Source organism: Notechis scutatus, chromosome 9 (assembly GCF_049901735.1).
Source record: "Notechis scutatus isolate UNSWTSFEM ecotype Mainland chromosome 9, rNotScu1.2, whole genome shotgun sequence".
Classification (NCBI taxonomy): Eukaryota; Metazoa; Chordata; class Lepidosauria; order Squamata; family Elapidae; genus Notechis; species Notechis scutatus.
The window spans coordinates 2,958,557-3,029,936 of record NC_142017.1 but is presented as its reverse complement, the minus strand read 5'-3'; the positions used below and the strand labels follow the sequence as shown (position 1 = coordinate 3,029,936).

The 71,380-nt window shown below is 42.2% G+C and overlaps 3 protein-coding genes across 4 annotated transcripts in view; all 3 read right to left on the bottom strand.

Moving 5' to 3' along the window:
- The window catches only part of MLYCD (malonyl-CoA decarboxylase), a 14,273-nt gene extending 8,036 nt beyond the window's left edge, over positions 1-6,237 (bottom strand). The window contains exon 1 of the mRNA XM_026684025.2: positions 5,529-6,237. Within this exon, the coding sequence (XP_026539810.1) occupies positions 5,529-6,077 (549 nt within the window). The 5' untranslated portion in view covers positions 6,078-6,237. The remainder of the gene's footprint in view (positions 1-5,528) is intronic.
- Positions 6,238-37,904: 31,667 nt separating this feature from the next.
- Positions 37,905-43,704, bottom strand: HSBP1 (heat shock factor binding protein 1). Of its 2 annotated transcripts, XR_015750608.1 has the most exons (5): positions 43,563-43,704; positions 42,948-43,014; positions 41,614-41,733; positions 38,846-40,297; positions 37,905-38,693 (listed from the first exon to the last, which is right to left on the bottom strand). XR_015750608.1 is itself a non-coding variant. In XM_026684024.2 (4 exons), the coding sequence occupies exons 1-4, from the start codon at positions 43,605-43,607 to the stop codon at positions 40,287-40,289; spliced, it is 243 nt and encodes an 80-aa protein (XP_026539809.1). In that variant the 5' UTR covers positions 43,608-43,704; the 3' UTR covers positions 37,905-40,286. The 2 variants fall into 2 exon arrangements, 1 of the variants encoding a protein (XP_026539809.1); XM_026684024.2 differs by having other exon boundaries at positions 37,905-40,297.
- Positions 43,705-56,108: 12,404 nt separating this feature from the next.
- Positions 56,109-68,531, bottom strand: KCNG4 (potassium voltage-gated channel modifier subfamily G member 4). The gene is made up of 3 exons (XM_087971430.1): positions 67,320-68,531; positions 64,903-65,691; positions 56,109-57,682 (listed from the first exon to the last, which is right to left on the bottom strand). The coding sequence occupies exons 2-3, from the start codon at positions 65,644-65,646 to the stop codon at positions 56,900-56,902; spliced, it is 1,527 nt and encodes a 508-aa protein (XP_087827556.1). The 5' UTR covers positions 65,647-65,691; positions 67,320-68,531; the 3' UTR covers positions 56,109-56,899.
- Positions 68,532-71,380: the final 2,849 nt, after the last annotated feature.

Genomic DNA, 71,380 nt, shown 5'->3' with positions numbered 1-71,380 from the left:
AGATGTTCATTCTTCTCCCTACTATACTACCTTCATTCAGAAAAAGGCAGGAACATAAGCAATTATATGTTTACTTTGGCAGCCATGGAATACAGTATAATACATAGGTTTTTAAGGTATATATTCCTCAATAATTCTTCAGAGGAATTATTGAGTCTGTCATCTGCACCTCTATAACTGTCTGGTTCGGTTCTGCAACCTAACAAGACAGACACAGACTCCAGAGAGGAATTAGGACTGCAGAAAAAACAATGGCTACTAACCTGTCTTCCATGGAGGACCTGTATCCTTCCACAGCCCCATGTAAGAGGGCTGTGAAAATATTTACAGACCCTTCAAATCCCGGACATAAATTGTTTCATTCCTATCTTCAAAACAATGCTATAGAGCACTACACATCAGAACAACAAAAATGCCATCACTCTGCTAAACAAATAATTCCCTCAACACTGTCCAACTATTTACTAAGTCTGCACTACTATTACTATAATCTTCTCATCACCCATCCCCTCCCACTTGTGACTGTATGTCTGTAACTTGCTTGTATCCTAACGATTTTTATTGACTGTTTCCTAGTATTTGATTGCTTATTGTACCCTATGTCTATCATTAAGTGTTGTGCCTGATGATTCTTGACTCTTGACGAATGTATCTTTTCTCTTATGGACACTGAGAGCATTTGCACCAAGACAAATTCCTTGTATGTCCAATCACACTTGGCCAATAAAGAATTGAGTTCTATTCTATTCTATTCTACTCTACTCTACTCTACTCTACTCTACTCTACTCTATTCATAAAGATAAAGCTTTCCCTGTTGTGTCTGACTCTAGAGCAGGGGTGTCAAACGGACCGGATGTGTTCCGTGCAGGCCACGGCCACCCCAGCTCCGCAAAGGGAAAAAAAAACATAACGAAACATCACATGACGGCAATGTGATAACGTGAGTTTGACACCCATGCTCGAGAGTGTGGTGCTCATCTCAAGTTTCTTAGCTGATGGAGCCAGGGTTGTCTGAAGACATTTTCTGTGGCTAGCATGGCTATATGGCAAAGACACATAGACCCTGTTACCTTCCCGCCAAAGTGGTACCTATTAATCTACTCGCATTTGCATGCTTTTGAGCTGCTAGATGGGCAGGAGCTGACGCAGGTAACGGGAGCTCACCCCGTTGTGCAGCTCAGGTCTCAAACTGCACCTTTCCACCTGACAAGCTCAGGGTTTTTTTGACCCCCTGAGCCCATCTCTCCCCATTCCTATTCCTCAACAAGGAGTTCACAAACGTAGCATTTCTGAATCTTAACTTGAAAGCACTATTTTCAAAGATTTTATTGTGCCTCACAGAACTATGCTAGTGATAAAAAAAGTTCTCTTGGTGAATTCTATCTCATTGAAGTGTCCCCTAGAATTTCCAAAATCTTGCCTGACTCACAAAGCCCTACTCGGTTCATCTGGGGGGAGGGGGAGACGGAGACCAGCGTATTCTTGTGCCGTCCACATTTACGACTGCTTTACCCACACAGACACTTAAGAGCTTTATAGGCCATGAGCTTTAAAAAAGGGCTTAAGGGGACATCGTGCCTAGGAAGAAAAGTAAGGTCTCCTTGACACATAAAAATAGATTTGTCCTCCCTGCTGCCCAGATGCACTTTCTGTCCTCTTTTAAAAAATGTTTTTTTTTTTTTAGTAGATGTTCCATCGCTGAACTCTACCTAAGCAGAAGCACCTGCACCTGGGTCACGGGTATCTATCATCCACCACAAATTCGGCAAGGAAAGACTATTTACTGTTTCTTAGCAACTAGTCGCCAAGGAGCGAAGTCATTTTCCTGCACCGCTGCTCCTGATCCCACTGGCTATTTAACCTTAAAATGCTAACCTTCCTTGCTGACACCTGAGTATCGGAGGGATGTGCTTGCTAAACACAAACTAACTTAAGCTTCGATGGCCTTAACCTCTTCCTCTTGCAAGGAGCTGAGCTGCAAATCATGTACGGTTGGGGTCGTTTCTCAACAGTTCGAATTCCCAATCTTGTTTATGACTGCGACATACGAATGCAGGTAAAGTCCTCGAATTACGACCATAATCGAGCTCCAAATGTATGTTCGAAGCATTCGTTAAGGGAGGTTTCCACCCATTTTACGAGTTAACCTTGTCACAGTCACTAAGGGAATCTTTGCACTTGTTAAAATTAGTCCCGCGGTTGTTAAGTGAACCTGGCTTTGCCCGTTGATTTTGCTTGTCCGAAGGTCGCAAAAGGGACTCACGACTTGACCCCGTCATGAATATGAACCAGCTGCCAAGGGTCTAAATTTCAAACCCGTAACCATGGGGATGCTGCAAAAGTGTGAAAAATGGTCCTAAAGCCTCTTTTTTCGGGGCCGTTGTAACTTTGAATGGTCACTAAATGAACTGTTGTTAATTAAAGGACTACCTGGAGTCCTTAACTTACAACCCTGCGTTTGGCAGCTGCTTGAACGGCCCTGGAAAAAGTGACTTGCGCATGGCCTTTGTGCTCACGACCACCGCAGCATTCCCGCGGTCAGACGATCAAAATTTGGACACGTGGCAAGAGGCAGGGATGTGCAACAGCTGCGAGGTCCGAGGGACACAGGATCGCCATTTGGAACTTTTCAAGTCAGCTTCCGACAAGCGAAGTCAACAGAGGAAGCCCAGGCTCCGTTCTGACCCAGGCTTCGTTCAAATTAAGAAAAGACAAACTGTGTGTAAAAGCAAAACCTTTTTTAATACGACATTGGGAATTCTCTGCATTCCCAGCCAAAATGCATTAAACACAATTGTCTGAGATAAGAGGGGTGTGTGTGAACCTGCTTAGCTCCTGGGCTCATCCTACATCAAGGCATTGCCAAAACAGCTGTCAGGTTCACTCAAGAACCTGGAATGGGGAGCAAAGGTTACAATTCTGCAGTGATCCTGTGTGGTGACCTGCCAACAGTGCACTCATACCCTACTACATTGGTAACTTGAGATGGGGCTCAGTAAAGGCACCTCAAAACAATTTCAGCAAATAATAATTAATTGCTCTTTTTCTGGAATATCCTGTAACTTGCCTTATCTCGAGGCAAACTGCACGATCTTATTTAGATTACACCAAATGAAAAAAAAAATTAGATGGAGGTTTGAGAGATAGAGGAAGCTGCCTTCGCTGATAACACGGTGCTAAGGAGCTTATACAAAATTTGCCTTTTGAAAAAAGATGCCACGGGATTATGCAAGAGACAGAAAAGCATGCTTAATGCAGTCTGCTTCTGGGACCATCATTGGGTTGCTACAAAGTGCTGGGAAAAGGCAGTTTTTAAAAGAAAAAAAGAAAAAAGCTGAATTAAAGTTAAAAAACTACTGAAAAGTTGGTAGATGTCAATGAAACACAAATACTCAACTAAACTGAAATATTATACTATCAGGTTCTTGCAAGAAATTTCTCTAACCATAAAAATAAACCAGAGTTCACCTCTAGAACACAGTCACAAAGGATAACACAAGAAACAAACCACAAACCACAAAATAAAAAATAGAGATCTGATCATCTTCTGAGTTAGATTAAAACTACTACTGTCAAATAATAAGTGCCAACTAATCTACATACTATACAGAACAAAAATAATTTTGTTCAACTAAATGCCAAGTGCATATCTTCTGGATGTGCATGATCTATTCTTGCATTATTAGAATTTTTCTCCTGTTAACCTTGTAAGCCACCCAGAGTCTTATGGAGTCACCCAGCCTCTCAATTGCATAACTGAATAACTTTGACCACAAACCCTATTGAAGAAAAAAAAAAAAACAAAGCACTTGTTAAGGACACAGCTTGCATATTTTTCCAGATTAGGCACCTTTCCTGGCTGAAGCACAACGTTTCTTGCCAAGGCCAAATGTTATTCTTAGCACTGCAATGCCTTGTCTCCCACATCAACAACATGTGCTGTTCTGCCACATAGAAATTTGGCATGAATGGATAAACTTTGCTCTAGTTCTGCCTGACTTTTTCAAGGGTATCAAACACTGCACACTGCCACACATATTTTTTCTCCAGTTACAAGCTGAACTGTCTGTTCTGTTCCCCAATGAACTTTATTCCAAAACAAACCAGGAATAAATAGAAAATATTTACAGTTCTGAAACATTTGCCCGCTGGGAAAAAGAAATCTTTAGAAAATGCCATCCCTCCCATTACCAAATACCACAAGAGTTTTATGTCAATATATCTATATCTATCTATCTATAAGATAGATAGATCTATATATACAGTATATATATAGATAGAGAGAGAGAATGATACACATATACACACATATATATTATATGCATATATTTCATTATTTTGACCAAATCTGTGCCTCCCCCCCCACTGCACATCTGCGCAGCCTCATTACAAGATCAGTTCCTTCCTGTTGAACCTGTACCTGCCAGAACAATGTCTTCTGTGGAACATCCGCCTAGCTTCTACCTGGCACCAATTACCAGAACAGATGTTGCACATCTGCCTGGCATAATTCCTAGAGCAGCACCTTTCTGTTGAACCTCTACCTGGCCCTACTGTCGGAACAATCCCGCCTGTTGAACGCACGCCTGGCACCATCGCTTAGCACAGCCCCCGTGGAACCTCTGTCTGGCACCCTTACTACCGCAGCTCCTTCCCAATTGAACTTCGGCCTAGCGTCATTAGAATCCAAGGGACCTGGGTGAATCCAAGGGACCAGAAGGGACCTGGGAGGTCTTCTAGTCCAACCACTTGCTCAAGGCGGGTGATTTCATACTCCTGCCACAACAGCCCCACCTGTAGAGGTCCTACCTGACACCATTGCCAGGGCAACCTTCCCTCCTTCCCAAACATCTGTATGGAATCATTACCATCACAGCAGAACCTCTGCCTGACTGAACAGTCCCTCCTGTTAAACGTCAACCATGCACCGATGATCAGAAGCCCTCCAGTTGAACCTCTGCCTGGCCCCAAGGCCAGCACAGTCCCACCTGTTGAATGTCAACCTGGCACTGAAGACCAGGACCCCTCCTGCCGAACCTTTGCTTGACCCTCCCAATTGCCACTCTCAGCCCCTGTTGAATATAAACCTAACATTGATGACCAGAAGCTCCCCTGTTGAACATCTGCCTAACCCCATTTCCAGTCTCAGCCCTTCCTGTTGAACCTTAGCCTGGGACCAATGACCAAAAAACACCTGTTGAATCTTTGCCTCCCCCCTCCCCCATTGCCACTCCCAGCCCTTCCTGTTGAATGGCACCAATGACCAGAAGCTCCCCTGTTGAACATCTGCCCAGCACCAAAGACCCTGAATTGGGCTTGACCCCCAATTGCCACTCTCAGCCCCTCCTGTTGGACATCAACCTAACACCGATGGCCAGAAGCTCCCCTGTTGAACCTCTGCCTGACCCCCCCAATTGCCACTCCCGGCTCCTCCTGTTGGACATCAACCTGGCACCGAGGGCCGGAGCCCCTCCTGCTGAAGCCCTGCCAGCCCAACCCGCCCCGCGCAATCCCCGCCTGCTCTCACCCGGACGTGCGGGCCCGGGGCGTCCCTGGCGGCCAGCGCCTCCAGCAGGTCCCGGCGCAGCTCCACCAGGAAGCGCAGGCCGCCCTCCTGCCGCGCCAGGTGCTGGAAGAGGCCCCGGTAGCGCGGGGTCAGCGCGTGGCGGAGCCGGTCCTCGGCCTGCAGCAGCGCGCCGGGCTCGCCCTCCTGCAACCGCAGCACCCGAGCGCTGCCCTCCGCCACCCGCCCGTGGTCCACGCCGAAGTCGCCCGCCAGGCGCCTCAGCAGCTCGGCCCGCCGCGACCCGCCGTCGCCGTCCAGAGCCCGGTAGAAGCGCATGAACTCGGCGCTCCGCTGCTCCAGCGCCGCCCCGGCCGGCGCCGCCGCCTTCTCGCGAGTCTCGTAAGGAGGCAGCGGCGGGACGGCCTGGCGGAGCGCTTCGTCTAGGCCCGGGGAGGCCTCGGTTGCCATGGCGACGGCGCTAGGCCGCGGCCGGCCGGAAGGAGGGGAGCCGCGCGCGAGGAGGCGGAAGAGCTGCCGCGGGGTCGCCCGGCAACGGCTCCAGGGGCGCATGCTACACACACACACCCCCGCCTCTTGCCCGGCCGTGCCTCGCGATGCCCTCCGAGTCCGCTCCTCGGGCGAGGCGGGAGGGAGAAATACTGGAAGGATTAGCGGGGAGGGGGGGGCGAATAGGGGTGGGAAGAGCCTCCCGCCTCCCTCCTTGAAAGGTCGGGCAAAGACGATTGGCCGCCTCCGGAAGGCCTGTTTCTTGGCGGCCAATGAAAAGTGAAAAAGAAAGGGGCTGGAGCCGTCAAATGATGACGTCACCGACGGGGCAACGCTGGGCGTGGCCTCGTCGGGGCCTCCGCCTTGCTGGGAGTGGCGGAAGAGTTGAGCTAGGCTCCGCCCACCCATGCCCAGATTTAAAGGGGCCATGCCAGGAATATAGGTACCATAGTCGTGGCTGAGGATGATGGGAGTTGCCATTCTAACGCCTGGAGGGGGCTAAAGCTGTGGAAGGGGATGGACTGGAAACTTAGTCTAATAAAGCTTGCTTCCCTGCAGATTGTGTCCTGCATATTCATTGATATTTCTTATTTCTTAACCTGTCCCCGGGAATGTTGGAATAAATCTGGTGCTGTGATCCAAGCCAAACATCATCTCAGGAAAAAGAAAAAGGGGGAAAAAAGGTATTGAAATCCTGCAATTTCATGACCCACTTGTTTGATCTGATACAAAAAAAAAAAAATCAGGGTTGCCTATTTTCCCGTGTGGGCAACCCAAAATTGCTTCACTTAAATTCAATGCAACACAAATCCATTAACGTATGCAAGCAATTGCAACGGTGCTTTTCAAATTTGTCCACTTTGAGATGTGTGGATTTCAATCCCCAGAATTTCCTAGCTGGTAAAGATTGACTTTTAACTCCCAGAATTCCGGGAGTTGAAGTCCACCTATCTTAAAATTGAAAAGCACTGAACCTACAGTAAATCGCTGGGCTCGCATCAAAGCATATTTGCTGAACAGCCCTCAGCAAACCCAGAACCACATCTATATACCTTTGGTCCACTACACTGCAAAAACACCAGAAAGAAAAAGGCAGACACAGTGGAAATTCTAGCATGACATTGGAATGCCTTTGGTTATTCTTATTCAATATTTCCTAGGGAGTAGATCAGCATGGCTGACTATGCTATCCTTGAGATATGGTAAGTAAATATAAACTGTGTGGTTTTCTTGATTCCTGTCCCGTTCCTCCCCCCGTCACTATTCAGGGTCAACTCAATTTGTGAATGTTTTATTACAAGGTGAACTTGATAGCTTAGGTCGGGAGAGTTGGTTGTGAATGCAGCTCCTGTGTTATGGAGAGTAACTTAAACTTACATATCCACTAAATATCAAAGGTGCTTTTTCAAGAGGCAACTGGACTTTCCTTGTTTTTCTTTGAAGACGTTTCGCTTTTCATCCAAGAAGCTTCTTCAGCTCTGACTGGATGGTGGAAGGTACAGGCAGTTCTCAAGTTACGACCATAATTGAACCTAGAATTATGGTTGTAAGTCATGCTGGCTGTTAACATGAAGTCCTTCTGATTTTATTACCTTTTTTGCAGCAATCATTAAGTGAACCCATCATCTGCAATGAGCAACGGGTTTTTTCCCCCCAGAAACTATGATTTTCTTGCAAAAAATACGTGTTAAATGGTGGTCATGTGGCTACAGGAGGCTGTGAACTGAAGGCTGGTTGTCGAGTGTCGAAAATTCAATCACATGACCAGGTGGGGCATTCCTCAGACCTTCAAATCCAGGTCATAAGTAACCCTAGGGAAGGCTGTATAGCTTCACACAGTCATTAAGGGACTAGTAAGTCAAGGACCACCTCTATGCAAGCAACAGAGCCAAGGTCCTTTAAGATGCAAGAGGCACAGAACATGATATTCTTATCCCGTGGCTCAGATGCGTGACATGTGAACTCAGTCCCCGTAGCTCAAGCATGCCTGTTCCTCATCTTTCACCCTGGCTTAAAACCAAACAGGTCTATTTTTGAAGCATTTGAATATTAGCCACAAATTCAGCCCAGGTGGACGCCCTCTCCTCGTGGACCAAACCTTTGCTGAATGTTGCATCCCCTGCAGAAACACCCTGTCAGAGGTGGTCTTCAGCAGGTTCTGACCAGTTCTGGAGAACCGGTAGTGGAAATTTTGAGTAGAGGCGAGAAACCAGATAGAAATACAATTCTCTTACAGATGAATTCCTAACAAATGATTTCCATCCTTAGCAAAATAGTACAAGCAACTTCTTTAACAGAAGCAAAGAGCAAAGGTTAGATTGATTCATGTCAATATGTCCTTTCAGAGGGAATGCAGATTTTACAGTATCCTTCCCCTGGAGTAGTGTGGGAATGGAGATTTAGCAGTATTCGCACACTTTTCTGCTGGCGGAGGAGCTAAATTAACAGCTGGGTTCAAGACGGACAAAGTCCTGTCGGAATATTAGCCTTCCAGGAGAATGGATGACCCGAAGCCCCTGGAAATCAACCCTCTTTTATTACAAGAGGCCTGACATGAAGTAATCAGTTTTGGATGGGGGCTCTTACATGGTCCAGCCCTGACCTTAATATCGACCTTTCTGGCCCAATCTCTCGGTCCTCTGAAATTGCACTTCCATCATGAAATTAGGCGGCATGGAAAACTACTCGCAAGCTGTCTACAAAGTCAATTCAACAAGAAAAGGAGGAAGAGGAGGAGAGGGAGAGGGAGAAGGAGAAGGAGAGGAGGGGCAGAAGGAGGAGGAAAAAGGAGGAGGAGGAGGAGGAGGAGGAGGAGGAGGAGGAGGAGGAGGAGGAGGAGGAGGAGGGGAGGAGGAGGAGGAGGAGGAGGAGGAGGAAGAAGAAGAAGAAGAAGAAGAAGAAGAAGAAGAAGAAGAAGAAGAAGAAGAAGAAGAAGAAGAAGAAGAAGAAGAAGAAGAAGAAGAAGAAGAAGAAGAAGAAGAAGAAGAAGAAGAAGAAGAAGAAGAAGAAGAAGATCCAGTTGCCGTTTGAAAAAGCTCCTTTGGAACAAACCTGGTGTATCTTCCCAAGTGGCAGAGATCACCAAATGTACTAAGTCCAAACTAAACCCAGTGCTTACAGCTCACCCTCATAATCAAATAAGTTATTAAAGTCATCTAGACTTCATATGACTTCTACCCTGTCCTATATGGGTTCCTCAGCCATCTACCAAGCCAAAAGAACTTCCAACGAAAGGGTGCTAGATGCATCTGAAGAAGACCTATATCTGTGCAGGAGGGACCAGTTACGTCCATTTAGCAATGGGACACATGCGGACACACAAGAGAAGACCTGTTTGCTTACGAGGTATCTGGATTCAGAAGCTAGAAAGTCTTTAAGACATGTGGACTTCAATTCCCAGAATTCCCCAGCCAGCCATGTTGGCTGGGGAATTCTGTGAATTGAAGTCCCCATGTAATTATATTGGAACCCCTGTCTTGCTCCATTAATGGGAGACCTCCAGAGAATTCGAGGGGTCTAAATTATTGGATTTAGCGCCACCACTTTTTATCTCTACACTGCGAAGTCAATGCTACAGAAGTTTTGGGGTATTTTGCTTGGCTTTGGAGTGTGTGAGCGTGTTGCAGCGTTAAAAATAATAAAATAAAAAGGCATCCTTATTGCAAAGAGAGAAAAACAGCAACTACATTAGAGGCTGAAGCTGTTAACGCCTTTTTATGACATGCAATTTCTTTTCTGCTTCATACTCAAAATCAAAGGCTTTTATTCTCTTTGACATTGTTTCTTCATTGTGTGTGTCAGCCGGTGCGTGTGTGCATCTGTGTGTATATTAATAAAGGTCCCCCGTCCCCCCCCCCCCACTTACACTGAGGCAGACAAATGGCTTTGTCAGGGAGACACCGGATTTTGTGTTCCTCTCTTTTCATCCCAGCTGGCAAAGCGTTTTATAAAGATGATTTAATACTCTACAAATCTAAGGTAACTGCCATGCTTCATCCTTATATGTCTGCTTGAAATGTTTTCGGAGGCCATTTTTATAGGTTTATATCAAAGGAACTGGCGCCTGGATCATCTTGCCTACACCCATTTCTGAATTCCAAGCTGGATTAAAGAACTAGAAAGACATGACCCCTTCAGGATTAATCCTGCTAATTCCCCAATCAGGCTCAGCCGAGGTTTGTTTGAACAAGCCTTGATCATGATCTAGTTCATACATTGAGTTCTCCCTGATGAGGGGGGGTCATCAAAAGATGAGCTCAGGGACAGTCTTAGCTGTATAAACAGACCCATTGAATCAAGATCACGTGAAGTACTAGTACCACTTTATAAAGCCCTAGTAAGACCACACCTGGAATACTGCAACCAATTTTGGTCACCACACTACAAAAAAGTTGTTGAGACTTTGGGAAAAAAGGTTCAAGAGAAGAGCAACTAAGATGATCAAAGGCCTGGAGACTAAAACATATGAAGAACGGCTGCAGGATTTGGGTTTGGCTAGTCTAAGGAAAATAAGAATTAGGGGTGACCTGATAACAGTATTCCAGTGTTTGAGGGGCTGCCACAAAGAAGAGTTGGGGTCAAATTATTCTTCAAAGCACCTGAGGGCAGGAGAAGAAACAATAGTTGGAAAGTAATCAAAGAGAGAAGCAACCTGGAATTAAGGAGAAACTTCCTAACGTTGAGGACAATTAACCAGTGGAACAGAAGTTGCCTCCAGAAATCGTGGGTGCTCCAACACTGGAGGATTTTAAGAAGAGACTGGACAGTCACTTGTGTGAGTTGGTATGGGTTCTCCTACTTGAGCAGGGGCTGGACTAGAAGACCTCCATCCAGCTTATTCTAGTCTAGTCTAGTCTAGTCTATTTTATTCTATTCTCATGGTTCTCTTCTCTTCAAATCCACTCTACTCTACTCTATTCTACTCTACTCTATTCGATTCCTTATTGTATTCTGTTCTACTCTACTCTACTCTATTCTTGATTCTATTCTATTCTTGATTCTACTCTACTCTACTCTACTCTACTCTACTCTACTCTACTCTACTCTATTCTATTCCTTATTGTATTCTATTCTACTCTACTCTACTCTACTCTACTCTATTCTTGATTCTATTCTATTCTTGATTCTATTCTACTCTACTCTACTCTACTCTACTCTATTCCTTATTCTATTCTGTTCTGCTCTACTCTACTCTACTCTATTCTATTCTGTTCCTTATTCTATTATGTTCTATTCTATTCTACTCTATTCTACTCTACTCTACTCTATTCTATTCTATTCCATTCTATTCTATTCCTTATTCTATTCTGTTCTATTCTACTCTATTCTACTCTATTCTATTCTCTTCCTTATTCTATTCTATTCTTTTTTATTTCTCCAAGTCTTCCATGGAATGTCTCCCCAAAATGCATGCACCCCTAATATTTTCCATAGTTCGTAAGCAAACCATGGCTGAATTCCTGGAAAAAGCTTCAGCTGTTCACAGTTTTAAGAGAGAGAGACAGAAACATGGCAGAAGCAATCTGATTCTAGAGTCGATGAACCAAAGAAACCTGGTTTGACTCATATAAACCAAGATTGAAATAAATCATTTGCAGAATGATTCCCCCCCCAGCCATGCGTGACATTTACTTTGGAGGGAAATTGTCCTGCCCAGCCCTAAATAAAAATCATCTACCTGTTCTCCATGTCTCTTTCAGGATCAGTCTGTTGTTGACCTCCCTGTGGCTCAGCGTTTTCCTCCAGACACCTATTCTTTCAGTCTTCAGTTTGCCTTGTAATTATTCCACAAATTAAGATGTTTGAAATGAGCTCATCTCCCTGGCTTAAATTAAGCTGGTTTTGTTTTTCCGCTTTTCTTTCAATTATTTCCGTAATTAAAGCTTCTTGGAAACGAAGTGAGATGCACCAGCATGGAAAAAAAAACAACCAGACACAGTGATTTCTTTACCCATATCCTTTTGTTATTCTTGTTTTATCAGTTCGATCCTGAGATCCATTTTGGTATTAAAAGGTACAGTGTGGATAGGAACGTCTGTGTGATTTTGAAAAGAAGAAAATGTTTTGTTTTGTTTTTTAAAAAAAACATTTTTCCCTGGCATGTGTGTCTGTGTGTAAAAACACTGCAAAGATTGTCTGGAGAATACCTAATTATGCAAATCTGGTCTTAGCCGAAACTTCTAAAAATGCAAAATCTCCATTTTCCCATTTGAAGCAAAATGTTTTAATCAAGTCAACTTGTTTTTATGGTTCCCTCTTGCCAGCAAACATCAGGTTAAGTTGTTTAATATTTCATTAGGATTGAGATGTTCATCTGAGCTATATCGGGGGAACCAAAACGGGGAAAAGTAGGTCTTTTTTTCTGGAGGCTTCAAGAAACTTCAATGCTGACATTATCCAGAATTTGAATTTGGAAAGATAGGAAACTGGGGGTTGGGGTGGGCGGTTAATAGTAAAGGATTTATAGGGCCGCTAATAGTAAAGGATTTATAGTCTTTTTTTTCTAACAGAAGATAAAGGAAAACCTTCAGAGAAGGTGTTTGCTCTGATATATACCGGGTTCTAGGCCATGATAGAACATGAGCTTTTGAATTTCTCTGGAGATTCTCAATCATCCAGATTACCATTATCCCAAAGGTGCATTTTGCAAAATGCAACTAGATTTTGTTGTTGTTGTTATTTCTTTGAAAACATTTCGCTTCCCATCTGAGAAACTTCTTCATTTCTAACTGAAGTAGACTTTATCTGCTACAACTGAGGAAGCTTCTGGGGTGAGAAGCAAAACATTTTCAAAGGGGAAAAAAATCAAGAAAGCCCAGTTGCCTTTGTGGGAAAAAAAGGACCTTTGGGATGAGTTTTTGAAGCATGCAAATATAATACAATATATAATGGGTTAGATTGAGTCAAATGCTAACAAAACAACCCCTCTAATGTCATAGTGGGATAGATGAACCCAGATGTTACTATTTATTTAGCATATGGCATATCATACATGGACTAGCAATATAAATCTAAATATATAAATATAAACCCAGATGTTATATTATCAATGAAGCTTCAAACCATAGGAATGTAACCATCAATATATAGGTCTCCCCAAGTTATCACAGCCGTGATACCCAAACTCTATAACCCTCTTTCAGAAAACAGATTATTTTAACTTTTCCTTATTTTAAACAGTTTCACGTTGCTCTTCAGGGAATCTAAGGTTCCAGGATACGGCAGGATTTGAAACAAAACACTAACCGAATTCTAGAAAGGATAATAAGCATGTTTTGCAAATGCCACGCAAGCTAATTTAATTTTCCTAGCCAATTAGCCAGGTGGGGGGAATGAGGTATTTGCTCCAGTTGGGGGCTTCATTCATTACCCCAGCAAATGAATTCTTGTAGGGCTTATATGTTGCTTTCCTGCAAGTCCCTTCAGATGTCTGTCAAGCCGGATGAAAATAAATGATGGTGTTAAATTCCTATCCAGTTAAACAAATCTTCAAAACGGAGCCTCCCTTCAGAACTGAATAAGCCTGAACAAATTTATTTTACTTTGGAGTAGACCTCTGCACACCTGTTGACCGAGCATAATCTGTTGAATAGAATTATCCTCTTTAAGCAGGAACACCTGAAAAATTATTCTCTTCAACAGCGAGAGGCCCCCGATCCTAGCAAACCCACACACAGCTTTTAATGCTGCTGAAACTTTTTGACAACTTGATGTTGGCGCTTGTCACCAGCAAGAGTGGTTGGCTGTTCCTTAGAAAAGTCTCTCCGTTTTGCCCTTCTCGGGGTGTGATGGATCAGAGAGCAAAGTCAACAGCGGGAGCGAGCTAAATGAAAATAGAACCCAAATTTAATGAAGAGTTGGACAAATAACGCTTAGCAGGGTCTTCAGAGGAAGTGACAGCTCAATTATAAAGTCTTCGCTGAGAATATAGTATGACGTGCGTTCACTTCGAGATGGGAAGGAATCTGTGAATACCAAAAGGGGCCAGATCTGTTTCAGAAGTGCCAAAGAGTTGATGTCAACCTAACAAGCAGAAGGCTTAGCATTCCCTAGTTCAGACCTCTGTCTTCAGGAGGCAGTGAAATGTTCAAGTGAGTGATGAGGTTACCTAGTTTTGTAATAATGAAACGTCTGCAAGAAAACAACCAAGTTCAGAGGCACCAAGGACCTCCTCTTCCTCCTCCTCCTCCTTCTCCTCCTCTTCCTCCTCCTCCTCCTCCTCCTTCTCCTCCTCCTCCTCCTTCTCCTCCTTGTTTTAGTACTGATGATGTTACCCAGTTGGGTTATGAAACGTCTGCAAGAAAACAATCAAGCTCAGAGAGCACCAAGAGTCTATATTGCAATATGGAAATATTACTATCCACCCTGAGGGAAACAAGATGCCCAAACTTTAATGGCCCAGCCTTTTTAATGAGCTCTTACTTTGCAGACAATAGCATGAATTGACTCTCTAGAGATACAGATAGTCCTTGACTTATGACCACAGTTCAGCCCAAGATTTCTGTTGCTCAATGAGGCAGCTGTTAAGTGAGCTGTGCCCCATTTTACAACCTTTCTTGCCATGTTATTAAGTGAATCACTGCAACTGTTAAGTTAGCTACAGAAATGGACAAATTAAACTTGGCACTAAAAAATAAAGACACTTCAATATACTACAACAGCTGGAACTGCTGGTACAAATGGATAGACCAAAGATAGATTTCACACTAAAAGGCAAAAGAGGATAGGATAGAACCATAGTAGTGATATACAGATATATGTAAGGATTAAGTGTGTATATGGCATAAAATAAGGATAAAAAGGAGGTCTCACAAACTGTTGAAGATGAAAATGTTTTTAATTGTTTTCTATCTTTTTCTTTCTATTTTCTTCTTCTTTCTTCTTTTCTTTTTCTCTCTTACATTTATGTATGTATTGTTGGTCTGTTTTAATTGTAAAATCAATAAAATTTATTTTTTTAAAAAAAAAAAGTTAGCTACAGTGGTTGTATGTGTGAAAAATGGTCATAAGTCACTTTTTCAGCGCTGTTGTAACTTTGAAAGGCAGTAAATGAATGGTTCAGAGGTGACATTCAGCAGGTTCTGATCAATTCTGGAGAACCAGTAATGGAAATTTTGAGTAGTTCCGCGAACCAGCAAACACCACCTCTGACTGGAGATTTTACAGTATCCTTTCCCTGCCATGCCCACCAAGCCATGCCCACAGAACTGGTAGTAAAAAAAAATTGAATCCCACCATTGGAACGGTTGTAAGTCAGCAGTTGTATATGGACATGGAAGAATGACTTCAACAGCGATGTATCTCACGAAAGGGGACAGGGTGCCAGTCTCCATTCTAACCATAAAACTCAAATACCATACGGGGTAATAATTTTGCCATGGCTGGCAGAGGTGTTGATTGCCAGGCTAAATTCAACAACCTTGGCTTAAAATTTCAAGAGAACTTCTCTCCTGCTGAAAAAGATCCAATTTGTTCAGCTCTGGGCCATTTGTCTTCTCCTAGAAATGTTCCTAGAAATGTTCCTAGATGCTCACCAAGTTCCTTTTGGCAATTAGCTGAACTAATGATGGGGATACTCTCACCGATCTGTAGCGTGAACCCTGGGAGAAATTTGTAGTTTCCTTCACCAGCTGTTTGGGCTATAATCAGCCAGGTACTGAAGAAAAAGGAAGACTTTCTTGGTTTGCAAGTAAAATTGGATCAGTGAAGCATGTTAGTGCCAACAGCTTCCTAGGGAATCTACTACAACTATCTAATTAATGGGGAGGAGATCTTAAGATCTGGCAAGAGTTTCCTGCAGAGGGAGGAAAGCAATTTTTTTCAACAATGTATACAGTCTTGGAAATGGATGGATGGATTTCTATAATAAATGTGTCTCTCATTTTTCCCGGGCGAGAAAATGTCCATGTGTTGGAGATATGGAATTAGGCCAGAAGGTAAGAGACATGTCAAGGGACTTTGGTAGTATTGACTTTCAATGGCAGGATAGGTCACAGATGAGGAGGTAATTAGGAAAATATTAGAATGTGCAGAAATGAATAGATTAACATTAGCAATTAAGGAGAAAGAGCAAACTGGGTAGTATAGGATATGGAAAAGATTTTATCAAAGGCGAGAGAATAAAAAAGGAAGTTGGAAATGAGGAAGAATAAAAGAGAATAGAAAATAAGGTAAGATAGAAATATATATAAGATGATAATTGTTAATATATCTATGCTAAGAATATTGAGATGTAATGTTAATAAGGAATTGTCACCAGAAAAGTTGTAAATGTTTAGCTGTTTGATGTATTTTAATCTTAAATCTATCTTAAATCTTAAATCTATCTTCTCTTTCTCTCACTCCTTTCTTTTTGTTGACATACATCTACCTTCCTTAGTACATCCACCTTTTCCTTAACCTGCTTGAGGATGGACTATATGTCACTTGCAGTTAGGAACCATACCAGAAGTTACTACCAACTACTATTAGGAAAAGCAACTTTCAGATTTGAAAAATGGATGTCAGCCTTACCAGGTAGACCAGACAGGAAAAATGACCAAATAAGCAAATTCTATTTCATGATAAACCTACATGGCATAACTGAAAATCAATTCTCCCGCCATTACAGTGGAGAAACTAGATTCTCTTCTGAATCTCTTGCTCTGCCTGTTATATAGCTGTGGGCTAGGCCATCTCTTATCTGACCATTCCCTATGCAGCATCTCTTTGCCCCTTCTCCCAAGGCCTTTCCCATATAACCAGTACAATTTTACTCAGATTAACAGAGTTGGAAGGGACCTTGTAGGTCTAGTCCAACCTGCTGCCCAAGCAGGAGATCCTACACCATCTCTTATTGAAAGTCTCAAGTGATGAAGCTCCCACAACTTCTGAAGGCAACTTCTGTTCCATGGGTTGATTGTTCTCCCTGTCAGAAATTTTTTCCTTATTTCCAGGTTGAATCTGACCTTATTTCCAGGTCAGTTTCCATCCATCATTCCTTGTCTGGCCTTCAGGTGCTTTAGAAAATAGCTTGACCCCTTCCTCCTCTCTGGGGCAGCCCCTCAAATATTGGAATATCTTCTGTCTCCCCTGGTCCTTCTCTTTCCTAGACTAGCCAGGCCCAGTTCCTGCAACCGTCCATCATATCTTTGAGCCTCCAGTCCCCTTATCATCCTGGTTGCTCTTCTCTGCACTCTTTCTAGAGTCTCAACATCTTTTTTATACTGGGGTGACCAAAACTGGATACAGTACTCTAGGTGTGGCCTTACTAAGGCTTTCTAGAGGGGTATTAGTACCTCACTTGATCTTGACTGCATCCCTCTGTTAATGCAATTTAGGATTGCATTGGCTTTTTGTGGCTGCCAATGCACACTGCTGGCTCCTATTTACTGGTTGTCCACTAAGACTGCAAGATCCCTCTCACAACTAAAACACACACAAACCCACAGCACTCAAAGTTAATTTTCCACCCTTCTATTTGTCTTTGTCAGTGAAGCTTAACTCAATTGTACAGTATCCTCATTTGTACAGAGTTCCTTCTGTTCCTGACAGCATTGACTGCGGTGACTTGTCAAAGAACATATAATTCCCCAGCAGATTCCAAGGCTACACCTGGATGTAATTGAGATACATGACCAAGATGAAGCAACAATTCTTCATTAGCTCTTTGCTTATCAGTGCCTCAAACAGAAAAGTGGTTTAATAGAACAAGCCATTTGGGGGAATAGAATGGAAAATGGTACAAACCATCTGTTGAGTCTAAAACCTCAGGGCTGCTATCTGAAGGTTTTGTTGTTTTTTTTCTTTTGGCATTCCCAGATCTCAAAATCTCTTAGGAAATTAATCTCTTATTCAATTTTCCTAACAATTTCCCTTTTCATATCATGCTTCTGGAACAATGCCAGAAGTCCAAACAATTTTTGAAAGGCGCTCTGGAGTCTCTCAGGAATCAAGATTAGATTAGAGAAAGGGGCATCCCTGGAGCTTTTTAAAAGTTTCTTACTTTGGCTGCTTCCACTTCCATTCTTTGGTGTGTGTTTTTTTAATGCCTTTGAAAGACTCCCAAAGTTGCAAAGTCTGCTGAAAAGCAGAATTAAAGTTCTCCGTGACCTTGTTCACTTTCCTGCCAGACTTCTAATGAAGAGCCTGGTCTGCTTTTCATTATAAAATGATGCCATTAAAAAAAACCATCAGGATGGGGCCCTCCGCAGCATTGAGACTGTTTATAATAACTGTGTTTTTAAAATATCAGTATTTTGCAGCTAGTCCTCAATGTAGGACCACGATTGGGTCATGCTAAGCAAGGCAGTTGTTCCTTTTCTATTTGGAAACCACTTCTGAAGTTTGTGCTTGAGGTGGGGGGAAAAAATGAAACTTTGATTTTGCGGTTTTACTGATTAGATAGATTTGTTGTTATAGAAACGGCTAATTTATACTATTATGGAAAAGTAAAAAGTTTGGTGTGGTAGCCTAATGGTGGCGCTCTTGCCTCACAATCAGGAGGCTGTGAGTTCAATCCAGATATTTCTCTCTCTGGGCACAATGAGAATATATCTACTTGAGGAAAAAACCTCCGCATTGGTGACAGGAAGGGCATCCAGCCCACAAACTCCCAGCCCAGACTCCACCCCGCGAGGGATTATGGAGCGATTAAAAGAGGATGATGATGGGAAAAGTAAAAAAGAGTTGACGTTTGATGTTACTGTCTTATTCTATGCCTTTGTTTCTTTTTTCCCTTCTTTTCTACACTTCTCTCTTCCCCTTCCTCTCCCTTTAGTTCCCTATTTGCTTTTCTATTTTCCTATTTTCTATTCTAAGTTAATAAAACTGTTAAAAGAGCTAAAAGAAAAAGAAAAAGAGGGAATCGAGTTCGATTTTATGACTTTTTTTTGGGGGGGGGGGCAGATCCTGGAGGGGAGCAATTCCAGCATCAAGGCCAAGAAAGAAGGAAAATGGCAAAAAGTTTGGATCAGCCCAAAATGACAGGTATAAGGAGAGATAAGGGAAGAACATATCTCTCTGTAAGAATTGCAGTCAGTGAAGACTGGCCTCGCGAGCCCTTAAGTCAATATAACACAAGCCTTTTCAAAATCCATAAAAAGGAACCATCAAATATCCATTACCTGGGAAGATGAGAAGAAACAGCCTTGAATTTAAACCCTGGAAAATGGAATCAGCTCCCCAGCTTCCACTGTGGTGCACCCTAGCAGGCAAATCTTTCTCAGGTGTCTAGCTTCATTCCGGTCTGCAATAAAGCAACTCATCCCTAGATGCCCTGGGAGCTTTCTGGATAAAGAAAGGAGGAATTTGAGGGCTGAGATTTATAGCCGTGCTGGGTAGGGTTCCTGACAGACCTCCCTTTGCCTGGCCTTGCTTAATCTAAACCTTCAAAGGATTCTCACCCTCTTCTAATGAGATAATTAGCTGTTTGATATCCAATAATGCAGATAACAGGTTGTTTCCAGGTGAAAGGGGAAGGCTTTTCTAGCTATTGACAAAGAGTTGATGAAATACCGCAGCAATAATAATGATAATTAGCTCAGTGACCTTCTGAGATGGAGATTTGAAAAGGCCTTTTTTTAAAAAAAAAAAATTAAAAATAAAAATCACTATCTTTTTTTTTAAATAGCAGCCTTCATTATTTTTTTTCTTCCCCCTCCCTGCTTTCCAGTGACATAGCTGGAGAACATCATGTTTCCAATTAATTGCCATAGTTACTACATGAGAATGAATAGCCTTGTTGCGGGGGGCAGGCCATCCATCAAAGCTGGCTTTGCTTGCACAAATCAATTGCTCGTGGACAAATATCGCCGGCTGGTCTGCTGGACTAGCGGTTCTTGTAACTTGCGCAGCGAATTTACTGATCTCCCCTGTAAATGCTGCTGATGTGAATTAATTACAGTCGGTCAACTGCAGAAGGACCAAAAGCAACCCTGGTCACCTGCCTTGGAAGGATGTCAGCATCTTAGCCAGAGACGGTTGTAAGCTGCTTTCTAATCTGTGTGGTTCGGGGAAACTCCTGAACAACAACAAAAACCTACTTAGTTCATTGTGTGTTTTAGATCTTTAAAAAGCTATACAGCTAGGCCTCGACTTGTGCTCATGTCAGCATCCCAGCAAACCTCCATTCCAATCAATCATTCTCCAAGACAGACATATCTCAAAGATACTTTTATTTGGAGAGAAACTGGCACATCTGTGGAATCCCAAATCTGAAAGTTTGGGGGCTTCTTTGCAATATTCAAAACTACAAATCCATCCCCCCCCTTGGCTGTCATCACATCACATGGCCCAATGTTGTGGTTCAGCAGCAGCAGGTGCGGATGGCTGAGGTCCCGGAGAGTGAGGACTCAGGTGAGGGGCCTGCGTGTGATGCAGGGATGGGGCCAGGACCATCAGGGAGTGTGGAAGGCTACCTTCGGAGATTGTGGAGGCTGGCAGCAGCGATGAAGAGGTCCCTGAGGAGCCTGTGCCCGGTGCATGTGCACGCAGGGCTGCTCAAAGAAAAAAGCAGCTGCAGCAGCACGGGCGACACGGGAGTAAGGCTGCAAGGTAATGGCTCCTCCCTGAGGAGATAAAAGCCAGCTGAGAAACCGGAGTTCTTTGCAGGAAGCAAATAAGTTTTTGCACTCAAGCTCGGTGGATGTTAGGAATATCTGAGTTGATGTTTGGAGACTCTTTGGGTTTGAATTATTGCTTAGTAACTTTATCTCATGTTCTTGGCAGCCTTGCCAAGGTTTTGCAAGCCTCTTTCTTATCAGAGCTAATTGGTTTGAAGCAGCCTTTTACCTGTGAAAGAACAGGATTCGTAAAGAAACATTAAAAGGTTGTGCTGTTACCTTTGTCTCGTGTTTGCTTCTTTGGAACCAGGTTTGGGTCAGAATACCCAATAACGATCCATCCTATAGTAAGATTCTTATTTCATTCTGTGCCACACTCCATGATCCTGAACTAACAAAATAATTTTATTTTGTCTACTTAGAGATACTCAATTGAATCTCCCCCCCTCCCACTTTCTCAGGCTTGTGGCAGCGTGGGAGCACTGAATCTCAATATGACTTCCAAAGCTGACAGGTCATTCCTTTATTAACCATTCAAAATGAAGACCCTGTGAGGAAAAGTGACCTCACCCCAATGATTGTCACAGCTTCCTCACACTTGCATCATAAAAAAATGGGCATTTGGGAACTGGAATGTATTTACAAGGGTTGCAGCGTTCTAGAGTTGTGTGACTGCCATTTATGATTCTCCCAGTCAGTTTCTGACAAGCAAAATCACGAGGAAACCTGGATTTGTGTGATTGGCTTAAGTTATCACTTAAGGACCACCACGGTAAAAAAAAAAAAAAGTCATAAAATTGGGTATGCTTCTTAGCAACGGGAGTTCCAGTTCTTATTGTGGTTGCAAGCCAAGGATTAGCAGTAGGTGTCTCTAAGGTGCTTTTTTTTAAAAGAGGCAATGGGACTTTCTGGTTTTTCTTTGAAGATGTTTCACTTCTCATCCAAGAAGCTTCTTCAGCTCTGGCTGAAAGGTCTTCAAAGAAAAAACAGAAAGTCCAGTTGCCTCTTGAAAAATCACCTTTGGGGCAACCATGGCCTGGAGGACTGAGAATTTCCATAGACATTTAGCAGTAGGTGTGTGTACACTTATGATTGCCCAATGTTTACGCGGTTTTATGAAAAACACAAAGGTCAGTTGTCTTCGGGGAGATAAGCAGCCATTCTTTGAAGTCTTCTAAACCCCAGATTTTACAAAAGCCAACTCCCTAAGAATATTAAAGGCATCGCAAAAGCCTATTTCTTCCTGGACATCAAAGTCTCTCATTTTTACAAGTTAGAGTTAACATTCATTTGCTTGCAAATGGACAAATTGTTTTTTCCAAGGGAGTGTTGGAGGCAAGTTGTATATTAACATTCTTTTCCTTTATTTACATCTGTTCTGCACGTGATTTTCCCTCCCACCAAAGCTAGCAAAAACCAGACTAAGGTTTTCCAGCTATCTGGATAGCCTGCCCTTTAGATATTGATTTTACTCCTCCATCTCCCATAGCTCCATTAAATGAATAAATTAAAGGGGACCAAGAGGAATAACCTATCGTCCTTCCAGATGTCCAGCGAAGCTTTGATGTATCCTGCATCAAACTGTCATTGACCTAAGAAAGATGCATGTGCACATTCTTCTCTAATGGAAAAACTTAATGTTGGCTAATCACCATTCAATCAGCATCAGCCAAAAGTATTTGCTCCTTCACCCCAGCAGACCACAGAACCAGGATGTTCATGTTCCTCCTGGGTAGGACTGGCTCCTAGGGAATGCCCCATTCCCCATCTTTTTTTTTTAAACCATCTTTTCCTCCCTGGTTGCTAAGCGATAATAAATCCTCGAGGTTAGGAAGAATGCAGTATAATGATCAGGGTTCTGATCCAGTCAAACCCCACATCTTTTTGCACATAAATCTTTCTGGGTGGGGAAAAATGCAGGGCAAAAACCCAGAAATTGCTGGGGAACATTTGATAAGGTAGATCTTCCCACACACTTGGCGTGTGTGTGTGTGTGTGTGTGTGTGTGTGTGTAGGAAAATAGATTATTTTTTTAAAGCAGTCTACTTGGCTTTCTAGATCAGGGGTCTCCAACCTTGGCAACTTTAAGCCTGGAGGACTTGAGTGGAAGTTGTCCAGGTTTAAAGTGGCCAAGGTTGGAGACGCCTGATCTAGATGATTTCAGGGACACCTCCATGGATAGTCCAGCAAGAGAGTTGAAATGTGCCTACACACTTGCGTTACCCCACGAAGAGTCTTCCTTGTGGACTTTGGAACATCTCAGACATTGAAATTTGGGTTTTTGAAGCCAGGCCCAACCTACAGAAAAGGCAGTTGAGGGCAGTTAAGGGATGTCTTCCCTATAACTCCAGAGGAAAAGATGATAACGAATGGGTAACATCTACCAGTGGAAGAAGTTCAAGATAGACATCAGGAGGAACTTCCTGACCTTATGAGCTGTCGGTCAATGGAACAGGTTGGAAGTTGATGTGGTGAATTCTCCTTCTTTGGGTTTCTTTAAATAAGGGCTGTTGAAGATGCATTTGTGAATCCTACATGGAGCAGGGAATTCGACTACATGACTTAAAGTCCTGTCCAAATTTAGGATTCCATCATGGTCTAAAATTAAAACGATACCCTGTCTTTGGGATCCGTAGCTTATCATTATGAGATATATATATATATCCTAAGTTTTTGTGGGTACTTACATGTATGGTATTCAGCTTTGTTCGGGTATTTTCTCACGTCATTATAGTTGTGCTTTTAAAGTTGTAGCAACGTTTCGGCAGAATCTCATCTGCCATCATCAGGCTTCTGTATTGTGTTCATCTGTGTGTGTGTGTGTGTGTGTGTGTGTGTGTGTGTGTGTTGCATTTTCCTTTGCTTGGCTTTGCATGGAAACTCTCTCCAAACAGGTTAACAATTTTAAAAATTACATTATTGACTCCAATAGATGTTCTTTTAGAGACAAGAAGGATTGTGACTAAACGCCTCACCCACTTTCTTCACTAATGTAATAATTACGCTAATGTGGAATCACAGTGATTAATTACTGTGTATCATAAACATTGGTCCCAAACTGACTTGACAATGAATGTTCAAACGTCCGTGGAAATCATAAAGAGCTTGGTAGAATGGGCTCACAATGAAAGGTGTTAATGAGTTTATACAGGGAAAGGTGTTAAAGGGCCTTTTTGTTTTTGATAAGGTACAGAGGATAAAATAGCATATTTTTTATCTATCTATCCATCTTTCCATCCATCCTTCCTTCCATCCATCCATCCACGAATACAGTCAAATTTTTTGGACAGGATAACTACGTTATTTCCCTTTTTAAAAAATTTGTTTGCTCCCTTGTGATGTTTGCTGTGCTGTTTTACAAGAAAGTTGATACAATGCTTTGAAAGCTATTTAAATCCAACTGCTCCATCGCTTGATGAGAGACCATTGTCTAATATTTAAAATATGCCCATCGTCTGCTAGAGGGTGTCCTTAAGAAGGTGAAGAGGAGCTGGTTCACTCAACCTCAGAAAGCAGAGGTGGTCTTCAGCAGGTTCTGACCAGTTCTGGAGAACCGGTAGCGGAAATTTTGAGTGGTTTGTAGAACCGGCCAATCTCACCTCTGACTGGCCCCTCCAACCCCATCTCTTCTCTGCCTCCCATTGAGTCCCAGCTGATCATTGGCTGGGTCTTCTTTGGTTGCCCTGCACAGGAGAACGGAGCTGGAAAGCAGGTTAGTGGGTTGGGGAGGGAAGGGGGATTTTGCAGTATCCTTTCCCTGCCACACCCACCAAGACACACCCACAGAACCTGTAGTAAAAAAATTTGAATCCCACCACTGTCAGAATGGTATTTGTCTTGCAAGTGACACCCACTGGAGGTGTGTGAAAAGTTCACAACTCCCATGACGATTTGCTAGGCCGAGAGGGGAGCAAATTCGAAAAGGATACCCAGCCCGTTTGGAGGTTTTTCAGGTATGCTCTTGGATCGCTAGGTAATCTTCGACATATGACCATAACTGAGCCCAACATTTTGGTGGCTAAGCGAGACCGTTGTTCAGCGAGTTTTTTCCCCATTGTATGACCTTGCTTGCCACTGTTGTTAAGTGAATCACTGCAAGCTAGCAGCATGGTTGCAAAATGAATCCGGTGTTGCTTGCCAGAAGGTTGCAAAAGGTCGCATTGTGTGACCCTGGGACACTGCAACAGTCATAAGTACATGCCAGTTGCCAAGCAGTTGAATTTTGCAACGGTCGTAAGTGTGAGAAATGGGCATGTCACTTTTTTTCAGTGCCGTTGTAACAGAATGGTCACTAAATGGACTGTTGTAAGTCAAGGACTAGTTGTATCAAGATGTTCCCCTAATTTGCCCTGCACACAGTTCTCATTCACACAGAAAGAGGACTACATAAGAACAAAAGCCGGCATACTTCACCCTTTTGAATTTCATGAAAATTCTCTTTCCTGCAGGTAGTCCTTGACTTACAACAGTAAATGTTGGTCTCAACTGTGGTCATAAGTCAAGGACTACCTGAACTGAAAAATATTCAAATCCAGAGCCAATTCATCAAGTTGAATGAGAACTGATGGGGAGAAAATGCAGAAATGTTTCTCCGCGTGGCATTAAAATGTACAATTATTTTTGGCACTTTCAAGTTCCACTGATTCAAATGGAAAAATCATTTATGGCAACCTTGAAAATATGTGTGTGTGTGTACACATACATACACACACACACGCAGAAGTGAGTGTCACTAATTTTAAAGGAAGACTTTAATATGTTTTAAATCAAGCCATATCCCTGGTTGATGGAATATATGTCTGTGTGTATGTGCAAATTCCCTATCTCCACACAAGTTCTTTATTGCCTCCTTAATTCTCTACAACGTGATCTGCAAAGCCTTCTCATTTTTCTTAAATAAAATAAAATCATGTACTCTGAAATCAGATTGATTGTATCTCACCCTGCCAAGCCTAATATTTTTCTCTTTTCCTTCTTCTCATAGCAAACTACAATATAAATGGACTTTTTTTTTAATATAAAAAGCACACGCTTTTATATCTTCATAGACTCCCTTAAATGTCCAATTCACATGAAAAATATCCCCAGAAACTAGTGATTCGGATAACTTAACAGGAGAGTGGGGGATAAAAATTCAGGCTGAACTGTAGATGTCACTAGCTAAATTGCAGCACAGGAACGGTTTTGGATGCAACCCCCTGTAATTTATATAAATCACTGCTTTGTGAAATGTAATGAAGTTAATATCTTAAAAGTGGCAGAGAAAAATGCCCGTGCTTTGGGCAAGAAAGTTTGGGCAAGAAAAGCAGCAAAATAGTGATTTGAGAAAGAAGAGCGGGAAAATACTTTAGACTAATAAACTATGAACCATGCACTCTGTTTTGTAAAGACTTTGTTAAACTGGAGAGAAAGAAGAGCGGGAAAATACTTTAGACTAATAAACTATGAACCATGCACTCTGTTTTGTAAAGACTTTGTTAAACTGGAGAAAAATTAACCTCAATCTAGGACAAAAAGTAGTTTACATCTAAGTCCTAATTAAATCAAAGTTACAATGAAATATCCGCTGCTAATATGCATCCTATTAATTTCAGCGCAGAGATTTTGAGGAGGGTTGTTGGGGGCAATTGGTTCTCAATCCAGAAGAACTCTGGGATCTATTTTCACAGCTAAATCAGGAAGTTTCTTTTATTTCATTGGACAAAGAGCCATACCTGTCTATTTCTGAAAATCAGACCTTCTGTGGAAAGGACTAAAGAATGAACATTTGGGTGTTCCCACGTTGGCTTCAAGCTTTCCCAGGAACGATTCCTATATTCTAACCTCAGCCAAAAAAATTTAGCATTATAAGACAAGATCAACTTGTAATTATTGGTTTAGAGGAGGGGTGTGTCCAACCTTGGCAACTTTAAGACCTGGGGACTTCAACTCCCAGAATTCCCCAGCCAGGCTGGATGGGGAATTCTGAGAGTTGAAATGGGCAATTCTTATAGTTGCCAAGGTTGAACACCCCTGCTTTAGAGCAAATCTTAGATGAATCATTGTTATAAGATGATACCAGCATTCATAACTTGGTTTCATGGTTTTTATGTCTACCAAAGCAAGAGCAGAACCAGCATAACACTCTGGACTAAAACATGTTTAGCAAGCGTGCATTTCAGTGCAAACTCAGGCCGTTGAGTTTAATTTTGCAACCATGGTCAGTTACAGCAAGTGCAAACACATCCAACATTTAGCAATGCAACAACAGAGGAATGACGCAGCCGTAGCAACAGATCGATTTCAGCTTAAGGGAAGGAGAGAAAGAAAGAGATATCAAGAGAAAAAAGAAAAGAAATTAGATTCCTTCCAGGCTGTTTGCGAGCCAGATCCACTCCTTTTAGCCCTGCTTTTCCCATTGGCTACAAGTTCTGAAACATCTTCAAGGGATGGCCCTCAGGCATTCCTTGCAGCAGTCCAGTCTTGAGCATGAAATATGAAAAAAAAAAGGTTCAAGGTGAATTGTTAAAATTAGCTGCACCCTGGGGGTGGAGGGAGGAACCTTTCCCCAAACAATTTTGTGGCAATATTGTCTCTCATTAGCAGTCTATTCATTATTAATCCTGTAGTGCTGAAAATAACTTAATTGATTTCACATGTCTTGGGGAAACCGAAGAAGCTGAATGCACAATTCTCCTCAGTGATTTAGCTTGCTAATTGTTGCTGAGATAATCCGAGCATGTTTTAAAGAAAACCCGCGCGAGTGGCAGCACGTGTGAAGTCCTCTTGCACTTCTAGATAGAATTGAGTATCCATTTCCTCGGGGATAATTTGTTATTTCGTTTTTTAGAAAAATCAAATCACAGGGAGATGATATCTCTTGATGGCACTTGCATTTAACTGCTGAGAAGTTCCGTACTTTTTACGTTCCATCTTACATTTACCTTTTTTTTCTTTTCCTCCGAAGGAGCATCTGAAATCTGTTTCCTTAGGACAAATGGTGCGTGAAACTACTTTCTGGGAAAGTCGTTCCGAATTTGAATGGCCTTCGAAAGTGGTTCTGTAATTTAAATACAGAAATGTTCACAATGGAGGAATAACAGAATAACAGAGTTGGAAGGGACCTTGGAGGTCTTCTAGTCCAGCCCCTTGCTCAAGAAGGAGACCCTATACCATTCCAGACAAAGAGCTGTCCAATCTCTTCATACAAACCTCCAGTGCTGGAGCACCATCAACTTCTGGAGGCAAGTTGTTCCACTGGTTAATTGTTCTCACTGTCAGGAAATGTCTCCTTAGTTCTTCTCTCCTTGATTAGTTTCCATTCATTGGTTCTTGTCCTGCCTTCAGTGCTTTGTGTAGGTTACTGCTAAATATTGTTACAATTATTCCTACATTCAATTTAAGACACATATTCACACAATTATTTACATAATTATTTGCATGGTTATGGACAGTATTTTCTCATCTTGACATAACTCCTACTTATCTTTCATCCATCTACTTTGCATCTACCTTCCAACCAGTTATACTATAAATTCCAAATCTCATAGTACTCTGTTTTTTCTCTATCTTTCAATTCCTATCCATCTCTGCACATTCTAAAACCTTTTTGATTATCATGGTGTAGGAAGGAATATCGTCACATTTCCAGTTACTATGTGAAGTATGATGTATTGAAATTTTTTTTTGCAGATTTTATATCTTAATATACCCAATAAAAATATCTCTGGTTTCAATTCAGTTTTTTGTTTTGCAATTTCTTCTAGCCAATTCTTAATTTTGTGCCATTGTAACTTTAAACTGTCATTAAACGAACTGTTGTAAGTCAAAGACTATCTGTATAATCCTGGACATTGACAAAAAAACAAGTTTTTCTCGGCTATCCTTAGTTATGCTACTGAATGTATCTACATTTAACAGCAGGATCAAGATACAAAGTGCTTAGAAAATGGAAGATTTAATCTATTACTCTGCATTATGCTTTATCTGTCAGAGTATGAATGCATCTAACTATCTGTTTAATGAATACATTCGGAAAGCATTCAGATCCCACCGAAGTGCCTATTTTTTATGAACCCATCTGACAATGATAAATTGAAATGATACAGCTTATTATCAATTAAAATCAAAAGATCTGCAAAGCTAGGAGTTGGCATGCTTTCAGCACGCTATTCATGCCTCCAAGTTATTTTTTCTGTCTTGGGAGTGAATGGCTGGGATTTCTGTAGATCGGTTTTATTGTTGTTATTCATTGATACATTTGAATTGATCCATTTTAAATATGCATGCAGGAAAGTGTTTTATTATTAAGGTACTGGGAGGAGGAGGAGAGGTCAAGCAATTAATCTGAAATATACCCTAATGGAAGCCACTTGTTCATTGGGCTCTGGAAACAGCCAAAATGAAATTATTTTCCTTTACTTAGGTGAGGAAAATTAACACACTGCTGAAAGATAATCAATTAGGCAAACATAAGCTTCACTTATATGCAGATTTGCAACATTTAAATGTGAAGCAGGGGACTCTAGTACCCCTTTCCAGTCAATATTATCACAATGTCTTCTAACCATCTCAGTCTAGATTGGTGTTTTTTAACTAACAACTTTTAAGGTGTCTAGACATCAATTCCCAGAATTCTACTGGCTGGAGAATTCTGGGAGTTGAAGTCCATACCTCTTAAATTTGCCAAGGTTGAAAAACTCTGGTCTAGATAACTCTGGTCTCCACCTCCCATTGAGTCCCAGCTGGTCAGCTGGGTCTTCTTTGGTTGCCCTGCACAGGAGAACAGAACTGGAAAGCAGGCTAGTGGAGTGGGGAGGGAAGGGGGATTTTGCATTATCCTTCCCCTGCCACACCCATCAAGCCACACCCACAGAACCAGTAGTAAAAAAAATTTGAATCCCACCACTGGATCAAATTCATCTCATCTTTAAGCATTTGGTGAGATACATGGAATTGGAGAACTGGGGATTGATCCAAGGTCATCCAGACAGATCTGTAAAATGCAGCGACAGTTTGAACACTGGTTCATTGGCTTTTGATCTGACTTGTGAACATGCCTAAACCTGGAACTAAATTTAGAAAGTGCATGTAATATCTTAACCACAATAAGAATAACAGAGTTGGAAGGGACCTTGGAGGTCTACTAGTCCAACCCACTGCTCAGACAGGAAACCCTAGACCATTTCAGACAAATTATTATCCAATCTCTTCTTTAAAACTTCCAATGTTCGAGCAGTTACAGCTCCTGGAGACAAGTTGTTCCACTAATGAATTGTTCTCACTGTCAGGAAATGTCTCCTTAGTTCTAGGTTGCTTCTCTCCTTGATTAGTTTCCATCCGTTGCTTCTTGTCCCGCCTTCAGGTGCTTCAAAGAATAGGTTGACCCCCCTCTTCTTTGGGGCAGCATCAGAACACTGCTATCATGTCACCCCTAATCCTTCTTTTCGCTAGACTAGACACTCCCAATTCCTGCAACCTTTCCTCATATGTTTTAGCCTCCAGTCCCCTAATCACCTTGGTTGCTTTTGTCTGCACTCTTTCTAGAGTCTTTCTGGAATATAAGCTAGAGAAAGTATTTAGGAATTGCATTCAGTTAGATAGGTAAAATATAATATGGTTCTTTCTGAAATCTGGGCACGAGAGTTGACAGATCAGATGCAAATCTCTTGGGGCAGCTGCTCTGATCTGCACAATTATAGAGTTTCCTTATTTTTTAATAATTTTACTTTCCTCCTGTAATGACTTCCTTTCTCCCCTCCTTCTTTCCTGTCGGCCCAAATTTAATTTTATCCAGGAGCAAAAAAAAAAAAAAAATGTTTCTCGTTTTCCTTTCCCACTCAAAGGACTTCCTTTGATTTTTTTTAAGTGAAGATGACTAATTGGGGTGCACTTGAGGCCAAAGGGTTGCTGGAATTTGCTGCAATTTTTTTTTCATTTCTGCAAATTAAAACTTCTTTCTGTCTTGTCTGTCTGTCTCTCTCTCTCTCTCTCTCAAATTCTCATGTTTATCTGTTTGTTACTTCATGTTTATTCCTGAATATCTCCTCTCGGATCAGCTATTTTAACCCTTGGAAGGATGCAGCCTGACTCACTCCCAATCTAGAATCCAATCTCCCCTCTTCAGAAGCTGTGGATTTGTATGTGTTGTGAATTACAATATTCAGAACACTGGCTTAAGGCAATACAATGACTTTACTACAGGCGCCAAATGGCAATAGTGCCACCTAGCGGCCAGTCTGTGGTGCTGGTTTTGCGTTGCTGAATTATTGCAATTTCTCACAAATAACGCAGCGCCTTGTTCTGAAAAGTGCCTTGTCAACAGCCACACTTACTCAAGGCGTACCTCAAAACGTACTTTTCGGCTGTTTGCTTTTAGAAGCAGAAGTGAAATCATCAAGATATCATATCAGCAACTCCAAAATGTTGTCATTAACTACTATCAGGAATTCATTTAGTCTATTACTGTACAACGCTTCTGGTTATCAGCAGCTTACAAGATGTGAGGACTTCAACTCCCAGAATTCCCCCAGCCAGCTGTAGTGGGATTCAAATAATTGAACAACCGGTTCTCTACCCTAATCATTCCTTCCAACAACCAGTTCACCAAACTTCTCAGAAAGTTAACAACCGGTACTCCCAAACTGGTGCGAACTGGCTGAATCCCAACACTGCTTATACATTGTTGTGGTCAAGAAAGACTGGCCTATTAAAACAAAACAAAACAAAATTAAGTATCTCAATAGGGTTGTGGACATCCTTGATATGTGAAAAAAAATATTGTTTCTCTAGATTTTAAATCATAACAGTGCAAAGGTATAGGAATAGAAAATGGCTGACTGGGGTATTCTGGGAATTAAAGTCCACATATCTTAAAATGGTACGATTGGGAAACACTTGTATACAGGAGCCCCTTGCCAGTTGTTTGTGAAACTTATTTCAGCTGGTTATTGCTCAGTTTGGATGGCAGAGATTTCCCTTTTGAAATGTATTACAAAGGAAGAAGCGTTTGAAACAACGTGGCTTGGCAAATAGATTCAAAATAAACTCTCTTCATCTTCATCTTTACATAAAGATTTCATGGAGGATTCAAACCAATGCTTGGCAGACACTCAACCATTCCCTGAATCATTTTTGATGCCTCTTTGCACCAGCAAAATTGGTAAAGATTTTTAAAGACAAATCAGCTAAATGCTGGAAGTACCACCAGACACCTGGATCGTTTTACCATATATGGTGGACATGGGTAGAGGCAAAAAAGATATTGGACAAAAGTACACACTTGGTTGGAAAAAATGTTAATGCAACATATAGATTTCAAACCTGAAATATTCCTATTAGGGATGGTGCGTGAATGTTATAGCAAAGAAAAAGCATATTTAATTATTTATGCATTAACTGCAGCTAGAATTGTATTCGCCCAGAACTGGAAAAGCGATAAAATTCCGATAGAGGGAAAGGTGATTGAGAAAATATTAGAATGTGCAGAGATGAATAGATTAACACTGGGAATCAAAGAAAAAGAAGAAACTGAATATTACATGGTGTGGGATTTCTTTTATCAATGGATGGAAAGTAAAACAAGTTAAAACTGAGTAGATGAATATATAGAGCAATAAGTTAAGATTAAAAATAAGAGATAATGTCTTATCAAGAAAATGTGATTATTGATGTATTGGCAAGAAAAGTATTAATCATAATTGTTAGCACAATTATGATTAATTGTATGATTTCATTCAAACGCTGTTTGAATGAGAGATGGTTTATTGTAAATATAAACATAAAACATGATTTTAAAAAAATCGTTTTTGATGTGTGAGAGGACATCACCTCTTCACCTATTCTTGCATTCAAGAATTGACTGTAGGGACTCTCTTTGGATCCTAGACATTAATAGATGAGTCAAGATGGCATTTGAAAGCATTGCAATTTGTTAAATGGGGACTTTTTTGGTTGCTTAGAGAAAGTTAGATTAAAGCTAACAGGAAGAAAATCTCTTAAAGTTCGGAATCAAACAGGAAAGTCAGAAATCCTCTTGTTGGGAAGATTGAGTGAACCTTTAATCCTCTCGTTCTGCAGGATCCATCAACAGAACAGAATCCCTGGATGAAACTTAAGCCGATTCGATGGCATTGAAGTCCACATCCAAAGGCTTGGGCCAGTTTTGAGTTCTTCCAAAATTCTTCAACAAATGAGAAGTCACACACACACACCCACCGCCCTCAAAAAGGAAAATAAAGAAACTGGAGAAGAATCAACCATTTATATCAACCAGGCACAGTTATATCAACCATGACATGCCCAGCTTCAAGTCAAATGTGTGATGGTAATTATGAACTGACAAGTGTTTGTATCAAATTATTTCAATGTTTAGGACAGAAGAAGTTAAAAGGAAAGCACACTTTGTTATCCATTATTGTGAAATCTACACCGGTTACTCCTGGTCAACCAGATAAAAAGAAGGGTCAATATTTAAATCTGATTAAGAATCTTGGACAATTTAAAGTCTGCATATCGCTTTGTATCGTTGGCTTTAATAGAGGTTATGGATGGTTAAAAACAAGCCATCTTTTGATTGACTTCCTGTTCTGGGCTTGGACAATATAGAAAACTCCTATGATTTAGGTAAACTGATCTAAAATAGGAAAATGGTGGTTAAAGTTAACCAGCATCTCAACTATTGTATGGTCTAAACATGTTAAAATAAACTAATGACATGGCTTAGCATGGCATATGAGAACGTCTGGAGAATGTGCAGTAAAGGCAGCTTTAAGCAGGAAAATATGGCCTTCATCCAACCCCAGACAAACTTCCTTTGTTCTTTCAATTAATTTAGCTTCTACTTAGCATGTGGCAAATCTACAATTAGCTCTGAAATGAGACCCAAAAAAAAGTTCTTCTCAAATAAACGAAGGGAAGATCCCAAAGAGACCATCCAGCTGCCTTTGCCAATGTGCTTTCCGTTATAACGGTTTCCATTTAATTACTCCAGAGCTAACTTGTTTAAAGCAATTCCGTGGGTCTGGCATTCCCCGCCAGGGTAGGGAAGCATTGGGGCAGAAAAAGTTGCCAAAGAGGTATTTTTTGCAGAGGGAAGGGATGCAAAACTGCCATAAAGCTTGACATTTGAGCCCTATCTCGTGGGTTTTTAACATTTGGAGGAAATGGGAGTTATAAATCAACTAGAAACGCTTTTTTAGAAGAGCGTAATTAAAATGCACCAGGACACATTTTCCTTTTGGAGGAGAAAGGCTTCCTAACTTCTCCTTTAAAAAAAAGAAGTAAGGAATTGATTAAACCAAGTGGAAAAAGACAACCTATAGGAGAGATTCTTCAGATACTGAAGGGTTCCAAAACTCAGTGCTGTTGTAACTTCAGTCACTAAATGAATGACTGTAAGTGCAAAACTACCTTTACAGGAAACAGAAATTTGCTTTCCTATGTCATAGGGTTAACATCAGCAAAGTTTTGTTCTTCTTTTTCTAGTTCTCTTCAAACTGCAAAAGAATGGTTCATAAGCCAACTGTGGAAGACTTTATTGGGCATTAAAGAAGCCTCAGGGAACATAATGGATAAGATTCCTTCATAAAGCTTCGTATCCCAAGAGGTTCTATTAAATACTTCCTCGCTCTTTCCACTTCCTTAAAATGCAACCACCCCTGAGGTTTAAGCCTCGTTGTTCAAATTCCCAAATCATTTACAAGTCAATGTGTCTTTAGCCTGCTCTTGGGAACGTAGGCATCCAAGCTAAGAGCTAAGTTGCAGGATGAGCTGATAATTAATCCCTGGTAACTTTTTTTGTTTTTGTTTTACGGCAGGCTGCACATGATGGATGAGGGGCTGGTAATAAAAGCTCAAGGACGGCATGTTGACCAGTAGCAAACTGTCCATTGCTGGAAAGCAGGATGGTGGCCTGTAGCATTGATACCGCAAAGCAGAGGGCAGCCAAACGGCTAGGAGTTTCCATTGTGGCACACAGCACATTTATAGACCCATTGTGAGTCAGTGACCTGATAGGCTCTCCTGCTTGAACAGGGGGCTGGACTAGAAGACCTCCAAAGTCTCTTCCAGCTCTATTCTGATTCTCTGATTTTTCAAGGTGTATTTCAGCACCATGGATAGCACCCTGGTTAGGAGAAGCGCTGCTCCATTGGGTCATAAGTGAATCTTTCGCCCAATCAGCCACCTTTTTCAATTGGATTTGGCATATTTATCCACCTCTCAGAGTCCTTCTCCAGGACCTGGCAAAGACAGACTTTGTCATTGGAGGGGGTTAAAGGTCACAGATGGTTAAGCTGTTCTAAGGAAAGCTGCCTTATTGCTATTATAGTGTGACACAGATTCCCGGTTTGACACTCCAGCCATCTCAGGCAGCCAACGTGAAGCCAAGTTGCTTCCAGGAAAGTAATGGCACCTAAATCTTAGTAAAAACAAGGTATAAAAACAAGATAAAACTCAGGGCCTGCGTTCTGTAATTGTAGACAACTGTGCACTAGAGGGCAGTATCTGATCTACGAGTGGATTTAGATTTAAATTTCCAAAAGTTGAGAAGCATCAAGCAGGTCAGTCAAGGAGAAAGCAGCAGTTGATTCTTTCTGCCAAATAAGTAAGCACCTTAGTTACTAAGTAATGGAGAGAGAGAGACAGAGACAGAGAGTCAGAGAAAAAGAGAGACAGAGACAGAGAATAACAGAGAGACAGACAGAAAGACAAAGAGAGAGAGAGAGACAGAGTCAGAGAGAGACGGAGAGAGAGAGACAGAGAGGGGAGTCAGAAAAAGAAACAGAGAGGAGAGAGACAGAGAGACAAAGAGAGAGACAGAGGAGAGAGAGAGACAGACACAGAGACAGAATAGGCCTGATAGAACCTCCAAACCCAAAGTGCTTGTGATAGTATCCATAAAGGGAAAAAACCCTACAGCCTACAGAACATGACCTCTGCTTTCTCTCTCAAGAGAGAGGAAGAAAAGAAAAATAACTTGTCCAGCTAGGAGTCAGCATGAAGGAAAGGTTAAACTCTTCTCCGAATGCTGAAGACCGGATGCAAATCAGGGGATTTCTACAGATGGATGCATTTGTAATGGCCTTTTGGAAGTGGCGACACGATGGGGATTTTATTGGATGAGTAAATCCATCTTCCTCTTTGGCTCTACTGATCTCCATGAGATGCCTCCCCAAGCTGAATGCTAACGAAGCCATTAGCTTGCTGACATTTAAAAATGAAATTAGAAAGGATAAATCTCCCAAGTATCTTTTGACAGGGAACACGGCACTTTCTCTGCCGCGGAGGCAAAGGAACACAATCTAAGAGTTGCGTTAATACCTAGGCCTGATATCCACTTTGATACAAAGGCTGTGTGTTTCCTAGGAGGAGGGGGCTCTGGGAATTGGAGAAGGGGAACAAATCAATGGGAATATTTCAGAAAGGAAGAGCAGGCTTCCTTCCCGGAATCCTCTAACATCGATCGATCACAACAGGTTTGTAAAAAAATGCAAAACTGCACCCATGTTCCTAGGGCACCAATGTCAGCCCGTTGCTACTGCACACAACCAGTTTTTGCTGAAAATTGTAAAAAACTATGCCTTGTGGCCTCCCATGGTTTTTAAGCAGAAAACCTATATCCTTAAGATCGAACCATATTGGGGGGGTTTTAACCCTTGGGGAGAAAAGATTTCTCTTCAACATCATCTTTCCTTTGGAAAAAGAGCTTTCTGTTCAGAGATTAAATCTTTTTTTTCTTTTTAGCAGAACACTTGCAATAAATTGCTTGGGATATGCAAAATATCCATTAATTGGGCAGCCTTTGAATGCAAATTCCTCTCTCTCCAGCACTTAATCTTTATACAGTTTTCTGAAGTCCCCAAAATATACCGCAATATTTCATCCTGTCATAATATCACCCGGGGAAGGTCTTTCCGGGGTTTAAGAAGTATTCTTTAAATCCTTTGTGTGTGGATATAAAACAGCTACAAGTGCAACTGTGGCTTTTGCACTTTGAGTCTTTATTAATAACACTTTCTGCAAATCATCTGTTTAGCTTAAAGGCTCAAGATTCTGCTGATGAAAAAGTATATTGGGGTTATTTTTTCCCTTTGTTGGTGAAAATTTTGGATAACTTTATCGATACTGTCTGTTGAAACCAATTACAGGTAGTCCTTGACTTATAAATGGTCACTTAGCAAGCATTAAAAGTTACGTTAAAAGGAGACTTACAACCAACATTCAAAGTTTGATGGTCATCCACCCAGTCATATCACCATACTTTGGGTGCTTGGTAACGTGGCCACCTTTATGGATGATAGTGGTGTCCTGTAGTCACATGACAGCATTTTATGGCAGTTTTGCCCCAAACTGTCACTTGTTTCTGGTTTTTGACAAAACTGCTCCCCTAATCAACCATGGGTTTGATTAAAAGCTCCAGGCTCCATTACAGTCGTAACTCGAGGATTTCCTGTAATTTATTTTGAGTGATTCAGTATTTTATACTTCCAGCTTTCCAAGAAAAGAACAAAATTGTTTATCAAATGATGATTTGGAATACCAATATTCTGTTTCTGAAAATATTCTTAGGGAGGAATATTTTTACTGCTCCTTAAATCTAGTTTACTGCCACTTTTTAAAGGTGGGTGTCCTTCTTTGAGAACTTCTGCTCTGGACTCATCTCCTGGAAAATGTTCACGAAGTTCTCCAATTTCTCAGCAAAACCTTTAGCCACATTTTCCCAAAGGAGCTTTTCCAAAAGGCAACAGGCCTTTCTTGATATATTTTTTTCCTTGAAAACTTTTCGCTTCTCATTCAAGGAGCTTCTTCAGTTCTGCAGAATGAACGGAATTCTGTAAAATGAACTGCAGAACTAAAGAAGCTTCTCAGATGAGAAGCGAAACATTTTCAAGGGGACAGAAACCAAATTGCAACAGGATAAGCAAGAGACTGCCATAAGTTTCATTGTCACACATGGACATATAGGAATGCTTTTCAACACACACACACACACACACACAAACACAAACTCTCCAAATATCAAAGCTAGAAAAATAACTTGCCGGAAACTCTACTTTGCAAGTCAGCATTTAACTATCCAGATGCTTCAGGGAAGCTCAGAAGCAGATGGAAAAACAAAATCCTCCTGTCATTTATCCAGAGCCGGTAACATTAAGTGCCTCTAAAGTTTTGATAGATCCTAAAGGTGCCAATTCCCCTTTTGCAGCCATTAAAGCCTGCAACGATTGGTCCAGAGGGAAATATAACTTAATTGCACAGTAAATAAAGTGCTTTTACTTTCTCAGCCGAAAACCTGCCTCCGAACCACCACTGTGCATCAAGCAAACTGGAAAAGAGACTCCAATTACATCATCTACAGTATAGAGAAATATTTAGTGCCATTTTAGCATTTTATTTAGACATGTTTTAACAGCAGGATCTAAGAAAGATCTAAGGCCTGGTTATACAGGGTATTATTTCAAACCGTCTGTCTCTGCTTTTTCTTATAACACAATTAGGATGACTTCAATGACAGGTCGAAAAACAATTATTCCGATGTCGCCAACCATCACAAGTGTCTTGATTTTGTTTTGTTTTTCAAAAAATAACAATAAATGGATCTGATGGTTAAAGTGCTGCTCTTCAGCTGTGACGGAATGTGAACATTTCCACTAACTCTTAAGAATACCGGAGATCTCTCTTTCTCTTTCTACTCTGCTCCACTTAGAAAAATTCAGCAGAAATTTTAAAGTGAGAGAGAGAGAGAACAAGATTGTTTTCCAAACAGCTTGCTTCTGTCCCTATTGGCAAAATGCCTTCTTAAAAGCCTAAAATTGGCACATGGGGTGGTGGGCCAATTCTCCCTGCAACTCAGGGAATTTGCTGTTCGCATTTCTCTTAGAAGAGATCCATAAATACCTATTAAAGGAACAGGAATCAAGGAACCTACAAGCAGCCTAGAACTAAGGAGAAATTTCTTGACAGTTAGAACAATTAATCAGTGGAACAACTTGCCTCCTGAAATTGTGGGTGCTCCAACACTGGAAGTTTTTAAGAAGAGATGGGATAACCATTTGTCTGAAGTGGTGTAGGGTTTCCTGCTTAAGCAGGGGGTTGGACTAGAAGACCTCCAAGGTCCCTTCCAACTCTGTTATTCCATTCTATTTTATTCTATCCTATCCTATTCTGTTCTGTTGTTCTGTTCTGTTCCGTTCCATTCCATATTCTATTCCATATTCTATTCTATTCTATTTCGTTCCATTCTATTCCATTCCCTATCCAATCCTATTTTATTCTCTTGGGATACAGTTTCCTTTCCTTATTTTTGTGGACTTAAACACAAGATACGGCAAACTCTCTTGTTCAGCTGCTGCCAGCGTACTAGGGAACAAACACACACACCAGTGGGCATAAAAGAGCTGAAGACCCAAATTTGGAAGGAGGAAACAGAGTTCCCAATCAAGGAAAATATCTACTACCACCCCAGTGAGATCTACACAATGGAGCAAAGGACCCACCGTTCGTTTTTTTAAATGCTCCTAACCTATTTTTGAAATGAACACACACCCAGGCGAGGATCCTTCTGAGCTGTGGCAAGTTTACTCCGCAGCTTTAGGCGCTAGGCAATAATGCTCTAATCCGCTCATGTCCTCAACAGTTTAGCACTCCAAGCACGGACTTTTCTGCAAGAAGGCCGCACGGAGTAACTTGAGAGAGAACTTTAGCAGGGTTACAACCATTGTCCATGTTTGAGCTGAAGCTATACATCTTCCTGAGGTTAAGAGTTGCAACCCCAGCGGATCGACCTCGATTGCTGCGCACTTATCACAATTCCATCAAACTCCGGATTAAAACACTAGACTTCTTCGGCAGCGATTTCTAAATCCATCAGAGGGAGATTTTGTTTGGACACTTGCAGAACCAAAAGTGCATTTTCAGCCGTGATTTTATAAAGTCGCATTTCGGGCATTGAAACAGCTTCAATATTAGATGGACCTAAGCAGCCATTTTGCAACTACCAAGATGTAAAGGGCAACTGGCACTCCAAGGAGAGTTCTATTGGTCATCCTTGAAAATAAATGTGCATTTTATTATAAATCCAAGGAACTGGTCTCCATACTTAGAACTATAAGGTGTACCCACCCAATAACAAAATCCTGTTACCAGGCCAATATTATTGACAGTTTATTTTAAAATGATTAACTGTTAAATTTTTCAATCATCAACTTCCTCAAATCAATAACTGAAAACGAAGAAGTTACAGCTCAAGGGATCCAAAATGGATTGTTTCCTACTTTAAACTTATTACTAATAAGAGTAAAAGATCTGTAGGTGACTCACAACACATTTTCATCCTTGTGCACAAAATCGGCTGACAGAAAGCACAACACTTTCAACCCATTAAGTAAAGGGAATTACAAAAAAGGAACCAGGAAAAGGAAGCATTTTTTTACATCCAAATTCACAAAAGTCCACTTGTATAGCGTTAACACTGTAGCTGACCCAACAAGCTATCAAATTGTTTTAATAATTGAAATTAGTATAGAATGCGTCAATTCCAAAAAGTATGTGAAACTCACAATGCACAAGAAGTCAGAATAGAAATGGTTCCAAATCTAGTTATACAAGGTACATCAAGAACACAAGTTCTACAGCAGTAGAAAATTGCTTTTACACACTAGTCGTTGGAAAAATAAAATAAAACCCCCCAAAAATGGTGTCTGGAAACCAGTGTAGGCTTGTAAAAATGTCCCTTTCCTGTAGCCATCATAAATTATTGGCAGGCTGTTGAGAGAAAGGTAGAACAATTAGTAAAGATTGTCAGAAGAAAAACCAGTCACATTCCTAAGTGAAATTTTAAAAGGTTGCATTCTGTACAGTCCTAAAAAGATATACTTACCTCATTCAGGCATTTTAAAAACCCAGGCAGTACTTGACATTACTAGACCAATTTACGTTCACTTTTAAGTGTGTACAACTCTATTCCCCCCCACCCCTCTTATAAGCAAATAAAACAAATAAGAAATCCCTTGATTTACGAGTGTAATTGAGGCTGGCTTGGAAACTTATGTCCTGACCGGATGTGTCATTACAATCTTTTCTGCAATGGTTGCTAAGCGAACGCCACCGTCCTTAAATGAACCCATTGCAAGGTGATGCAAACGGCCATAAATGAGGGTCAATTGTTGAGTACCCAAAATGTAGTCAGTCATATGGCCACAGGGGAGGAGAGGGCAACTCCGTAACTTTGAAACCAGGTTGCAAGTAGCTTTGGGGGAGGGAGTTATGTCTGTCATAACCAGAGGTCTCCAAACTTGGCAACTTTAAGACTTGTGGACTTCAACTTCTAGAATTCTCCAGCCAGCAGAGCGGTTGGCTGAGGATAGATGGCCAAAGAATTCTCTAGCATAGCTGGCTGGAGAATTCTGGGAGTTGAAGTCCACAAGTCTTAAAGTTGCCAAGTTTGGGGACCCCTGGTCATAACTTACCAGTTAAGTTGAGGACTATTTCTTCTATCACATGCAGGCTGAGAGCCTATTTATTTATTAAATTTCTGTGCTGCCCATCTCCCCTACAAAGGGGAGTCCAGGCAGCTTATTATAAATTATAAAAGTAGGTGAAAAGTAATTTCAAAGATTGGTAATCCCAATCCAGCATCCGAGAGCCATCTCAGTCATCTCACCCCTATTTAATCTGCAGGAACACCGAGTCATTTGTGAGTCATCAAAGGTTGACTCGTCCTTCCGTCCTTCCAAGGTCGGTAAAATGAGGACCCAGATTGTTGGGGGCAACATTGCTGACTCTATAAACTGCTTAGAGAGGGCTGTAAAACACTGAGAAGTGGTATATAAGTCTAAGTGCTTTTACTAATAAAGAGCCGTGGTGGTGCAGTAGAATGCAGTATTGCAGACTAACTCTGCCCACTGCCAGCAGTTCGATCCTCACCAGCTCAGTTTACTCAGCCTTCCATCCTTCCGAGGTGGGTAAAATGAGGACCCAGACTGTTGGGGGCAACATTGCTGACTCTGTAAAAACTGCTTAGAGAGGGCTGTAAAACACTGAGAAGCGCCATATAAGTGCTATTTCAGAATCAAGCTCACTTGAAGTCTTGGTGGTGGCCGCTTTGTTTTCTCCTCCTTCCAGTTCCTCCACTCCGGCCTGGGTCATGAGATCTGCAATGTTCTTCTCCAGGTCGTCAATGCGGCAGCTCATGTCATCAAGTGAACCCGAGTTAAGTAAAAATCCCACCTAGACCGGGGGTCTTCAAACTTCACAGCTTTGAGACTTGTGGACTTCAACTCCCAGAATTCCTCCTCCAGTCATGTTAGCTGAGGAATTTTGGGAGTTGAAGTCCACAAGTCTCAAAGCTGTGAAGTTTGAAGACCCTTGGACTAGAGAAATGCAACCCCCTTTCAACTCTAGATCACGGCATCCCCCTTCCCAAACACGCGATTGCCATTTTAGAGAGCCAACGGGGAACCCGGAACGAAGTCACAAGCCACACGGCATTGTGCTTAATGACACTCAGTGATCTGCTTAACAACCACAAGCAGAAGTGACACTGAAAGTCAGTGTGGTCATGACCTTACACTTTTAATGACCACCCTGCTTAATGACAGATTTGCAATTGTTAAGCAAGGAGCACCTCTACATACATAACAAGGTTCTTTGATATATGTGCATTATTTAAAGGGAGAAAGTGTCCAACATTTGTCCCAAAGATGCTTTTTTTCCCCCCAAGAGGCAACTGGACTTTCTGGTTTTGCTTTGAAGACATTTCATTTCGCTTCTCATCCAAGAAGTTTTCTCAGCTCCGACTGGATGGTGTGGAACAGAAGGATTTATACTTCCATTACATCACTCTGGTGACCCCGAGGACACAGATAAACTTCCAGGTGGCCTCAACGACCCTCTAAAAGGATGTAAATGACCAGCTGTCTGCAAGGAGCATCAATCTTTCCATTCCACACTATCCTAGTCAGAGCTGAAGAAGCTTCTTGGATGAGAAGCGAAACAACTTCAAAGAAAAATCAGAAAGTCCAGTTGTCTCTTGAAAAAAAAAAAAAAGACCTTTGGAACAACCGTGACCTGGAGGACTGAGAATCTCCACGTCCAACATTTGCATACTGACTGCTAAAGTTGTACAAACTTTGAGCAGCACCTTTGGAAAGTGCAATCGGGGACCCTGGCTTTACATCCTCTCCTGACACTGGAGAGGACGTTTTTTAAAAGAGAGGCAGAATGAAACAGGGGCACAAGCATCATATTATTCCCATACGATTGCCACAGGGCGATGCGGCTTTTCTTCAGAGGGGTCTCCCCCCCCCCCACACACACACATGCGGCAGGTGGGGTGTCTGGCCCAAGGAAACCACGTGGCGAAAATCTTCCCGGTCTTGGGGTCTTCCTCTGATTTCCACGCTCAAAAGGATATTCCTGCCAATGATTTGGTCCGACATAATCTGGAACTTGTCCTGCATTTGCTGCAGGAGGGTCTGCACCTGATGGGAGTAGGGAAAATAATAATAATTTGGTTTTTAAGCAAGGTACCTTCTTCACTCTCTCTCACACACACACACACACACACACACAGAGAGAGAGAGAGAGAGAGAGAGAGATTACAAAATGCAAGTGGCTCTAAGTGTTCCCAATGGCTTCCCCTTGCAAGCGGCAGGAGGCCTGGCCCAAACTCTGGGGCAAAAAAAATAAAAAAATAAAGGCCACCTCGACGCCCCCTCCCAGGCTTAGGACAACCTTGGAGGAAGGCAAGGGCCGCATTCTCCCAACCCGGGAATGCTCTTAACCCGAGTTGGTCGTATGAAGGCTAAATGGAAACGCTCTTTTCAGCATCCCCCCCTCCGTTTCCACGGCAACCGAGCCCGCAGCGCGTCGCCTCCCGCCGTATCCAGGGCGACCCCAACGGCCGCGCCCAGTTCCCTAGCAACGCCGCCACCGCCCTCTCCCGTCTCCATGGCAACTCCTCCCTCACCCCCCCGCCCATCAGGCTCCCCGGCGACCCGCTTCTCCGCCCCCAGCCGAGGCCGCTCACCACGGCGGTGAGGTCCTGCACGGTCTTGGGATCCGTCTCCGCCATGTCGATCCGCTGCGGCTGCGTCCGGCTCCCGGTCACCCGTCCAGGCCCGACTCCCAGGCGCTTCTGGCTTCCTCCACGAGAACACCGGCCCAACCGCGGGGCTCTCGCCCGAGTCTCGCGAGACCGAGGCGCGAGAGTTGCATTGTGGGGAATGAAGTGCTTTCCTCGGTCGGGGGACACTCGCGGGCCTTTTAAGCTTTCTTCACTGACCGGTGGGTCGGGAAAACATAAGGACCTGAACCCTGTACCGCTGTATCTCTGGGGATGATGTGAATTGTAGTCCCAGCGAGGGGTTCCTCCTCGAACCAAGCGAAGGAGGCGCTCTAGCCCTTTGCCGTCTCTATTGCACTGGTCCAGAGACCGGAAGTGTTCTTTCAGTAGTTCGACTGGGAGTTCTTTGGCCAGTCAGCAGTGGTGTCACGTGGCTAGACAGTTGCAGGAGCATTCTGGGAAATGCAGTTTCCGTTTGGGCACAGTGCATGAAGAGGGCTTTTCCCTCCCTCCACTTGCAAAGGAAGGGATGTTGGACTACAATGACCATGATGCTCTGCCAAGAGGATTGGGGGCGGGGAGGGGGCTGTTGTCCCAGAGTTCCAAGCAGAACACTTGTTTTGGACTACTACAGTTCCCATCAATCTCAGTCCACATGGAAAGAGGATGGGATCATGGGTATTGTAGTCCACAGCCTTTTTATTTCCAGGCTGTAACCCCACCTTGAGCAATTTTATATATGAAAAAGATTTCCTGGTTGAACTAGTTTGGCAATAAATTTAAATATAAAAAGGCATTCGACTCTGGTTATCTGTGTATGTATATTAGATTTTTATATACGTACAAATGTATGTGTATATAAATATAAAATGCAGAATAAATATTAAGCAATATAGTTCTAACTGCATGAAAATCAGGAGGATTAATATGTTTGTGTGGAGCCAATAATGTAGTTAGTTAGTTCCAAACTAAGGGACACATTCAAGCTCAACTAATAAACTTTCAAACTTTGATGTTTGAAAGCAGTCCATGTTTATTAGACTAGACCACACAAAGTTTAAACACATCATTCTGTTGTATATTTTGAGGACAAACATGGGCGCAAAAATAAACAATTGCAATGGAAGAATTTGGGGGAAAGATTATGCAGGGACTGGCATAAAACTACTCTGAATACATGCTCTGTTTCTTAAACTTTTTTCTCTCTGCAACCCTTCCCACTTTTAAGAATTATAAAGGACCCTAAAAGAACTGTTTTTACATGGATTGTATGTATCAATATTTACTGTGCTAAAAAAGAAAACTCTTAAAATGTGGTAACTTTTTGTTTCCTTTTTGTAAAATGTGGTTACTTCCATTTCCTTTGGCTGATGTTTTGCCCAAAGAAAACATTCCTTGTTTTAAGACTTTATTGTACACATTGTTTCTCCGTGATACCATCTTGGAAATAATAAACCGGAGAAATAAATGATCAAACATTGCATCCTGTTCAAATTTGGGGAATGGTCCAAACTCACATAAAAAAAACCTCACTGGAATAATAGTCCATTCAGACTGAGACAGTGACAAATCTCGTATGTTTTCCATTGTAGTGCCAAATGCACCCTAGCTTGTCCCAATGTTTTAATTTAATTCTATTTTATGTTGTTGTTGTTTTATGTTGCTCTGTTGTTAGATTTATATGCCACCCGCCTCACCCTGCAAAGCTACAGGGGACTCTTTCAATCTGGCTTGGGGTTTACGATGCTGAACGCCTTGAATTTTGGACAAGCATAGGTGAACCAAGCCAAACATGATTTATTCACTAAACCCTGGTCACGAAAAACATGGCTTTGAGAAAGCGTGAAGCCAGTCCTTTTCTAACTTTCTTAAGTTTAGCATGCTCTTGGAATGGTTTCATTTACTTTGTGCTAAACCAAGATATCGGAGCAAAGGTTTTTATAACAGGTGTTTGTTTCTTAAGAATTGCAGATAGAAAATGGTCATTAACTGCACTCCGCAGATGTTATATTATCACTTCCCAAGCAGCTAGAGCTCTCCATAAGATGATAAAGAAACAAGCACACACACACTTGTGTTGGCTCACTGGCTAATATATTCACACGCAAGTTCTTTCAAATGCTATCTAGCTCTGCCCTTTTCTTTTCTTTTTAAAGGATTTCAGCAAGGCACATCATCCATATGCATGACTTCCAAGCATTCTACAATGTCACAAACCAGAAAGGGGGGGGGGAACCCTCCTCTGTCTGCTCCATGTTACTCCCTGTTTTTTTAAAAAAATATACATATCTATCTATGTGAGAAGGAATTAACTTGGGCTGACATGGCATTAAATAATTCATTTCTTGTTTCATTAATTGGCTAAAAGGTGCTGCAGCTGCCAGACACTTGGAAGTCTTTGGACTTGGGTTGTGAGTCAAAGGGCTTCCTGAAGAAATATAAGGTGAGGGGTCCTGCAACAGGTTTCATCGATGTGTTTGCCTGGGGAAGCACTGCTAGGGCGCCGATGCGTGCCAGTCCTGTAAGAATGAGGCCCACAGCAGAGGTGGTATTCAGCAGGTTCTGACCAGTTTTGGAGAACCGGTAGCAGAAATTTTGAGTAGTTCGGAGAAGTGGCAAATCCCACCTCTGACTGGTCCCGCCAACCCCATCTCTTCTCCGCCTCCCATTGAGTCCCAGATGATCAGCTGGGTCTCCTTTGGTTGCCCCACACAGGAGAACGGAGCTGAAAAACAGGTCAGTGGGGTGGGGGGATTTTGCAGTATGCTTCCCCTGGCATGCCCACCAAGCCATGCCCACCCCAAGCCACACCCACAGAACTGGTAGTAAAAAAAAATTGAATCCCACGACTGGCTCACAGCACTGGCACAATTTTCCTTGAAGGAAGACTCGTAGCCGAGGGATCTCTTTTGGAACTACTCTCCGAGGGATCCGCGAGATTCCTCTCTCCTGGATCCTTGTGGGAGGATCAGAGGATGGAGAGCCGCTTTAGCTTTCTCTTGGACATTTAAGTAAAAGCGAGGCGAGGGTTTCTCATCTAAAAATAGTCCAAAAATATCTCACGCAGGACAGCTCTCCTCCTCCCAAGCAAGCAGTGCCTTGAGGAGGCTTAGGGCCAAATGGGGTTCATTCCACCTCCCATTCCTCTCCCCCACTCCACCAAAGTCAATTGCATTGGTACAGTAAAGCACACTTGTTTTCATACTTTCCTGCATTGTGGGGTCCTTGGTTCTCTCTATTGTTTCCTTGCAGATGTTTCATGACCCAATTATCAGTGCTAGAAAGGAGGCGGAGGAGGAGGAGGGGGAGGAGGGTAGCAGCTGTGGGCTCCTTGGTGCTCTTTGAGCTTGGTTGTTTCCTTGCAGACATTTCACGACCCAACTAGGGAACACCATCAGTGCTAGAAGAGAGTTGGGTTGGTATGCTCTTGCTCTACAAGTGGCTTGCCCTGTCCATGTTGGTGGGTTAATGGTTAGAAAGATAGGGAGCATAATAACTCCATGCCTGGAGACCCAGATTTGTTCGGGGCAAACTTTCACACAAAGATCAAATGGTTGGGAGAACATTAACCAACGGGATATCATTGCGAATCAACAGCTCCCAGCAGTCTGGACATGAGTCTTTAGCAAATATATAGCCTCAAAATGAGAAAAGGGGGAGACAAGGGGAGAGAGAGAGAGAGAGGTTGGGGCAGAAGGTTGGATGAAAGCCAAAAACAATTTGACGAAAGCCAAAAATAATTAATTGGCTGTGTGTAACAGACCGGGAAACAGCCGGTTTGCCCTACGGATAATGTGTTTGGAAAGCAAGTGTCTGGATTTTCGTTTTAGGCCTGCTGAGCGGGCTAAAAACTAACGAACATGGAAATCCGACTTGCTTCGTTACAGCTTTGTCTCTCTCCCCCCCAGTGATGGAAAGTTATTGGAGCGGAGAAAGTTTTTCTCATGCTTAATGACATCAAGCAGAATGTAGAACACGACGGCCGACTAATGACATGTCTCAAGCCAAGGGAAGTTCTTCCAGATGATTCCCCTCCACCCTGTCTGGGGAGGGGAAGAGCCCTCCGAAGTTGGTCACAAGGTTCTTTTCCACCACAAAGGTGTGACTGGGGTTGGCGTGGAGCCGATCGCACACACACATACACAAAAGATGCTGAAGGGGTCGGCTTGAAAGGGGTGTGGCGGGAGGAGATCTGATAAATGGCTTCGGAAATGTGTACGGTTTGGAAAGTGGCAGGAGGAAGCATACGTTGGCGAGAGATGTATAGAAAATAAAGGGGTTTTTACGTATCTTTTAGCCAAAGGTATCACCAAGTTGAGATAGTCAGCCTGTTAAAAGTTGTCTTGTTATCTATCTACTTATTATCTATCTATCCCTCCCTCCTCATCTCTCATCCCTATTTATCCCTCCATTCCTCCATCATCTATCTGTCTATCTATCTATCCCTCCATCCCTTCATCTCTGTCTATCTATCATCTATCCCTCTATTTATCCATCCATCCATCCATCCATCCATGCATATATATATATATATATATATTGATATATATATATATATATATATATATATATATATATATATATATACACACACACATACATACATACATACATACATACAGGTATGCAGGTCTTGATCTTGGGTCTTTTCGATCTATATCGATCTGTATCCCGATCCTTCCTCCTCATCCTCCTTCATCTATCTCCCTCCATCCCTTCATCTATCTGTTTGTCTATCTATAATCTATTCCTCTCCATCATCTATCATCTGTCATTTATCTATCATCTATCTATCTATCATCTATCTATCTATCATCTATCTATCTAACTATCTATCTATCAACTATCTATCAACTATCTATCTATCATTTATCTATCTATCATCTATCTATCATCTATCGATCGATCGATTGATCGATCAATCTCCCTATCCCTCCCTTCCCATCCTATCTCCCTCCATCCCTTCATTTATCTGTTTGTCTATCTATAATCTATTCCTCTCCATCATCTATCATCTATCTATCTATCTATCTATCTATCTATCTATCTATCTATCTATCTATCTATCTATCTATCTATCTATCTATCTATCTATCTATCTATCTATCTACCTTTGTCCAATACTTACAAGTGAATCCCTTCAACTACAGTTTGGCAGTGGATGCTATTTCTTACCGTTCTAAAAATGGGAAGTCTGCTTCAAATGAGATTTCTTTGAGTCAAATGTTTCTTTTAAATTTAGAGGGCCAGATGAATTAATGCATTTTAAAGTGAATTTCAGTGACTGTCTCTCAAAACGGTGGACTGCAAAGTCGAAGGACTTTGGGATGCGTCAAGATAATTCTAAAGCCTGAATCTCTGGTCTCCCTTCTCTGACAGCAATTAGCCCTGCCAAGAAGCATGTCCCCAATGCTTAATATTTGTAATAGGATTTTGTTCTTGTGTTCCCGCTGCAGATCTGACTCTCTGGCTTTCTCCCGGCCTCTCTAAAGGTCAAGTAAGTAAGGACCCTGAATTTAGCTCTATTTGCTGTCTGAGTTTAATTTCCTCATTTTCCTGGTGCTGAACATTTCAGTCATAGGACCAATGATATTTTTGATCATCCTCATCCTCATCGTCCTCTTTTAACAACCCCATATTTCCTCGCGGGGTGGAATCTGGCAACCTGAATGGAGCTAGTAGAGTGTTTACTGGCCGGGTGCCCTTCCTGTTGCCAATGTGGAGTTTTGTCAGCAGATATATTCTCATTGTGCCCGGAGAGAGAAATATCTGCCTCTACCTAAGATTGAACTCACAGCCTCCTAATTGGGAGGAGAGAGCTCCACCTCTAGACCACTGCACCACTCACCAATCATACTTTTGATGTTTGGGCACGGATGAATGATTACAAAAGCTCTTAGGTGTCATGCCCCTGTTGGAATCTGATTCCGAGGCGGAGGTCGAGCAGCAGACAGGGAATGGGAGTGGGGCTCCAGTGGCTGTGGAGGAAACTGGGGAAGGGCACAGTCCAGCTGAGCCTTCAGAGGAAGACCCAGGCCCACCCCCTGTTCATCCTAGGGCACGCAGGGAGGAATGGAGAAGGGAGCAATGTGAGTTATGTGGGTTACAGGGGAGAAAAGGGCCCTGATTCCCTTCATTAGCTGCAGCTGGGAAAACAGGATTTAAAAAGGGGTGTTTGCGCACAGCACCTTGCTGGAAGCAAAGCATGAATTATCTTTGTTTGTCAAGTCTTATCTGGGTTCTGGCATCCTCCCAACTGTGTGTTTCGTTATCTTTTGAAATCTGCAATTCCTTATCCTGCCCTGTCTTGTTAATTGCTGCAGCGTGGTTTGTGTTGATTTCTATTTACAATTTATACTTACTTTGGGTTCGGATTGAATTTCTTCCCTTTAAAGACTGTTCTTGGGCAACTTTTCTTGTCTCCAGCAGAGGATAACTGGACGTTGGGGCCAAGTTGGAGGAATTAAAGGGATTTTATCTATTTTTGTGACTTCTTTGCTTTTATGCCACGCCCCGGGTCATCACATTGGGAGAAACTGATGGTCAGCCATGTCTCATTACTTTCCTATATGGTTCATCTTGGGACCTGCTTGGACATGGACCTCTCCTTCTCTAGTGGTCAAGGACAGTGAAGTGACCTGGACGGTGTCTGACGTGAATGAAATCCAGGAAAATGGTCTTGCCTAGCATTTTTCTCATGGAGGACTTTCAGCAATGTTTTAAGGAAGACCAGGTTTCCCTCAAGCAATGAAAAGGCCTGTTTCAAAAACAGGAGTAAGAATGAATTGTCCTCATTCAAAGCTACCTACTTTCTTTCGGGCCCATGGGGAAAAGTTGCAGCAAAGAACTCACGCTGTTCCTTCATCTGCAAGGGAGCCTGTAGCGAGACTTTTTGTATGTCTGCACCATCTGCTAAGCAGGAATAAAACAAAAGGAGCCAATGTGCTCATCAAACGCCCCAAAAATAGTTGAGCATAAATGAGATGAGAGTTGGGGGGGGGGGGGCAGATTAGTCTTAGAGCCCTGTTTTTCTTGGGGGGAAGGGCTTTCATCGAGACTCTCCTCTCCCATCCATCAGGGTGGAGGGCAGGATTAGCGATATAGATTGGAAATATTGGATTATTTGAGATGATGTGTTATTGGGAGCTTTTGGGGAAAATCTCACAAAGGCATATTTTGTTAGGAAGGGAGGAAGGAAAGAAGGTGAAATAGGAAGGAAGGAAGGAAGGAAGGAAGGAAGGAAGGAAGGAAGGAAGGAAGGAAGGAAGGAAGGAAGGAAGGAAGGAAATTAAATGAAATAAGGAGAAGGAAGGAAGTTGAAATAAGAGGAAGGAAGGAAAGAAGGAAGGAAGGAAGGAAGGAAGGAAGGAAGGAAGGAAGGAAGGAAGGAAGGAAGGAAGGAAGGAAGGAAGGAAGGAAGGAAGGAAGGAAGGAAAATGAAATGAGGAGAAGGAAGTTGAAAAAGAAAGAAAGGAAAAATGAAATGGAGGAGGAGAAGGAAGTTGAAATAAGAGGAAGGAAGGAAAGAAGAAAGGAAGGAAGGAAGGAAGGAAGGAAGGAAGGAAGAGAAGGAAGGAAGGAAGGAAGGAAGGAAGGAAGGAAATTAAATGAAATAAGGAGAAGGAAGGAAGTTGAAATAAGAGGAAGGAAGGAAGAAGGAAGGAAGGAAGGAAGGAAGGAAGGAAGGAAGGAAGGAAAAAGAAAATGAAATGAGGAGAAGGAAGTTGAAATAAGAAAGAAAGGAATTAAATGAAATAAGAAGGAAGGAGGAGGAGGAAGTTGAAATAAGAGGAAGGAAGGAAGAAGAAGGAAGGAAGGAAGGAAGGAAGGAAGGAAGGAAGGAAGGAAGGAAGGAAGGAAGGAAGGAAGGAAGGAAAGAAAATGAAATGAGGAGAAGGAAGTTGAAATAAGAAAGAAAGGAATTAAATGAAATAAGAAGGAAGGAGGAGGAGAAGGAAGTTGAAATAAGAGGAAGGAAGGAAAGAAGGAAGGAAGGAAGGAAGGAAGGAAGGAAGGAAAGAAAGAAAGAAAATGAAATGAGGAGAAGGAAGTTGAAATAAGAAAGAAAGGAATTAAATGAAATAAGAAGGAAGGGGGTGGAGGAGGAAGTTGAAATAAGAGGAAGGAAGGAAGGAAAGTGAAATAAGAAGGAATTTGAAATAAGAAGAAAAAAAAATTAAAAGAAATAAGGAGAAGGAAGGAATTTGAAATAAGAAGGAAAGAAGGAAGGAAGGAAGGAAGGAAGGAAGGAAGGAAGGAAGGAAGGAAGGAAGGAAGGAAGGAAGGAAGGAAGGAGAAAATGAAATAAGGATGGATGGGAGGGAGGGAGGAAATTAAATGAAATAAGAAGGGGAGGGGAAGAAAGGGAGGGAGGGAGGAAAGAAGGAAGTTAATTTAGCCACATTTTTTCAAGACTCCTGGTAAATTTGTGGAAAAATCCTAGTGGCTTCATGTTCAATAGAAACCCCAAAGTACAAAGATGCTCATTTGCTTATGGCACAGAAAAACTACTTTATACTTTTTCTCTCTCTGCCAATCTAGGTGTTTCTTTGCTTCTCAAACCAGAGGAACCCTAGATTACATCACCGTCTCCATGAATTTCCCGCTGAGGATGGCGGGAAAAACACCATTTTTCAGCAGTTGGAGCAACTCTGAGGCCTCTCCCAAGAAAAGGCAGGGTTAGAGGTCATATGAAACTCAGGGCCACTGGTCAAAGATGTCCACCCTACTTACATCCTTGCTTGAAGCAATCGCTAATTACCAATGATGATTTGTCCATCGGTTTAATGGGTGGCTTCCTTCCCCTTTGATTCTTGTGATGTTTGTCCACAGCAAAATTGGATTTTTCTTGCAGTTCGAGATTAAAGGAGACAAAAACGATGGATTCAACCCGCTGAAGCTTCTCCCCACCCTGGGAACCAAAAGAGGGATCAGACCGATTTAGAAAGGCTATTCAAGGAGTAATTAATGGGAAATGTTGGTTACTAACCCCCAGCTGTGCTCAACAGGGAAGTAATAAAACCAGTAGAAGCTACTGGGGTCTTGTTAGCTCTTAGCTTCACGCTGCCAATGGCAGAACTAGGAGTGAGTTTTATTACTCACTCATCCCAAAAACACAGCAAAGTCAAACCTGCATTCATTGTGAGATTACAGATCATTTTAGACTTACAACCGGCCACTTAGCAACTATTCAAAGTTATGAGGGACTTCCCCCAGTCTTGGAATCAGGGGTGGGATTCTACCAGTTCGGACCGGTTCTATAGAACCAGTTGTTACGATTCTACACAGTTCCAAGAACTGGTAAATCGTGCCACTGGCTGGCCCGCCCCTCCCCACCACACCCTGCTCTACCCAGTGACTCCTTATCTTGCATGCGTGCCATCCAACTTGCCTGCATTGTTCGCCTAATTTTTGATAAGTTGTTATTTTTCCTTTTATTTTGACGATCAGCTATTCCGACGATCAACTGTTACAAGTGATTTAGATTAGCTAGAAAGCAGGAAACCATCAGATTTCTGCTAATCTAAATCGCTGTTGAACTGCTTTGCCTTTTGGGGAAGGGGAGAGAAGTGGCCTGAAATCAGAGCTGAACCTTCCTTACGACGGAAACTTCTATTTTTCAGTGCAGATTCAGGCAGCAGATTGCAGAAAGATAGATCTGCGAGTGAACCTGTGATTCTGCAAGCAACTCAATCTGCCTGCCTGCTTTGCCTGATTTTGGGTAAAAGTTGCTCTTTTTTTAAATAAAAAAATTCAATATTTACATGAATATTTACAATATTTACATAAAAGCCATGCCCAGCCAGTCATGTGACCCCCAAGCCACGCCCAGTCAGCATGCCACACCCACCCAGTCACATGGCCACCAAATCACACCGACAAATTAGGCCACACCCACAAAACCAATTGTTAAGAAATTTGAAACCCACCCCTGCTTGGAACCTATTTCATCTTGATTTGATCTGCCAAAATTTCGGGGCACCGGAATATCTTCAAATGAGATGAACAATATAGAAATAATTGACCAAAGAAAAGCTTGGTTGCCTTCCAAACTCTTGTCGGGTCAGGTCTTCAAGGTGGGCCAAGTTAAGAAACAGAGACTGCCAAGATTCCAGAAATTATAGGGTGCATAACAGAGTCTTGAAAGCCTCTGAAGACCTTGTCCTTGAGGACAATTTCAAGGCAGAACTATGTGGAGGCTCTTTCTCCAGCCTTTTTTTTAAAACTTTCCTAGGCTGAGTAATGGTGCCTCCTTGCCCACTTCCTTCTCAAGGTCAGAGCTCAACTATTCTGCAGGCTGGCAACCCTCATCTTGCCCAAGAAGAAGGAGATAGAGAAAAGGAAGAATTGTTGCAGCTGAGAAAAAAACAGAGATTGTCCCTGCAAACAGAAGATGGCGACAGACAGACAGATGGACGAAACAGAAATACACACACATATTTTTGGCTCTGAAACCACTTCCAGCTGGGAGATTTGAAGGATTTCGGGGATTTCTGGGGGGGATTAAATTTTGACCTTCCTTCCCCAAGGCTTATCTGATTTTCAGTTTGTCCTTGACCAGATTCATGGGCTGTTTTTCATGAAAGAGGCGTTTTGTTTCGTTGTCAGGATTTCAAGAGAGATTCCATGCCCACCAGCGGTGGAAGGTGATAAAGAGAGGGCTCCCAGGTTGCCACATCCCTTTAATTCAGCCCTCCCACATCTGGAAACAAAAGAGAAGAATGCAGTGGAGCAGGCAGGATAAAAAATGGAGGATAAGACATATTTACAGAAACCACCCCTGGAGAATTCCACCAGAGATGATGCAGTTGTCCATATACCCAGATTTCAATGATCTTATTTTGAAGTCCATAAAAAAGCCAGTTCTCCCCACTTCCAGGTTGCTCGACACAATACAGATAAACTAGATTGACCTCCTTCTCCTTTTCCTACTTCTCCCTTTTCTCCTTCTCTTTTTCCTCCTCCTTCTCCTCCTCCTTCTCCTTCTTCTCGTTCTCTTTTTTTAAACATCTTTTATTTTATTTTACAACAAATCCATCTTCCAATTATACAGTGTGTTGACTGGGTACATATATCGTGTGCAAATATTTATATTTAGTATACATGTCTTGCTATGATTACATTCATATTAAAAACTACTCTGCATCTTATCATTATGACAATCTTAATGCATTTTCCTTCTCCTTCTCAATGTCCTGTTGGTAGCCTTTCTGTTCCTGGTGTCTTTGGGCGGAACTCTTTAGATCTCCAAACTCTTTGTCATCTCCATCAGCTTCCCATCAGCTCCAAGTGACCGCTTGAAGAACATCTTCCTATGTTAACTTGAATGTTCCAATCTAGCTTGATCTTGGCCAGGCTCCACTGAAAGTTTTTTTGGCAGTCCAGATCCTGGTTTGAAATGCTACCTTCCCCCCATCGATTCCACTGAAATCGGAAACTTTCAGCTTCGTTACAAAACAGCAGGAGTCTGAAATTTCTTCTGCACAAAGGAAGAGATACAATAATTACAGTAATTCAACCCATCTGTTTTGTTTCCTTTTTAATTCTCAGGAGTGCTCAATAAAGTTAAGTAACCGGGCTTAGTTAATCATTGGGTCCACTGCCATTTTACAAACCAACACAAGGAAGGCTAAATTTTATCAAAGCTTCTTTGTATGATCTCTTTCTGATCCAAAATGGTGGCCAGGCAGGACATCTGAAAACCAGGATGTGTTACCTCATGTTTTTTACCCCAAAATTGTCCCAAGCTTTGGAAAACCCCAGAACATTTTTGAAAACCCCAGAACAATCTGGCTCAGCACGCTGAGGAAATCCATGTGGGTTTTTAAACTATGAATACTGGCTTATTCATAGCAATGTGTGACCCTGGCCTAATAGTGGTTAGTAGTGTTGAGCCCCAAAGACTTCTGCAATGAGGCAACCAAGTTTAAAAGATAAGAAGCGATAGACTCTTTTAGGGCTATGCTGTAGTTTCTTTCTTTTTTCTTTTTTTTTTAAATCCTTGTTAACACATAAAGTCTCTTTGAAGCAATGCAACAGTGCAAACCGACAAACTAGGGCAGATTGCCAAGATGCCAAAAACTGTTCTTTTAATTAAGCCTGATGGTGAAATGATGTGAACTGTGGTTTTTTGCTGACCCAATAGTTGCTGATTACGACTGCCTGTACCATCAGACAGACAGAATAAAATCACATAAGTACAAAGTGTTCTTTTCAACATATTGCTTCCTTTTCAGAACGGAGAAAAAATATACACGCAGAAAGAAAGCACACGAAAGATGAAACAGAAGAAAAGGAAGGATAAACCAGCACTCCGCTGGCTGGACTGAACAACGCAAGAAGAAACCTCAAACAACTTTAAAATGGCTTCTGACCGGTTTATCTTTAATCATAGAACCCAGAAGGTAGAACCATAGGGCTGGAAGGAACCTCAGAGGTCATCTAGTCTAATCTCTTGCTCAAGGCAGGAGATTAGACCATCTCATTCAAATGGTTGCCAGCCAATTTAAAAAAAAAACTACAATGATGTTTTCAAAAATAGAAGTCTTCTGTAGTGACTTCAGTAGTGAGAGGGGGTCCTTTGAACTAAATTATTTGCAATTCACATGCAAAGTGTGTTTTACATCAGCCCAAGCACCACTGGAACTCTGTCCTTCCATCAAGAAATTGATAGAAAACATGGGTGAAAATAGAGGCATATTTGATCGAGCTTCTAATCTGTGTGCGTGCAAAATGTGTGTGCAAAATGGAGAAAAGGAAGATTCTATCAGCACACGTTTAAAAACACTTTTATTTTGTCTGCGTAAGCTCCCTTTTAGGAAGGATATTTCAAATTGGTTTGGTTAGCAATGTTTTGTGACAGTTTAGTGCAGCATTGTTGCTCTGGCAAACTCTGAAAGCCCAGGACTCAAACTTCTATCGTCTCTAACACAGTCCAACGGAGAAGGTGGGACTTATAACTCTGTCCTCTGCAAATTCCCGATTTACTAAAAGGCTGTCTTAGGACCACCGCTTGATAGGCCCAACTGTCAGGTTTCTTGTTCCATGCTGAAGACAGCAACAGGATTTGATAGTCTCCATTCCACTCTTTGGATGGTAATCTTGTCCATTTCTGCCTGGGCTCCCTCAAACATCCGTGGTTGCATGTCAGCAAAAAGGTGTTGATTGGAAGGATGGATTGCAAGAGCTGGAGACTACCTATCATCTTTGGGAGGGACACCCGGCAAAACGGTGGCGGTGGTGGTGGCTGTGGTGGCTGTGGTGGTAGCTTTGAAGTCCACGTTCCGTGGCCAAGAAGAGCCTTATCCTTTGAAAATGTACTTGATGGGGTATTCGCTATCGTCTGAAGCAAAGCTCTCGCTCTCGTTGAAGGTATCCCTTTCGCTGATCGTGTTGGCACTTTTGATTCTCGTGAGCTGGGCATGGAGTCGCTTGTGCCGTTTCCTCAGCTCCGTGTAGGAATGGGAGAAGGTATGGAAGATGGAGGTAGCTGGAAAGGCCATAATTAGAATCCCGCTCAAGATGCTACTGAGAGCCACCATCTGGCCTGGAACGCTCCTCGGGACCATGTCCCCGTACCCCACCGTAGTCATGGAGATGATCGCCCACCAATAGGAGGCTGGGATGCTGGTAAACTCCAGGACCTTGCCGGATTCGCTTTCCGCAAGGTAGACCAGGGGAGAAAACAGAGTGATGGCCACACACAGGAAGAGCATCAGGAGGCCAAATTCACGAGCGCACCTCTGCACGGTGAGGCCGATGGTTTGTAAGCCCAGCGAGTGTCTCGCGAGCCGCATGACGTACAGTATCCTCAGCGCCCGTAAGACCCGTAGCACCAAACCCACCTTCTCAAAATAAGAGCTCCCGCTCGGACGGTGGTCGTTCTCCAAAACGTCATCGTCCCCCATGATGAGGGAGACGTAATAAGGAGAAATGGCCAGGAAGTCGATGATGTTCAAAGGACCTTTGAAAAACTGACACTTGCTCTTGGCTTGGATGAACCGAAGGCAAAATTCCAGGGAGAACCAGGCGACACAGATGGTCTCTACGATGAAGATGTAGTAGCACTTTTGGGAACATTCACCCTGGGGTGCAGAAAAGGGAAAAAGCCAAAATAATATTAGAATCCTGCCATTTTAATCGATATCAGTTGCTGCTTAGGGTGATCAGGGTCAATGGTCCTCAAGAGGGGTTGGACTTCGTTTGCTTGTGGCTATGTAAGGATTCTAAGCTAATCCCTCTTTTCACTCCACACCCAGAATGGCTCTGCCATTCCTTCAATACCATCTATCTATATCTATCTGGGCTAAAAGGCACAACTCGTTGAATCTTCTTAAAGAAGTCAAAAGCATTCTAACAGCAATGAAAATACAGCCCTATCTTAAAATGAGAACCATTAAGGGGCATTAGCTCATTCCTTTTCATTAAGCCACTCCTTTAGCTGAAGGATTTCCATCACTTACAATAAGAGGCAATACAACCGTTTCCTTCCTAATGGAGTTCAGGGCAAGAAGAGCAATGAATTTAATATTGTCATCTTTGGGAAGACAATATTAAATTCATTGTTCTTCATGCCCTGAACTGCTTGGAAGCAAATATATATATTTCTTGCTCACAGAGAGTCCCTTATAGGAAGAGGAGATAAACAATGGCAAAGGTTTCTAGGAATATGCAATACCCCATGAGCTGTCTGGTTCAATAGAAGCAGAATTGGCAGTTTTGGCCTGTGTATTTATTTGTATGGTCCCTGAAGCATCTTGACCATTGAAGAACATGAGGCCAGTTCTGCAAAAACAAATCAAGAGCCTTTCCAGCTAAAGATCTGGCCAACAGCATCCAAGGAAGACCAACAACTGAGCAGAAAGCCATCTGGTGTTGTTGTTGGGGATTCCTATGAAATATCTCCCTTGCTCCTCACTAAATGTCACATCCCAAGATCCCCTGGGGAAGAGCTCCATGTGGGTGATCTTATCTCATGGTCTAGCCTCCTACCAGCCAGATGCTATATTTGGAATTTCATAAAACGCTTTTCCTGTGAAAATAACATCTATCTATTCTATCTATCTATCTATCTATCTATCTATCTATCTATCTATCTATCTATCTATCTATCTATCTATCTATCATCTATCTATCTATCTATCTATCCATCTATTTATCTATCTCTGTCTCTCTCTCTGTCTCTCTCTCTGTCTCTCTCTGTGTGTGTGTGTGTGTGTGTCTCTGTCTCTGTTTCTGTCTCTCTCTGTGTGTGTGTGTCTCTCTCTCTCTCTGTCTCTGTCTCTGTTTCTGTCTCTCTCTCTGTGTGTGTGTGTGTGTCTCTCTGTCTCTGTCTCTGTCTCTGTCTCTGTCTCTCTCTCTGTGTGTGTCTCTCTGTGTCTCTCTCATCCATGCATGCATGCATGCATCAATTTTATCTAGGCATTTCTCTAGCTATTTATCCCTATCCATCTAGCTATCATCTATCTATCTATCTATCTATCTATCTATCTATCTATCTATCTATCTATTATCCATTCATTCATCTATCTATCTATCTAATCTAATTTATCTATGTTATCTAATCTATCCATTTATCCATCTATCATCTATTTCTATCTATCTACAGTATCTATCTGTGTCTACCTGTCTGTCTATCTATCCATCATCCATCCATCCATCCAGTCTACAGTATCAGTCTGCCTATCTCCATCCATATGAAAATTATGATTATTAATTTGATGCGATCACTAGTCCAAACCCTCCAACCTGCAAAAAAAGCTTACCAGTATCCAAAGCAAAATTGTGCTCTTCCCTACAAGCTCTGTAAATTTACTGTAAACAATTAATTAATATTCCTTTCATTCAGAGCACGCACACACACACACACACACACACACACACACACACTGAAATGGATAAAGCTGTACCAATTAGCTAGCTCTGCTCAATTGACAAGAGACAAAATTCATAAGAAGTAAACCCTGCATTGCAGGGGTGTGGGTTGGATTGGAATTTTATTGCAAGGATGTAGGTCGGGCTTTGCTGGCATGTTTTAATTGTGTAATTTTAGGAAATGTATTCCTTGGAAGAAGATCTGCTGGAAAAATTTAGCTGAAAGTTTTAGACAGACTGGCTGGTCATAAATATTTACTCTCCCCAGACTAACACCTTCCAGAATTCATGAAACTGGTGTATTCAGAATAAATTGTGGATGACAAGGTTTCTAAATCATCTGGAAAAGATTTTTTCAAAGAAATATGACAAATAAAGAGATGAATGAATCAACACTCTTTGTGTGTGTGTGTGTGTGTGTGTGCGTGTGTGTATTCCTCTAATTCTCAGCAGAGAAATCTCCAACCCTATAAGGCATGCTAGTAAAAAACTCTTGATTTACAAGCACATTTTACTCAACAGTCATGCAAAGTTGATAATTCCCCTGTTTTGATTTCAGAAATGGACTTTGCACTGGTTCCACTATTTAATCCTTGTTGCTATTCCCATCTGGTTTAATAAACGCACAACGAGACCAAAAATACAGCACGTTAAGTGCAGTATTGAATGCCATCAAATGGTCTTTGAAGGTAATGGGACTGCTTCCAGCCTGCATCCTTATAGTATTTGAGCACCCTGTGTGGTGCAGACTGGAATTCTTTCCCTGAAACTGGCATATCCACGGAAATTTCTTCTCAATGTGGGATCTGCCTGATGGGAAGTAGTAAGAGAGGAGCAATTTCACACTGTCTACCATGCCAGGAGAATATTTTGCATCTGAAGAAAGTTCTGAAAAGCAGACCAGCGTGAAACATTGATGGGTTTGCTACAGAATGGAGAGTTCATTTTAGCTACATTCAACCGGTGAAGCAGATATTGAAAAACTGATAAAAAAAATAGTTCCTTGTTTGGATCCAGAATTTGGATCCAGAAATGAAGAAACGTAAGGTTTCCTTTGAATTCAGTTCAACTCCTGTTGACTTATGGACCCCAAAAATGCAGTTTTCTTGCCAACTATACAGAAATGGTTTGTCACATGTTTTCTTCCAGACTTTCTGGTCTATCTGGAACCCAATCAATTTCTGGCAGTCTTCCAATCAAGATTTAATTAGAGTTATCCCTCCTTAGTACTTTCAAGATTAATCAAGATATCTGGATATAGGTGATACTGGGATAGATAAATATAGTTATAGATGTCAACAATAAAGACAGAATACGGAATAAGAGAGTTGGAAGTATCTTGGAGGTCTTCTAGTCTAATCTTCTGCTCAAGCAGAAGACCTTATACCATCCTGGACAAATGGCTGTCCAATGTCCTCTTGAAAACCTCCAGTGATAAAGCACCCACCAATTCTGGAGGCAAGCCATTCCATTGATTAATTATTCTCACTTTCAGGAAATTTCTCCTTAGATCAAGGTTGGATATCTCTTAGATTCCAACCATCCAACCATCACTTCTTGTCTCATCCTCAAATCTTTTGAAGAATAGTTCGACCCCATCTTTACTGTAACAGCCCGTCAAACATTGGAAGACTGCTAGTATTTCTGAATATGATGATTTCAGCCAGAGTGGAAGAGTGAGAATCAATTTTGGGTTCAAATCTTTCAACTGGCTAACTAGGGAATTAAAAAAAAAACCTGGATGGATTAATGATATGTTGAAGGTTTATCCTTTCAGTTTTATTCTTGCTAACTGAGTTGGAAGGGACCTTGTAGGTCATCTAGTCCAAACCCCCACCCAAGCAGGAGACCCTACACCATTTCTGACAAATGGCAGTCCAGTCTCTTCTTGGAAGCTTCCAGGGATGATGCTTCCACAACTTTGAAGGCAATTTCTTTTTCTATGAGTTGATTTGACATCTTCCTTCCATAAAATTGGTAGAGATTTTTCCTCAATAAAGGATTGGGTATTTGACATTAACATTCTCCTATCACTTTGCCATCTGAAAACGACTGAAAGTTTTTGCAGCCGTATTCCTATTACAAGGGCCTCTGAGTCACATTTTTTTCTGCATTGCTGGTTATATTTAAATAATTAATCCAAGCTAAATCAAGCCATTTGAGGTGAGAACTGGGCAAATTAAAAAAAAAAAAACTATTAGTAGGAAGCTACAGTATGTAGCAGCACCAAATGCAAGTCTACGTTCTCCCTCTTCCTGGAGTGATAAATCCATAAGCCCCAGTAAGAACAGTTCTTTATGGATCACCGGGAAGGTTTTATTTAGTAATGCTATTTAACAATAAAGGTTATACAACTACCACCCTCCCCCCTAAAGCAGAGATCTGATTTTAGAAAAGCATTAGGAAATTTAAAAAAGGGAGTTCCACCTAAAAAGAAAATATTTTTTAAGCTCATTTCTGTAGCAGGGGGAAAAAAAGAGATTAGGATGAAACTGTTTTGATAGAATATGACAGGCAGTATGATATGATCACTACTAGCACACTGGATGTTGAAAAGACCGACCGGGATGAAATGCACAGTCAGCCATTAAGTTTAATTTCCTTTAGCTTTAGACTGTGTGACACGAATCTTTTAAGCGGAATAGGTGGATAAACCTTTGGCAGATATGGTGGTATAGAAACCAGGAAAAGCATAATCGGATGGTAGGGTTTTTTTTTGGGGGGGGTTCTTTTTTTTAAGAAAAAGATATATCCATCTTTAAAAGGTATGCTAAGGACAACTCTTCCTCTTCACAGTTTTGGGAGATGTTTCCAGAATTCCCTCCCCCATTTTTTGTGTGTGCCAGCACATTAAGATCCAAAGATTTGGCACATCAAGATTTTGGCTTGGCCTTAGACATGTTATTATATCTGAAGTTGGTTACAAGGTGAAATTGCAAGAACACCTTTGGCACAATCTTGGAAAAGGGGACCCTTGGTGACAACATTAGGTGACCGAACGTTGAATGTATGGAGCAATGTCAAAATTGGATGGCTGGATAGATTGAGAGGGGGGGGAGGGAGGGAGAGAGAGAGAAAGAGAGATAGTGAGAGACATAGATTATAGGTAGGTAAGAAGATAGGTAGGTAGGTAGATAGGGAGAGAGGGAGGGAGGTTGATAAATAGATATATAGGTGGATGGATGGATGGATGAAATTAAAGGATGTCACCATATCAAATCCAAACCATAATGAATTCTTCAGGACCATGGTAGAGGGCTAAAGCACCGTCCCATCCATTTTTCAACCTCTTTCTGTTGTTCTTTGGGCATTGAACCAACATTGAGCAATGAACCTGAGCAATGAACCTGTTCATCACCTTGTTGTCAAAAATACCTCCTGCTGATTTCTGCAGATCCTCCCCTTGTTAACATACACACACACACACATACACACAGAGAGAGAGACAGACACAGTTATTTTTGGTTGGTTTTTTGTTGTTATTGCTGTTGTTATTTCAGGTCAGCTGGCAATCATAAAGAAAGGGTAACCTATTTCTCCACACTCATTTCCCTATGAAAATTTCCCACTCTTTGCCATCCCTTGCCTTGAGAGAAAATGGAAAGATAAATATATATATATATAAAAGAAGCAACATCTTCCAGATATATTATTGTGCTTCCATTGTCAGCTTTACTCACTCTCCCTTTCATCCTTTCTGATTCTCTCAAAGCCCCTGGCATTGGGGATTTCAATCCATAATGCATGCCTCGGATGGAAGCATTCAGAAAAGCTATATCCATCCATCCATCTACACATCCTTTCTGCCTATCCATCCATTTCTGTCTCTACAGGTGACCGACACATGTAAGAACATAAATATTCTTCTTGTAAAACTCAGAGCCAATCAAAGACTGTTTTGATCTGAAAGCTGAATTGCTTCCTCCGTCTGTCATTAAAATATGCCTCCACATGGATGCACTTCCCTGAGGTTAGGACGTTTCAGATCAGTGACAGCATTTTCTCAGAGGAAACGGGAGATTGACAGCACAACATTCAAGAAACAAGTCCTGTTGAGTTCCACTAATCGAGGAAAGCGATGTGTGGAATTTCAGGTGTCCTCATCCACCTCCAACATTTCCCCTTCAAGTAAAATGATCAAGCTGCAAAGGGATGCTGAAGACGACCATGTCAACATTCCTTTTGCATCTTGATCGTTCAACTCAAAGCCTCATGGCTTTTTCAATGTCAGCCCCCCCGTGGTGGGCAAAAATGTGTGGACCACAGTCAGATAATGCAAAAGAAGAAGAAGAAAATAATGACTCTTGAATAACACCTGCAGCAAGGTGGGATTTTGTAGCCACGTTCCTGTTTTTGGATTCTACCTCCAATCCCAAAGTCTAACTCTAGATGGTAGGCATGTTTACTCAGAAAGTATTGCTAGATGAAGTCTACCAAGTTAGTTACCCTGGATGGAAGGTGTTCCATCTAGGATGCCCAATGACTAACTAGTCACATACATCAAATCAAAACTTGATTATGAAATCCAAACATTGACCAGAAATTAAAGAGTAGCATATTGTCACTTCTTTGAAATTAACCCCACTTAACCCTTACAAAGGAAGTCGTCAGCCTACCTCCATCAATAGGCTTAAAACAGTGGCTTTTTGGTCATTTGGGCAATACTGGAATTTGTAGTCCTACCCCACTTGTTAGGGCACCACATCAGGGGAGTTTGCCTTGGAGATCCAGGTTGGTTGAACTTTGCTGAAGTTCTCTCTCTCTCTCTCTCTCTCTCTTCTAGATCATGGTCCTCACCATCTTTTCAGCATGCTGGGCAGTTAGAGTTTGGTCAGAGAACTTTGTGTTCACAGGATGTTGCCTTCCACAAAGTTGGCTCTAGCTCAGAGCTGCTTGAGACTGTGGTTACAAGACCTGTTTACCCACCAACCACTATTAAGCGGGCAGGAGATATTAGAAGTTACCCTGCGGTATTTGTGGTGGCTGATAGGTTGGGAATGGCTGGTTTAGTCTTAATGATAGCAACTTTCAAAGTCTTTTTTCTAATGAAGGAGAGAGCCTTAAATTAAAATAACAACTGGGTAGTATTTGGGATGGGGTAAGGCATGATTTAAGTGTATAGAGCCCTTACACTTTCAAAGCTGCTATTTGTCCCTCATCGTTTCAAGAAATGTGTAGAAATTCAGGGGCCAAGAAAGGAGGCTTTGCTACCCAACATTGGACAGTTCCATGTCCAAGTAACACAAAGCCAACCTGCTCAACCAGACATCCAGATGTGTGGTATGACCCTGACCCTTGACCTATCCCGAGCAGGAATAGGTCCATAGATACAGAGAACACTCCTGCCAAGAGACAGCTATGAAATATCTGCTCTAAATTCTAATGGTCTCTTGAGCATCCTTGATTTATTTGGCAAGTAGGACATCCTTACCCTGTCTTCTTCTTCTCTCAAATCTGGCATAGTGCTGACACAAAGGCTTATTGCTGTGGTTGTCACAAAGAGGATGGAGAGACAAGCAAATATTTTCCCAGGGAGACCTGACTGGGGGTTTTCCACCATGTCCCTCAAATTGTTCATGAAACGACCATATTTGGTCTCCTCCTTCTGGGCAGAGGCCATCAACTTGGCCCTCTGCAGTTCATCTTCTTTGTGCTCCTCCGACAGTTCCTCCACCTTTTGAAGGAGCTTCTGGAAACAGCAGTTCTCCAACCTCGACTCTGCAATCCCCCAATACTTTAACTCCTCTTGAAAGGACAGGACACACATATTGTGAAGGAGCATCAGTTTCCCCGCTGCAAGGAAGCTGACAATCATCCCAAAAGCACTTGGGTTCCGGTCAAAGAAGAATTCATGAGTGTCTTCATCATAGTCATCGCAGATCTGGGTGATTTCCTCGTAGCTATTGCATGATTTCAGTTTGCTCAGCCTGGAAGAAGGGAACTCATCCAGTGTGCTCCAAGGTAGGAGGTATTTGCTGCCACCAACATTGATCATGACCTCCTTATTGCCATCGATGGCTCGGAGCTGATCAGAGCAGTAAATTCTCCGGACCTTCTGGTAATGGACCCCTTTGGTGGGTGGAGTCTTGTCCCCTGTGATGGGAAGCAGATGGCTCAAAGATTTGCTGGAAGCAAAACCGTTGTCGTGTTGTTTGCTCCCAGCGAGAACAGGCATCTCTCAGGATGATCATGGAGGAGCTGAAGCAGCATCTGAACAATGCTAACAAAAGGGAAGAGGGGGGGAAAAAAGAAGGTTAATAGAGACAGAACTGTGGTCACCTTGAGATAAAGAATCAACATAACCAATTTTCTTTCTTTCAACTCTGCTTCGGAGAACATCTAAGTCATTCCAGAACAGAGGATGCTGCCTGATGCATTGTGGCACGACAAGCACAGACTGCCACCAGATCTGCAGTTTCAGGAGTGGAAATCCCCAGGCTGTGTGGAAGTGACTTGACTCAGAGACCTCCTGAGTAGAGCAGTTGCCTAGTATTTAAAACATGAAGACCACCTCAAGGAAATCACCTGTAGGAATCATTGCTCGATGGGCCCCATGAAGGAACTAATTCCAGTGTGGGCACATTCACTCAATTGAAAACAAGCAATAAGAGCACCCAGCAGCATCAGAAAGTCCATCTGCCCCACTTTCCAACAGAGTAGGTCAAAATAAGTTCATCCACTAGATATAAAGGAATTGATTTCCCTCCGCTGGTTGACCCTGTCACTTACTCTCCAGAGACAAATGGTCCTTTGTACGGGAGATGCTTTAACCGATGGCCGACCAATCCATACTTGCATTCATCTCATTCTTTTTAAGCTATCCGAATTGGGGACTTTCCCACAGCTGGATCCACGCTAAATTAATTAGGTTGATAAGGGGAGGATTGTGCTCGCTTGACCCAAATCTATTGCAAATCAATTTTCACTTAGATGGCAATATTTCCGGGACAAAGGATATCTAGGAGGAGTTAATAAAGACCTTCGTGGTTTCTCTGCTTTGGAAGACTACGATCACAGTTGCCCATCCTTAGCTGGATACTTTGCATATTCATGTTTGTTTTTTTTAAATCTTGGACACAGTGAACAGGGGCTTGTTTTAAAATAACGGCCGACAGAAGCCCGAAGAAATTCCTAGCCGTTTTTGCTAAACGAAGAAGCTGATTGCATTTTCAGATCATCAGCTGGGCAAAAACCTGTCAGGATTATTTAATTCCAGACTGATTAAGCTTTTGCTTTTACCGAAGGGAACATCTGCAGCTAATCACGCAAAATTGAGAACAGCCTCAAGTTTCGAAATTGCCAAGCTACTGGGTGTCCTTCGAGGGTCCGCAGAACAGCTCTGGAGAAAGTTGCAAACTTGCATACGATTCCCCCCCAAATTACCCTGATGACTTTTTAATAGAAATATTGCTGAAAGTAACCCTAAGGTTGTACATTAACGATAGCAGCATTAGAGAGATTTTGAAGGCTCCCGAGCTTTTACACAATCTCCCAAAGGCAACCTGGTATGGTAGAACAGGATGATTTTGCCCCCAAAATTGGCACTTGGAGACATTAAATCCTTTTTTTTTATTTTTGTTGTTCCTTCTAAAGAGGATGCTGTAGAACCACACAACTGGGAATGGCTGGTTGACCAGAACAGAAAATCAATCTTGCAGGATTTATTTTTCCATGCATCGGAAGGCAGCCTAGCCTTCTGTGTGGTTTCTGAGCCTCTAGGGACTTGGTAAACCATAACCCAACTGGGGAAAAAACAACATCAACAGGACCTTGTTGTCCTTCAGTCCCTCTCTTGCCCTGCAGCAAGCCAAAAGCCATTCCTAAACCAACTTTCCCAAAGTTACTTACTGCGCTAAACACCGGCTGCATGCAAGCGGTTTCCCTCTCCAACCAGAGCAGGAGGTGGATTTGCATTGCTGAGCGGGACTGACAGTTCGATCGACATCTGTCGCCTGGATTCCACTGAGAGAGAGAATAAGCAGCTCTTGTCAGCCATCAGGGATCTGCATCTCTCGCTTTGAAGGTGAGATCTCCAAGCATTTTTCCTCCCTCCTTTGGCTTTTTCTGCAAAGGAGCAGGAGCTTCCCAGGAGCTGGATGTTCTTCTGAAGCCAAAGGCAGGCAGGGGAGCTTTGCTTTCTCCCTGGAGATTGTCAGCGTGGACCAGAACAAGGCAAGGAAGGGAGGGAGGGAAGGAAGGACTCAGAAATCCTCTTTCCCTTCCCCTCTTTCCAGCATCCTCCAGTCCTTCCTTCCTGGAGCTGAATGCAGGAGAACCAACCACTCAACAGCAGTCGGGGACGATCAGAGTCAAGCGGACGTTTATTGTGGAGTTGAGGCTGGCCAAGATAATTTGGGAAAACAGTCCTCTGCCTGGCTGACCTTCTTGACAGTTTCAAAAGGATGCAATTCCTTTGCTTTTCTTTGACTTTGGAGGTGCCCCAAACAGAAGGTTTGGGGGTTTCCTCTTCTCAGGAAGTCAGGAGGTTTCGACTAAGGTGAAATGTTTCAACTAACTCAAGATCCAAACATGCTAAACAAGAATGGACAAAGGACGGAGAAAATTTGATTTAGGGAGCTGGGGTGGGGGAAAGAATGGCCAAAATAAGAGATCAAAGGAGTCAACCGTTTGCTAGGTGAAAAGTCACCCTCCCCGCCCCATTCAGTTCCTAAAATGGGAAGTGGGGGAGTGGGGGGGGGAGGTGTAGGATTGCATGCAACGTCTCCACGTTTGGGGAAGCTCGGTTCAAGAGCATCGTCCGTCCCCACGTGGCTGGGTTTGACTTTCCACTCGGTGCAGACATTTTCACCCGTGCGCACCAAGGGTCTTTCTTGGACAAAAAGTCAGCAGGTGTTTAGGAATGCTGACAAAATTTGTGAGTGTGTTATGTATATTTGTAAACACACACACATACACACACACTGGACAGACAGACAGAAATGTTGGCAATATTCCATTCAATTCCCACAACTTTTTTCATTATATTCTAATGTTACTATGCTTGCTTCTGCACTAGAATCTTTCCTTCTTTCCTCTCTTTCCTTTCTTCCTCCTTTCTTTCCTTCCTTTCCCCCCTCTTTCCTTCCTTCCTTCCTCACCTTCTTTCCTCTCCTCCCTCCCTTCCTCCTTCCTCCTTCTTTCCTCTCCTTCTTTTCTCCCTCCTTCCTTCCTCACTTTCTTTCTTCTCCTCCCTCCCTTCCTTCCTTCCCCTTCTTTCCTCTCCTTCCTTTCTCCCTCCCTCCTTCCTTTCCTCCTTCCTTCCCTCCCTCTTTCCCTCCCTCCTTCCTCACCTTCTCTCCTCTCCTCACTTCCTCTTCCTTCCTTCCTTCCCCTTCCTTCCTCTCCTTCTTTTCTCCCTCCCTCCCTCCTTCCTTTCCTTCCTTCCTTGTCATGGACTTCTCAAAGGCAAATTAACCTGCAAGACCAGTCCTACCATTAGACAAATTCAGTGCCCAAATTCAGCCCCTGATTTTATTTTATTTTAATTCAGTGCATTCCCACTCAGTGGAAACCATGGTTGGCCTCTTTGGCACATGGGCTTAGGCCAGGGACTGGGGTTAAAGTAACAATGTGCCACCAGCCTGATCTGTTTCTGCATATGAAATCTCTGCCTCAGGCAGCAAACTGTCTCGGGACTTTAGCTCTGCTGAAGTGATTATTTTTTTCAAGATTTCGCTGGTGGCCAAATTAAAAGGAAATGCTTGCATATAGCTCAGGATTGTCTCTTCATATAGCCCATGGGAAGAAATCTCTGCTACAACATTACCCCATGGGCTACTTAATATTAATGATTTTTCTTTAAGAATCCTAGAAAATTTTGCAGTTCTAACTTTTCTTCAGGAGTTTTACCTGTCATGCACCTGATTTCATTATCAACGTTGCCCTCTGTCATTGTCCATCCCAAACACAATATGGACATACACAAAGCACACCGCAGATTTCATTCCTGGATACATCTTGTTTTTTTCCAATAAATCCAAATTGCTTCCCCAGATTCTATTGCCATCTGAAATGTTTTCAAGTCTGCATTGCCAAAAAGAAATAAAAGGTCAAATAAAATTAATATTGCCAAAATTTGCGTGGGCATAGCTTAGACAGAAAACTTGGGTCAATTATACAGTACAGCCAGCCCTTACAAATAACAATAATTCAAACATTAAATGCATCCAATCAAATTATATCAGTAATAAAAAAAAGGAACACAGGAAGTAGCAGGTGGCCAAGATGCCAGAAGAAGAAAAGTTGTGCTTGGCTGTACAACAGGGGTCCCCAAACTTGGCAACTTTAAGACTTGTGGACTTCAACTCCCAGAATTCTCCAACCAGTTGAAGTCCACAAGTCTTATAGTTGCCAAGTTTGGGGACTTCTGCTGTAGAAAGACAACAGAGTTGGAAGTCTTAGTAGACCATTTCAAAACAAGGCAGCAACCATTGAAAGCTTTCTGAAGGTAGCAGCTCACCAAAAGAACCATCTCTTGCAAAGGTCTTGAACCTGGACAATTATGAAACATTGATACTAAAAGTCAAAGTCTAAATTATCCAAAAGGGGTTTCCGGCAAACTTCTTTTTAAGACTCTGTAGAGATTCTCAGTCCTCCAGGTCATGGTTGTCCCAAAGGAGCTTTTTCAGGAAGCAACTGGACTTTCTTGCTTTTTCTTTTGAAGACATTTCGCTTCTCATCCTAGAAGCTTCTTCAGCTCTGACTAGGATAGTGGGGGAATGGAAGGATTTATACTCCTTGCAGACACAGCTGGTCATTTGCATCCTTTTGGAGGGTCGTTGAGGCCACTTGGAGGTTTATCTATCTCCTCAGGGTCACCTGAGTATCACTCCTGGTTCTTGTAGTCTGCAATTTTTTCTCTGAAAATCCATTCCTACTCCCACACCATTCAAAGGGTGTTCATCCCAAATTCTATAGCTAAAAGTCTGTAGAGACCGCAATGCTATACTATATAAATCCTTCCATTCCCCACTATCCTGACAGAGCTGAAGAAGCTTCTTAGATGAGAAGTGAAATGTCTTCAAAAAGCAAACAAATAAGAAAGTCCAGTTGACTCCTGAAAAAGCACTTTGGGGGCTCTTTTTAAGACCTCCAATGAACCTCTATATACATTCAAGCATTTCAGGTCTCACTGATATTCTGATCTACCATTACAGATGGCCCTGAAGATGTAACTTCTTGCAAACAAATATTTTTTTGAGGGTTCTCTTATCAAGACAATCTATTTTGGTGTTTGAAGAACTGTAAATCTCACTTTAGTTCGATCTTCAGAATGTATAGTTTGTAAAAAAACAACAACAACAACAAGGAAGTAAGTCACAGGACTGGCAAGGAATAAATGTGTCGGTTCTTATATTTCACACACTTATTGATTTCTTCTCCGTGGCAGAAGTATGTGCTTTGTATTCTGCATTTTCCTGCATTTATCCAGACCAGATGGGAGAGATTGAAACATCTGTAGGTGTTGGTGGCAGAGCTGATGGAGAATTTTTTTAAAAAAAAAACCTCATTGTTTTGCATTTGTTCTGTTTTCCTCCACTTTTCTTTCCCGGGTACATTATGATCAACCGAATGAAAAACAAGGCATTTAGCTGCCTCCAGATTGTCATCATTGTAGGTGTCGGTGGGAGAGAAAGGACAGAAGTGAAGTCATAGGCATCCCGACATCATTGAACAACTGATGCATCTTTGTACAATGGTGCTAACAGCTGCTTTTTGAGATACTACAACACCCATCTGCCTCATACAAACAAGACAAAAATTGGAGTGGCAATACAGGAGAATGTCTGTAGCTCAGGGTTAAAAGGAGGGGTCCTTGGTGCTCTCTGATCTTGGTGGTTTTATTAGAGATGTTTCATTACCCAAACTAGGTACCAATAATGAAACATTTGCAAGAAAACAACCAAGCT

What these genes read in the sequence shown, in the direction of transcription:
- KCNG4 (XM_087971430.1), bottom strand. Translation starts at nt 65,646, where the DNA reads ATGCCTGTTCTCGCTGGGAGCAAACAACACGACAACGGTTTTGCTTCC. An exon ending in TGAGAGAAGAAGAAGACAGG is followed by an intron (nt 57,683 to 64,902) that starts GTAAGGATGTCC and finishes TCTGCACCCCAG; the next exon opens with GGTGAATGTTCCCAAAAGTG.
- HSBP1 (XM_026684024.2), bottom strand. Translation starts at nt 43,607, where the DNA reads ATGGCGGAGACGGATCCCAAGACCGTGCAGGACCTCACCGCCGTG. An exon ending in TGCAGGACCTCACCGCCGTG is followed by an intron (nt 43,015 to 43,562) that starts GTGAGCGGCCTC and finishes TACTCCCATCAG; the next exon opens with GTGCAGACCCTCCTGCAGCA. An exon ending in GGACCAAATCATTGGCAGGA is followed by an intron (nt 41,734 to 42,947) that starts ATATCCTTTTGA and finishes ACTCGGGTTCAC; the next exon opens with TTGATGACATGAGCTGCCGC.